Source organism: Rhipicephalus sanguineus, chromosome 3, assembly GCF_013339695.2.
Source record: "Rhipicephalus sanguineus isolate Rsan-2018 chromosome 3, BIME_Rsan_1.4, whole genome shotgun sequence".
NCBI lineage: Eukaryota > Metazoa > Arthropoda > Arachnida > Ixodida > Ixodidae > Rhipicephalus > Rhipicephalus sanguineus.
The window spans coordinates 205,474,306-205,539,273 of NC_051178.1; the positions used below are offsets into that span (position 1 = coordinate 205,474,306).

Consider the following 64,968-nt stretch of genomic DNA (forward strand, 5'->3'; position numbering starts at 1 on the left):
TCTTTAACGCTATCGCGTTAATATTTGGTGTTTTACGTGCCAAAACCCCGATATGATTATGAGGCACGCCGTATAGTGGAGGACACCGGAGATTTCGACCATCTGGTGTTCTTTAACGTGCGCTGACATCGCAAGCTTCCATCGAAATGCGACCGCCGCGGCCGGGATCGAACCCGCGACCTTCGGGTCAGCAGCCGAGCACCGTAACCGCTACATGCGGCGGACTCTCCGCGTTGTGACGACATATGAGAATCGGTCAGGTTCGGCGAACCGCTGTGCCTGGGCCCTGAAGAGTTAGGGCTGCGCCCGCGGTAATCCACCTACTGTTTTGTGACGATCAACTGTGCAAAAAACACCAGGGACAAGGAAGGACGCGGGCTAGTCTGCGCCCGGCTCGTGTTGCTTTCTGGTCCCTGGTGTTTTTGCGCAGTCGATCGTCACAAAGGATTACCAACTCGTCCAGCGCTCTGTTCTTCTACTGTTATGGTTCATTAAAGGGGTCATGAAGCACCCCTTGGGCTTGTTGAACAAACACATCCTGCCGAAAGCTGACACGGCTATGAACTACTTAGCGAAATATTGCAGTCGTGCGCGCCGCGTAAAGGCTGCAAGCGGAGCGCGAAGTTGCTGTTTTCTCAGGCGCCCTCTTTTCAAACAGAGACCGGTTCTCACTCTCGTCGGTGGGCGGTGCGCCTGCCGGTTGACGTCGCGTATCTGCTTCTCCGCGTCGCAAAAGACATAGCATCCTCATTGGCTGATAGCCGACATAAATCGAGAGCGGCGTTCAGATCAGATGCGCTTCTTGCCACGGGGTGCCGCCACTTGTCGGCGCCGCATTCCTCAGTCTGCTAACTTTACACGGTAGCCAACTATCTAGTAAAGTTGACGGTAGCCACACTCGCGCACGCGAATCACAGCGGGAGAGCGACCGCGTTTCGCGACGCGCGCTGACGTAACTTCTTTCCCCCTGCCATCCCTCCCTGTGTAGCGTCCAGTGCGCTCGTTGGGACGAGAAGAGAGAGAGCGCTGAGATCGTGCGCCAAACCCACGTAAGTCGGCTCGTTCTTGACGGATTCGAGAAATTTTTGCGGCAATCGATTCGGGAGGCAGTAAGTACACTCCGATACTGAGGTCATTATATCATTACTTGGAAAAGTGGTTCATGACCCCTTTAAAGGTTGTTCTTTCTCTCAGCATTAGAAACTAGTGCGCGGGGTCAGCGTAGATGGCGGATGGCGTCTGCAGTGTGCAGGAAGTTTACATGCGACCCGCTTTCACGTTACGTAGGCTTTCTAGCAGTGTACCAGCCGCGTGTTCAATTACGTGCGCGCAGCTTCGTCACTCCGTCTTTCCAGGCCATTGGCATGTGCGCGCATCGGCCAACACGACAGAAAACATTGGAAATAATGGCTATATCTTCAGTATTGCTTGCTATTTTATCTGCAAATAATAAGACAAATTGCTAGTAAACGCACCAAAATACCAGTTCAAAGTGGCCGCGAAGTCAACCTGCAATTTTCATCGCCAGACGGGGTCATAATGTAGCTAATTTGGCGCAAAGTGGCCAGCAACGGAAACCCATGGAGCAGAGGCACTGCATGCCGTCATAGGCACTATTAGGGGCGAAGCACCTTAGGGTCTAGGCTTGTCCGTTGTGTGGTGTCCGTGCTCACGGCACAGCAGCGTGTAAAATCCCCTAAGAAAGGTTTAATAGACTAATATCAATCATAACTGTGACAGAACAATATAAAACACCTAGAAGCACAAACCCTTTATACTAGTCGGCGATTTTAACGTAAAAATTATGGACCTTAGGACCTAGCTTTGTCGTCGACGCTCACTGTCCGCTGTCATGATGGTTAGAAAACCGTTGCTATAGTCGAAAAATATGTGTGTATGTGGATAAAAAAAGGTTTATAATAGACGAACAACAATCATAACTGTGACAAAACAATATAAAACACCTACAAGCACAAACCATTTTATACTTTATAGTCAGCGACTTCAACATACACATTATGGACCTTACGACCGAGCTTTGTCGTCGACTCTTTATGTCACTTTATGGCGCTCAATTTACATTATATGGAGCAACGCTCGGGTAACACACGTGATACACAAAAAAAGGCTTAACAGTACACTAATATAAATCATAATTGTGACGGAAGAATATAAAACTCCTACAAGCACAAACCCTTTATACTAGTCGGCGACTACAACGTAGATATTATGGACCTTGGCACCTAGCTTCGCCCACTCGTCATCATTCACTTCGTGGAGATGCGTTCCATTTTGTTTCCCCATCCATTTTAAGTTGATATACCCGGTGAAATAACGGGCTGTGACTACAATCGACCTATTACTTAGAAAGCAAGCTGTCAATGTTTGTCCATTTTTTTTTTCAGTTACGCATCTTGCTTCACTGTGCAACTGACGACCACCCCTTCCAGTGGCGCAGCCAGAATTTTTTTTTTTTTTTTGGGGGGGGGGGGGGGGGGGAGGGCTAGGTGGGAGGTTCAACCACCTTTTATTCATGTTCGTGCGTGCGTTTGTATCTGTGCGTATACACATGCAAAATTTAAAAAATGTGGGGGGCTTGAACACCTCCCCCCCACCCACCCCGCTCTTGCTGCGCCTGTGGCCTCTTAGAATATAATCAGGCCCAAGAAGTAAAGCAGTGTGCCACAGGGGATTTCTCAAAACTGTATGATCAGACTGAAAGACGTACAATGATAAAAAGAATGCAGGCCTGGTATAGCGCAGTCAGAACATGACACGCTTATGGGGAATTTAGAACGCGGTCAGATGCTTGGCCGGCCTGCAAAGAAAAGGTGGACTTAATAAACGTAGTCAAAACTTAATAAAGAAGGCAAAGGTTTATAAAAACAAGAACATTTGAAACTAAAGAAAGGTTATTCTGCCGCTCCAAAGCAGCAGAGAATTAACCACACAAGTATCGCTGTAAACACGTGACAGCGACAAAAAAGGCGATCGAAACAGGAACGTGAAAGTTTTGGCCGCTGGTGTTTACGAACACTTTAATTATCAGCTGGCAGGCGTAGTAAGTGGCTTAGCGCTGCGCTTGTATAAAATGAAGCTTTCTAGATCGCTGTGAAAGGGCAGGACTGCGCAAAACAATGGACTGTATAGATTGTGTGCCATGAGAAATTAAAAAAAAAAGGAATAACTTTACTTCCGTGGCAGTGGTTTGTTCGTACAATGTATAGAGGCAGAGAAGAAGACTACGAAATGAAGCACTGCGTTCCGTCTCGCATCTTGACCGGTTTCTCCCACGATTAATTCTACTCCCACGATTAATCCTCGTTCTAGCCACGTGCCCATGCGTGAACGATTTCGGCAGGCCTTCCTATGCTTCCTTAATTAAAAGCTCTGGAGTAGTGAAAAACATGTTTTCTGAGAAATCCTGCTATTTAAAAGCTAGTATTTATTTATTTATTTGACACACTCGCAAACACTGAAACAATGTAGCCGATAGTTGATTACGTAATAAATTAAAACAAAAAGAATGAAACTGCAATACGGCAGACAGATTATAAATTAAGAAGGAAATATAAACAGAATGAAACGAAGCAGGACAAATACAAACAGAACAAAACATGGTATATGGTACCATGTTGATACCATGTTGATACCAGGCAAAAGGAACATTGAAAAAGAGAAAAAGAACACCGCATATTTCAGCAATCGATTTTTAGAGCTCTCAATGTATTCTAGAACATTTGAAGTGAATTGGAAAGTTTTTACTTTTCTTTATTAATATTAACATCATTATACTTAATCAACCGTTTTGACTGAACACTTCTGAACAAATAAGGAAATGAACTGTTAGAGAAGGCAATGGGCTAAAGGTTATAATGGATGGGCGAAACAATTAAAGTGATTTTATTCAGCACAGGAGCCCCAAAAGATAGCAGTGTACATGGTAAAGTGAAGCGCGATATAAATAAAAGCGAGACAGACGGGACAATAACAACTGTGTTGTTGTAGCAACTCTCGATCGACTTGCACCTCGGTAACTTCAAGGAGCGGAAGCAACTGACCTTTGAAAAACGTTTAAATATTTGTGCAGATACTGCCTCGACTACTTCGTACCAAATAAAGAGAAGAAAACGTGCTGTAAAAGCCCTCACCGAGTGACAAACCGAATTGCCGCATTGTAATTTGCAGGAGTTCTTTTGGTAAGTCAAGTCGGACTAAATGTGCAAACTTTGCATTGAATTGGGTACATAAAATAAATCTGTCTTTGTTGTGATCAAAATTCGGAAGTTCGTTTACACAAGCGACGTTCCAACCATGAACCACATGTCCAGAGCAAAATAAAGCCACTAAAGGCTACTACCGAGGAGATTACATACTTAACCGGCAAAATTCCGAGCAAACGAACACACCTGAGCCCTCGTCCCCCACTTTCACATCTTGCTGTGAATTTTCGCGCCGCTTGAAATTTCCGTACATAAGACGCGACCAAATACATGCGAACAAAAAACAGACGCGCTGGACGCGACGGACAAACTTCAGCCACGCGATTCCATCTAGCGCTAGCGGCCGTACCTCCTACTGCCTCCTACCTCAGCCGCCTCAGCTGCCTCAGCTGCTCAGGTAGCATGACAGGCCATGATGACAGGTTTTTCTAGTTAATTGTAGATCAGGCACATCGTTGCCGACGCCAGCGACTCCTTTACTAACTGAAGGGAAGTGTGCACATAGGTAGGAGGCTACAATACATAGCCTCCAAAACTTGGTACGGTGTAAGTCTCGAAGGCCATAATATGCACATACAGCGACACAGTAATTAAGACGTGGCATTGAACACTACCTTTTTGGATGCTGGAACAACTGGAATATATTATAGAGTTATAAATTCATTCTGCGGTGCACATCTACAACAATAATCCTTGTTGTAGATGTTCAAACATCAGTCGGCGCATTTTATTTAGAAAGGTTAATTTGAGCTACTCGAGCGCTACATGGTCTTTCTCTGTTAAAAAAAATACGTGGCATTTAGATAATTTAAAGGCTACGTTTTTTCAGGATGCATGCGCCAAGAGTGATTCCGACCATAGATGGATTCCGACCTTCCAAGAAGTGCAAATCTCGAAGGCTTTGCTTTTGATAATGGCCTTCTTAGATTCTTGCAGTGCAAAGACGAGCCAAGACGAGCCAAAGTTAAGTGGAAACGCATGGTGGTTGTGCAGTGCATGGTCCTGACCAGAAGAAGGTCCTTGAGGAATTTACGCTGCTATGATGGAGTGCCTGGCACGCTTCATGTTCAGGACTGCGCCCAGCGCTCTGCCACTTCTGCGATCGCAAGCTGCACCTAGATTTATTCAAGCGTGTGGCTACAAACGGTCAGTCCCACCTATGCGAATGGAGATGAAAGCTCGTCGGAAGCGAGCAGGCCCCGAACCCCTGCGGCATCGCTCCGTTCGTCTGGAATGGAACTACGACGCGGAAATTTATGCCTTCGCCAGGCGCTTGGGCGAAAGCTGGTCCGATAGCACGCTTAGAGTTGCTTTTGTGCAAGCATCTTACCTGGAACGGGAAAAGCAACAGCGGGAAGAACTAGGCATGCAGTCGGAGAACGCGGACATTGGCCTAACGCCGAACACCGATCTATCTGCGGCTGGTTACGACCTTTGTAAGAGTTACGTGCAAAAGTGCATTGTAGAAACGTTTCCCAAACTTCCCGAGGACGGCGTCAAGGTGTTACAAGACTATTTGTTATCGAACTCCGTCCTGTCGAATGTTTCAAGCAGCATCGGCACCGCAGACTTAATCATGTGTGCCGATTTTCCGCCAGAAGAAAGCACGCTTGCAAATGTACTGATGGCTTTGATTGGTGGCTTGATGAAGGACTGTGGAATAGAACGAGCTCAGCTGTTTGTGCGAGACTTTATTCTGACACAGCTGATAGGCAAGGATGTGTGCGAGTTGTGGGAAATTTCCGACCCCCACGAGAGACTCGCCGCCGTTCTGCAGAATTCCGGTAGGGCTCCCGCGGAACCGAGGTTACTGTGGGAGACTGGAAGGAACACTCTTGAAGCCAGTTTCTGTGTTGGGCTTTACTCAGACAAGCAGTTTCTAGGCTGTAGCGCTGGCGAAACATTGACCATAGCGAAAGAAATGGCAGCTAGAGACGCACTCCGCCGTTTCTTTGGTTTGTCGCTCGATAGAAATGCTTTGCCCCTGGCATTGAGACATCGCCAGGCGACGCACACGAGCTCAGCGGCAGCGCTGTGACGTATCGATGTGTAAATTCGATTATTTTTTTGACACATTTGCGTGACATTGTGTATCATAGATATGAATATCACTCTTCAATAAAAACACTTGAAGCATGCGATGTAGACTACTTGTCTTGCTTTGGCCACCTTGGCCTTTCGACAGATTAGCTTGCAGTGGTATTAATGTCAAACCTCAATGAGCAGGCACCGACATGTCTCTTTACTATGAAATATTGTTGCTAACTCTGAAACCACGGTGTATCTGGTGGCAGAAACACGAATGGTCCTCATTTACCCATCCTTCACAATATGTGACGCCTCTCTCGCCAAATGAAACATATTCTTTAGCTTACTGAGAGCTCTAATACTAGTGTGGTGCGCTAGTGTAGCACATTGCTAGTGATTGCACTAGATTGAGAAGATGGTGAAACGGGATGTCCTAGATAGAGGCCAGTGTTGTATAAACCAAGTTATGCTGAATTGTGATAGATTCCAGTTTGTGATTGTACTTAGCTACCTTGCAAATATGGGATCTGGAAACTTGTGCCATGTCAACCACAGTTGCAGTGAACAGCAGTTACATTTCTTAAAGAGGAGGACTGGCATTTCTAGGTCGAGATCAGCCATATGTCACTTGGTAAGCGCTTTCGTACTGATTTCACAAGGCGTCTTCGCAGTCAAGGCTACAGCTCAATCTTATGTGGCATCAGTTTTGTGCATGCTTAGCAGACAGCAGGGACTCGTGATCTACAAACTTCACAGAAGTATGTAACTTTGTGAATGGCTTTTGCGCAAAGAAACAGGGACATGAAGGAAAGAACCACGAACAAGTGCAGGCACCCAATGCTCTGTTCCTCTAAGTATGGAACCAGTCTATATAACTATAGTTTAATACAACTTCAGAAGTCCACGGCATTTTCTCCTCAGAAGTGCACGCACACAAGCCTTCGCCAATGGGCGTGCACTATAGACTGACGTCATGAGCCAGACGGCCGGTGACCCCGCCTTCGGGGAGCACGAGTAGGACTATTTCTTTAGTCGCAGAGGCGATCGACTGCCGCGCTTTGGCCATCTGGGCGGGGCCTCTTCGGACTTCTAAAGCTGTATGCAGTTATAGAGAAGAGTTGTTCGAACCGTCTTGCACCTTTCTTCTCATCACCTCCTATTTACTGAATGGAATAAAATTAGATGGGCTTACCAGAGGAGCCCAAATACTGACCCTCTACTGAGCTTGGAGGTAAAAAGTGTGGGAAATGAAACGATAGAATCAAGAAACTGAAGCTCAACACCTTTCTACAGTTTGTTCAATGTACACACGTGGCACATACCCTGGAGTAGGATAGTCTACCAGCTTGCCTGAAACATGTAGTGCCAACATTTATGCTGCTTCAACATATGCACGGCAGTTGCGTCTTGCAACTTTGCAAGCTTCCAGTGCTTTTTCCAGCAGCATTGAGCATGCCTTTTATTCACTTGCAGGTAAGGAGCCGAGAAGAATGTTTCATGCACCCTGGTAACCTTCCCCAATGTTGGTGTGGTTTTAATGGCGAGCAAGCTCCGTTAGTTTTGATGTGCAAATATTCTTTTGTTGCCATATCTGTATGCTAGCTTACATATTTAGTGTGAACGAACATGCAGTGGAGGAAGGAGACAGGACATTACAAACGCAAGAAGAGGGGATCCATGAACAGTGGAAGAGAGCACTGTAGGGTGCAGTGCATCACCGCATGGGCATGTTGGCACTCCTGTTTAATCTGCCTCCATGCGCACTTAACAACATGTGCAGGCCAATCACAAGAGAGTAAAACTATGCCTTATTCTTCCCAACATGTTGCATTTACATTTAAAATGCCAAGGTTTGTAAACAAAGAAAAAAAGAGGTGTTTAGTTCTTCTACAGACCCTTCATTCTTGTCCACTTTTTTTTTTTCTAGCCTTGCGACATGTTCGTCTAACTCTTCAGATATATTCCAAGTGCGTTTCAGGTAACGCATAAACAGAGATGCAAAGTTAAGCCTTCCGTGAAAGTGGAAGTAACTGCATTGCAAGGAACATTCTGAACTCTGATAGAGCTTCCAGTAACTTGTATTCTAAGGTAATCCTTAAATACCTTATAATTATTTAACTTTACGGTAGAGCTGTGCGAATAGCAAAATTTTGGGTGCGAAGCGAATTCGAATAATAAAGATTGAGTGCGAATCGAATCGAATAATTTCGAATAATTTTCGAATATTTATCAAACATTTTTCGAATAATTCTAAGTGAAATTACAGAAAAAGTTGCAGAGAATCCCTAAGTATGTTCTTGTGAGATCGCAACATGAAAGTGTTTCTTTTCGCTAGGTTGATGAAGCGCTGGTGGGGTCATATTTCATAGTTGCCTTTCTTATCAAGAATGAGGCAATGTAGAGGCCGAATTGTATTTATGTACATGATTTGGTGCAACCAAAGTGTTGCCGACAACACTTTACACGTGATAGGCAGAGATGCTATTTCCTCAGCCTCTCCTTTTCTTTCAACATCTGTGGAAGGCCAACTGATGTGGCAGATAAGGGTGTGCTCTCTTCAAGTCCGGAGTTCCAAATCTGCCTCGTAGACGTCGATATATAAGAACATCTGAAATTTTGGATGCTAAATAGCTTCGGCGTCCAATTTTTCGGACTTCCTGCCCAAATTTCAGGTCCAAATCAGCATTAATTGAGCCCCCAACACTGCCACATCTTTCATCTCCATATTGGAACCAGCGTTTTCTTGAGTTAATACATTTGCGACCGTAGCGGAGCTTGAAAGGCAGCTTTGCCGCAATATGGGGGTGTGATGAGGTCAAGCATATTGAAAATATAGGGACCACCAATACCTTGGTTTGGGCGAGTTGGTCCATCATTAGTGAAAACTTGAAAGCGCGAACGACGAAGACGAAACACAAACAACAGGACTTGCGCTTCCAATCGGACGTTGACTGTCTCTTGCCCAAGTTCGACCGTAACGGAGCTTGAAAGGCAGCTTTGCCGCAATACGAGAGTGTTATGAGGTGAAGCATATTGAAAATCTGAAGGGGTCACTTTCAACCAGACGTTGACTGCATTTGTCTTTGGGAAGTTCGAATGGTTCGAATAGTAAAATTTCAGTGCGAATCGAATTGAATAGCAAACACTATTCAAAAAATATTCGAAATTTCGAATATTCGCACACCCCTACTTTACGGGAATGCCATCAGTACCAAGCATATATCGGGACGTCAGTTGCGGTTGTTTGAGACCCATTTTCTACACAGATCTCCCATAGAATTTTGAATAAGTCATTAAAACTACTGCAGTGCTGACCTCCAACCCTCTGGGAATGAGCTTAGCACACTCCATACCGGACCCATTGGTTTCACCAATTGGTAAGCCTTCATATTGGTCAAGACGCTAAAAGATTCACTGAGCAACTATATGTACAAGTTTGTGGCATAACATACTCCAATAGTCTAGCAATCAGGAGCCAGCACACATATTATCATCACTTTGCTGCATTATTATAAACACAGTTACGTCTGCATAGACAAAAACATCTTCCAGCAGTCTCCAATTACCAATCTTGCATTGGCAGCTCAATGCCACACCTGCAAAATACTCAATTTCATCATCCTAGTCTGCATTTTCCCTCCATTTGCAACCATTCTGTTACTTTTTGGATGCGCTCAATGCATTGCATGGCCTGTGCAACTACTATTCTCCCTCTCTCGGCTGCTACAAAGTACCAAGTACCCACGCTTACCCTCTAATTTATACTGCTGCCTTACCATCTCAGATCTATTGCAGATGAAAATATATTGGGCAGAACAGCCGATGCCTGAACATTAGACTTGGAATTCAGAAGGGTTGCTGATCGGGCGAGTTGGTCATCCATGAACGTAGCGTGTATTAGTGCGGTACATAAAAGGAAGGAACATGATAGAGACGTAGAGATAGGTAGGCGCTAAACTTCCAACTGTGTTGGAACTCAGTTGGAAGTTTAGCACCTACCTTTCTCTACGTCTGTCGTTTTCCTATATTTTATGTACCGCGCTAATACACACTACGTTCAGACTTGGAGAGCATCTCGGCTTTTTTGAAAGGACCACTGTATTCACGTCGTGCCTTGCATTGTCGACAATGTGGTTATGAATCCCTTTTGCAAAGAACCAAAATAAGGTGACTTCAGAAGTCGTATAGGGTTTCTATATTAAAAAGAACTGTCCCATGTGTGTCAGCCAGCCTTCCTTGAATCTTCACTCCCGTGAAGTAGCTTTTCTAATAGATAATCTAACACCTTCTGTGTCCTCTTCACTAAGGCATGACTCTGAGCAAGCTTCTTCTAATCTCAAGCTTTTAGCGTTGCGAGATTAGGTATTCTAGCGTGACGACGATTCTAGCATGATGATATACTTTTATGCGTTCTAGGTCGATTAATAAATAGGTATGGATTTGTGAGAATAAGGTTTAGTTTGAAGTAGCACTCGTCTGTTCTCTTGCGCTTCTAGTTCAAGTATGAACTCTTGCAGACTTGCCCGAATTTCAGTTGGATGCCAATTTTAATTTGTGCAAATTTACATCCATCATTCCATTACTATTTCAAGTTTCTTCACTTATTCTTGTTATCTCCCAAGTTTCGTAATACATAGATTCTGTACATTTCCTTTTGAAGATCACTAGCAACCTCACATTCACATTCATTTGAGTGTGCTGGCCATGTGCAATAAAACCTGTTATTTGGTTTGAAATTCATCATGATCCTGGGCCTTTTTGGGTACATAACCTAGACAAAGATACAACATACAGCTTCAATAGGCTTACTACCAATCACAAACTCTTTTCACTGCAGGGCTTTTACACCCAAGACATATCGGAGTGCAGTCCATACTTGGACACCTCATTGGCACTCTAGAAGGAAATTGCAGAAAACCTGCTTCAATATAGCGACATGATGCGCTGGACAGATTTGTAGCCTCAGAAAGCAGGTTTACGATTCCTTCATTTAAGGTGTATGTGCAAGGCTGCTACACTAAAATTATTGCTAATCTCAAAACACCACTTTTTAAAATCTTTCAAAAATCATTTTGCTACTTTGAGATAATGAAGATAATACGGTATAAAACAATTCATGACACTGGCTACTTAAAGTAAAATCTCAACGTTTCGTAAGAAGCCCTGTTTTGATGCATCTAGAAATCACTTTATAAAAGCAACGTGATGTGTTGTCCCTTGCAGGGTTATTTGAGGAAGCTCACGTATCCGAGCATTTGAAGGCAGTAACAAAATGTGCGATCCGTGGCAGGCATGTCAGCAGGAAATGGTCGGCAAGAGACGTTTAGGCAGCCAAACGAATTGCTGACTTTTATTGGTGCACCATTCGTAAAAAGCTTTCGGTTAGCTCAATTTCAGTGTCTCAAGAACGATCAATATAGCCAAAAACTACCCCCCCATAAAAGGCCATCACAAACTTCAGTATTCATAGCATGCCAATATTTTGGTATTCCAGCCATCTTGCATCTTTGTAGGTGCCAACACAAGTAGCCAAGACTTGGTTCAGTTTTATACCCTAGGTATGTGTACTTTGATATTTTCTTCTTTTCCACAGTACCTGGCGGTGTCCAATTGGTCACTGTGGTATGTTGCTATCTGAAGGTACATATTTATACAAGAATTCATAATTCTGTTTTGCATCACATTTTATTAAACTTCAGACTATTCAAACAAGCACTTCTGATTCCTAGGTGTGTGAACTGCACAAGTCATCTTCATTTATTAAATAATTAACACATATGAACTTGAATATACGTATAACAGAAAGTGTGTGTTTGCACCCATCATACAGAAATAACATTTTTTCATGCGTACGTAGCTATTTTGGTTGATTGGTTTTGGAGACTGCATGAAGAGAACTGGCTCAAATGTGCAGATACAGTAAACCCTTGTTTCAGCAGAATTGTCACACTTGAAATCTCTTTTTTTTTTCACTGCAGTGCATGCTTTTTACGGTTGTTACACAATGTTGTGCTGGACTTAGCATGCCGTTTTAAGAGAAACTCACCACTCTTCATATCAAGCTGACCTACTGCACTGCCTCGGTTACTACAGTATTCAACTGCCAAGCACAAGGTTGTAGGTTTGATTACAAGCTGCAGTGGCCACATTTCCATAAGGGTGAAATGAAAGAACGGAAAAAATTTTGCATAGCATACATAAACTTAGATGTACGTTGAACAACCAGTTGGTTGGCATTAACAAAGAGCTCTCCACTACAACCACTATCATAACCCTCGTGTTGCTTTGAGCCATTAAATTCCAGAATTTGATTTGATTTCATATAAACCTAGAGCGGCAAAGGGTGCTGTGAAGGCAACACTAATGTGTCATGGCAGTTCCTTAGGACTGAATCATGGGAAGTGAAGCCCAGAAGTACAAGCAAAATCCTGCCAGTTACGTTGCCATGATTTTAACACTCCTTTATAATGAGCTTCACTGCATGCTTTAGAAAAAGTGTGCTCGGTTTGAGGCTTGTATTGCAACCAAATAATAGTCATTGTCCACCTTGTGTGCATTTGCTTCCAACACTCACAGGTCACAAAAGGTCACGTGCATTTATCAGTGAGCCACAGCAGGCCTTACAGAAAAGTAGCAAGTGCCAAGTTTTTAAAAAGGAAATGCAAGCAAGACAGCCAATGACCATTGTTTGAGAAAGTGTATATAGGTACAAGGGTGTCCAAAGAACTTTTTGCAGGGAGGGTGCATCCGCAGGCCAGAGAAGGAGGGGGGGGTCATCCAGCACTTTGCTGTGACATGATCGGCAAGATTCGTCAATAGTGCATAATGCACAAATTTGGCTAAGCAATCCTGAAGGCTGTTTCAAGCAGATGTGCGAGACCTGAGTATGCTAATCGAGCTGTGTAGCCTATTGCTACTGTATACAAAAATGCCATCACAAATTCCGGGGGGGAGGGGGGCAACTGCCCCCTTGCACCCCACTCTGAACGCCCATGTATAGGTATCGGGTTTCAAAAGTGAACCGTGCGTGTTCTACTGTTTCGTGAGCAATGGAAGTGCATAGGCTACCTCCAAGAAAGACCATCAACAGAAACGGGAAAGAAAACTGTATTTTCTTCCGGGCACGAAGTGCATGCCTCGGTTGCCTTCAAGAACTTCAAATTGTACTCTTTATGCAACTGCATTGCACAAGTATGACATGACAGTGGTGATGAATGCGGCGGCAGCAGATGGTGAGCCAAAAGCTACATCTCGTCTCAACAATGCCTTGCTGAAAATGAATGCATCCTTTGTAACCCACACATCATGCTGTGAAATAAGCATAGATGTGCTGATGAAAAAAAAAGGACATCCCGACGTCTTACACATCAGCCCGTGACAATTCTCACTCACATGCTGCAAACGTCGATGTGGGCATGGGCACCTTGAGTGTCAAACTCCCACCAATGTTTCTTGCATTTTCTCTACGAAACAGTTGCGTGCTGAACATGTTCCTTGCAGCTTGCTCCAAACGCGTCCCTCTGTGAAAAATCGAGGTACTAGACAGTCATGCCACAGGCTCGACGACTGCAGGATTGACCTGCTCACTTTCTATGTGCTATGTACACCATGCCAAAGAAACACGACGACCGCGTTCACGGCGTTACACGCCTTGTCCCGCTCAGTATCTTGGCTGGAAATAGGGTGCACCGCGTGCTTGACCACCGTAGTGCCGATATCGTGGGCTAGGGGGCCTGCCTCCATGCCATTCTGACTCGTAGGCACCATAGCCCTCGTGATAACGGTCCACCGGTCTGCCACGCATTTCATAGCCATAGTAACCACTGCTTCTGCCACGCATGCGGTTGCCGCCGTTGCTCATAGCTTGCTGCTGCTGTGGCTGATGATGCGCTGCCCGGGGAGAATAGTAATCGCCGCGCTCCCACGTGCCTCGATCTTCCATGGGCCCCAGAGGTGGTGACCGGTCTAGTGAGGAGCGCATTTGGACAGTCTCAATCTTGGCAGGTGTTGCATGAAAGTCTGAGGAAAAGGAGTCATGCACTTGAAATTCTGATGAAGATGGAGAATCCCGAATTTGAAACTCTGAAGATGAGTCCCGGATGCGAAATTCCGACGATGGTGGTTCACTCATCCTGTACTCCGATGACGGTGACTCTCGCATATGAAATTCCGACGACGACGAAGACTCACGCACTCGAAATTCAGAGCGTTCTCTTGTCGTGTAATCGGAGGATTCAAGAAGGCGAAACTCGGTAGATTTTCGAGCATCAAAGTCGACCGAGTCCCGAAGATTAAACTTGGATGACTCCTTTACAGCAAAGTCGGTGGATTCGCAACGGCGAGGCTCCGATGGCGTCTTTTGTGCAGGAAAATCCACGTCTTCCTTTTCGAGATCAGGGGAAGGGTTACGCATGTGCCTTGTATCATCCTGACTAGCCAATGAGGGCGTAAGTTTTAATGCTGATGTCACAACTGCAGGCTGGGTAGGCGTATCCAGCTGCGGCCTAGCGTCCTCATTCCTTTCGCTGCACGTGGAGTCAGGTGAAGAAGTTTCAGCAACAGGGCTCACCTGCGGTTGGACTAGTGTGATGAGATTGCTTGTTTTCTTGCGGTGCAGGCCTTCTGAATGCTCATCATCACCAGAGCCATCCTCATCAAGCTCCATGTCGGTCACGTCAAAGTTCTCTGCAACTGGGATCAGGTAGTCTGCCGATGGTGATGGTGGCGTCTCTGACCTTCCCTTTGGAGCGGCAGCAACGCTTCTGTTAGCTGCCCCAGTCACAGTTTTGATCGGCTCCAGGTAGGCCTGAAGGGCAGGCGGGATCGGTGGTGGAGCTAGGGCAGGAGCACCCTGTGATGCTGCCGCGTTGCTGCTGCCTGCTTTCGGTGACATTGGCATCCATGCCTTTGGGCTTGCGAGACTTGGTATTCTGGATCCAAAGGGAGTGCTTAGTCTTGCATCCGGAGAGTCTTGTGGCGTAACGGGTTTTACTGCGTGAACCCGCATGTCTGAGTCCATGAGCGACGCGACTTTTCTCGCAGTATTCTCATCAAGCACGGGCGTCCCCTGTCCACTGTTCTCGTCCTTGAGGGGCGTGTTGCCACTATGGACCTCAGACACCGCAGCACTTGGCCGAAAGACTGCTGCAGAGTAAGGAGGAGAGTCGGCCCGTTTGGGAGTGTTGCTGGCAGAACTCGTGGACGAGAACAGCCCGCCAGGTATGTGGCCCATGCTTTGCATCAGGTTTGAGAGCCTGCTCTCGAGCGTGCTTTGTGCTGGAATAGCAGCAGTAAGAGTTGATGTATTCACTGCTGTGGGAGCAGCCCTGTTCTCCTGGAATTCTTGGTTGAAAGCATCCAGCCACGACGAGAGCACTGTTGGGCCTGAAAAAAATATAAAATACAAATTTACTACAATTGAAAAATAGAAAGAAGTTGTTACACAGTTATGACCCGAAAAGGAAGGTGCCAGCTGTTTCCAAGTGCATCCATCCTGGATGCCTATAATAGTCATTAACAGCAGATGGTCACAATCATTGCTCAGCTATCTACAATGTATGTCAAATCAGATTGTATGAAGTTTGGTTTAAGTGTTGTAATCTCAGGTTACTGAGGACAATGGAAGCTTGCGGCATGTGGCCTGTGAGGGTTGCAGCAATACTTATCACCATTACAATGAAAGCTTAGATAGGACTGGCACATGAATACAGTTCATCATGCTTGTGCAAGTATTTAGTTGATTACTATGCTATTTAGCGTTGAGAAGTGGAGGGTTGTGCAAGTTGGTTAGCACTTGTGGTCGGGGAGGTGCTAAGCACTATGTGGAAGAGAGCGAGATGACAAGAGGCAACAGGCAACTGAAAGAGAAGCACTGAGACAGCAACTGAAAGCTTCTTGTGAAAAAAAAAGATCTATAGATATCCACTGAGCACATCATGTGATACACAATAAAAAAATGTTGGTGGCTTAGCTCGGCTATGCCAGTATAACATAGCGTTAGCAAAGGTTCAGCTAATTATTCTTAGCTTTTCTGATTGTCTAGGATTAGCTTGATTATCATGCTTACTGCTGCTCCAATGATACACACACAGTATACGTATTATGCGGCACATGTATATTTATTTTGCCAAACAACTACTTCAGGATCCAATGAGTTAAGCTTTTCCGCTCTTCTGCGCCGCTGAGCAGCATGTGCGCTCTCCTTCCCCATGGCTATACCACACTGGCAAACGCCAGTCAGAGGCGCTATCAAGCAGCTCCAGCGCATTGTCAGACGGCGACTGCACAGCAAAGGCGAATAGCTGCGCGCGCGTCGGCGCCAATAGACCTTATGCAAAATCTGCTGCCATCTAGCGGCCGCCGTGCGCGTTTCCGCCATGTTGAAGGCTAAGCGCACTCCGCATGTGCACACACGGAGCATATGTATCGACGTGTGGCGGCTGATAGGAACGGCAATGGCAACATATTTTCGTGTGCCATGTTGCTCAGATTGAGGAAATTGGGGTACTGAAAAAAGGTTTACAGGAAACTAACCTCCATGCTACTAGATTTCCTCGCCGCCATCGAGAAGCGGCAAATCGTTCCGTTGCTCCGGCTACTGCTCACGGCTAACGCCGTGTTTACGTTCGGTATTCTTAACAGATGAGGTATGTGCCAGCATCGGCACTCATCAGAGAACACTCTTTCGTGTCAACCAGACAGTTTTCGAGCCATGTGCTGGCAGGCACAGACAAACCAGCTTTGAAGCTCGTAGCCACGAGTTTCAAAGCTGCATCGTGACCACTCGCGCATATTTGCACTGCTGTTGACACCATTACTTTGTTTATTACATTGCAATAACAATTGCATGCTAGACAGGTAGCTCGCGCGTGTCATCAATCCTCAGCAAACGGACCGAATGTGGAGCGTGTTGTTTGTAGTTCGTTTTCGATTGTGGAGTTTAACAAGGAGCATTTGGTGGGATGCGTTGCGCACATATTCCTTCACTACGCGTATTTTACAAACATTTCATGTGCTATCACTGCCAAATTCAGACGGGCGGCCCGGATGGCCTAACCACCCTCCTTACTTCATTTTTAATTTATCTCCCAAGAAGAGCACATATCAGGCTCTCCCAGAAGCTGATCCCCTTTTGGAAAAATCTTGTATCCACCCCTGTGTGCTATGAAATATTAAGAGATCGATGCTTGTGTGTGGCACTTTTCATATGAAATTGAAAAAAATGCTGTTGCGGCAAATGTGTTGTGTTGTTACTAGAGCTGTGCGAATAGCAAAATGTTGGGTGCGAAGTGAATTCGAATATTGAAATCTGAGTGCGAATCGAATCGAATATTTTTCGTATATTTCTCGAATATTTTTCGAATACTTCGAAGCAAAATTGAAGAAAAAGAAAGTTAAGAGAGGATTCCTAAGCATATTCTTATGAGATAGCAACATGAAAGTGTTTCTTTTCACTAGGTTGATGAAGCACTGGTGGGGTGGTGTTTCATAGTCGTCTTATCAAGAATGAGGCAATGTAGAGGCTGAATTCTATTTATGTACATGAGTTGGTGCAACCAAAGTGTTGCTGACAACACTTTACACGTGGTAGGCAAAGATGCCATTTCCTCAGCCTTTCCTCCTCTTTCAACTTCTGTGGAAGCCCAACTGATGTGTGGCGGACAAGGGTGTGCTCGCTTCAAGTCCGGAGTTCCAAATCTGCCTCGTAGATGTCGATATATAAGAACATCTGAAATTTTGAATGCTAAAAAGCTTTGGCTTCCGATTTTTCAGACTTCCTGCCCAAATTTCAGGTCCAGAACAGCTTAAATTGACCCCCACCTCTGCCACATCTTTCATCTCCATGTTGGAACCAGCGTTTTTTTTTAGTTAATACATTTGCGACCGTAGCAGAGCTTGAAAGGCAGCTTTGCCGCAAAACCGGGGTGCGATGAGGTGAAGCATATTGAAAAATCTAGGAACCACTTCCAATTGGACGTTGACTGTGTCTTGGCAAAGTTTAACCGTAACGGAGCTTGAAAGGCAGCTTTGCCGCAATACCTGGGCGTGATGAGGTGAAGCATATTGAAAATCTAGGGGCTACTTTCAATCGGACGTCTCTTGGCAAAGTTCGACCGTAACGGAGCTTGAAAGGCAGCTCTGCCGCAATACGAGAGTGTAATGAGGTGGAGCATATTGAAAATCTGAAGGGGTCACTTTCAATTGGACATGACTGTATTTGTTTTTGGGAAGTTCGAATAGTAAAATTCCAGTGCGAATCGAATCGAATAGCAAACATTATTCGAAACATATCCGAAATTTCGAATATTCGCACACTTCTAGTTGTTACACTTGACCATAGGTGTGCTACCATTGGTTACGCACTGAGGTGGTTTCGCAAGCGTTCAGTCGGCGACGCAAAACTGCCTTGCGAAAATGGGTTGAAATGGTAAGGCACCATGTAGGCTCCGAGAGCAACGATGTGAACGCGAATATTCTTGGCGTATCGTGTTATTTACTGGCACATGGCAGGAGGATATTCAATAAAATTCCAGCTAACCGGCACCTATTTTATGGAGCAACTAACACTTTTCATGTTCACTTTTCACGTGCATGAGAAGTTGAAATTTTTTACATTTTAATCGCGTAGTAATTCTATACATAATATACCTCGGTGACTACAGCAGCGACATATTTTTTTTGCTTCAAAAATAAAAAGGAGGACAACGTTTTATTTAAAATTAAATGCACAATATATCTGGCCGACATAGGCTGTCCGTTATGAAATACGCTTTGAAATGGGTCAACAGCAATTTCCTACCGTCATCGCCCTGCTGTGACGCGCACTAAAGCTGAGTGTGTCCAGATAAGATGGAACACGATGTCCCGGTGACCATTCCCGATTTTGATGAAACAGGCTGTAGGTCTAGGCATTACACCCAGAACAACGGTTTTGAAGTTAGTTTCGCAAAAAAAAAAATTTTGTTCGCCTGAAAAAAAATATATACAAATTTTTGCCGCAAAAAACATTTTTCCGCCAATTTCGCGATTTCTGAATTTTGAGCGCGCCTAGCGAAAAAATGGTGCACTCCTTGGTCACAATATTTATTCGCCTCAAAGAATAAGTTAGATACAATCTTATGAATCTATTATTTTCATTGCTTGTCGAAGCAATTTCTGAGAAAAAAATCGAAAACTTGGCGAATCGCACAAAATACCTGTATTTGAGGAATTTATTGCTGCAAACAAGTTAAAGTAAGGATAATAAAAATCAGTACATGTTAACTTTGATACTTTTGCTCTCTTTTAAAATAATTTTCGTGGTTTTGTCACGCTCCATTTTACTCGATAATTGGGCTGAAACATAAGTGATTTACCAAAAACGCCGAACTTTGAAAACAGTTTTCTCAAAAAGGCCATTTTTAATTTTGTTTAAATCCCTCTGATTGAAGTCAAGGACGTCATCTATCATTGTGCATAAAAAAATGTTGCATTATTTTGGTTGCTAACAAGTTATCATGCGTCAAATGTGACCAAGTCAGCTTAGCGGCCGCATCGTTCGTTGTGTGCTGAAACTCGGATATAAGTTGTTGAAAATACTTTTACGTGACATAATCACAAATAAGTAGCTCCACACCAACAAATGCGCAGGCAGGTGTCATGGCTCAGCAAGATTTGTGTTGCGATCAGCCGCTTGACAAACCCGCAGTAGCGGCCGCTCGATGCTGCGGGCGCTCACATTACATCAGTTCTGCTTCGACTGCGAATGAGCTCCGCTTGCGCGCCAAACTACGCTGAGAGGACGAAAGAGAGAAGGAATGCATCACTGTGAAAGTTAAAGGCTGTTAAGTGCCAACAGATGTCATAATATGCAACGGAAACTCTGCCAGCAATTTTGTAGGCGGTGGGCGGAGCAACCCAAGAAAAATGAACACGCTCTGGCTGGCTCTGCCAGCCTGCGGGTAGCCAGAAGTGGAAAATCGAAGAGCCCCAACGATAATGACACCTCGCTGACACAAGTGAAACTCTTCTTTCTTTTGTAACGGGCCTTCATGACTTATCTCAACACCTTATCCTGATGTCCAAATGGCACACCAGTACTTGCATGTGCATAGCAGACCAACGTCAGCTAATGCCACTAAGCTCAATGTGAACTGGGCATGGAGTACCCCATGGGTGAAAGTGACATACTGTGTTATGCACAGCTGTTAGCATGAACAGATGCAAAGCGATCAGCCTCATCCAAGATGAGTGAATCTGCTCACTTTGGGACATGAAGCTGCTGAGTGCCGTAGCATTGCCAGTAGCATTGCTGGTTGTGCCCGAGTCCCCAGTTCCTGGGACCACAGGGCTCAGACCCACAGGGGAACCCTCAGGTGATGGTGCCGAGCCGGGCGATGGAGCCGAGCAGGGTGAATCAATCACAGCACCATTGTCCGTCATAAGCGGAGCCTCTACATCAGGTGCTGAATATTCAGCTAGAAAAAAGACAATGCAATTACAATGTAAAAAAACAAAACTGCCTGTGGATACATGTTGGCATTTTCACAGTCTCCGAAATTTACATGCTCCTCTTAACTATGTCTAAGTTATCATTTATTAAGTACCAGAACACTGCTCAGTAATGCAATTCTACCTAGTAAGGTGTAAAAGCACATTGTAGAAGGCTGGAGTAAATGACTGATCTCTGAAATCCTAAACTATTGCATGAGACTCAGGATCATGAGACCAGCATCGCTGAATTCAGTGACAGATATTGCTGTCCAATGAGCAGCTTTGCCCCCCCCCCCCCTTTTTTTTTGCACCACAGTGCCTTCACCGAGAAAATCGGAAACAGGTGGGATCCAAAGGGCAACCTTTGCATGTGCATGTGAGGGTGCATACAAACCAATGCAGGTGGAATACAAGCAATGTCATGGCTACATATTCTGGTTTAGTATGCTCACAGTCAAAGATGTCAAAATTACTCCCATGAAGTAATTAAATTGCTGATTAATGCTGCGGAGTGCCTTTAACGGCAACGGAGGACAAAATTAATGTGCCAAGCCTACTAGTTGTATTTACTAAATTTGTGCAAGGTTAAATATTAAGGTTGGAAGGATAGTAACGTAAGAGTAACTGTTTACACTTAAGTTACTAGCAAAATCTATACGGCAGTGATTAGTCACTGCAATCAATTACACTTTCAAATGAAGGATAGTTGTAGTCGGTCACTTTTCTTCTGTAGCATGTACAAGTCTGGTCCACAGTGGCATAGTCAGTAAGTCGAACCCGACTAAGCCGAACTCGAGCAAATCGAATTATCCTTATATCGAACTATTTTTAACACGACAATGCTTTAGCAACAATGCATAGAAGAATGTACGGCTACATCGAAAGAAATAGTCAGAACACTTGATATAACGAACATCGGGCAACTCAAAACGTCCCAAGAAGTTGGCTTTCCCTCACAAATGCCTCCACGTGCTTTCCCCATAATTACTCATTGCTGTGCCGCCGGTCCATCGTGCAGGGTTGCTGTTCACTTCTCTGTTCGTTTTGTTAACGTGATGTATGCCGCAAAACTCAAGAACCTGCTGTTCTCCACAAAGCTGGCGATGATCAGCACGGTCTAATGTGGCGAACAGAAGTCTGACGTCGCCGCTGCGTTCAGCATCCGAAGAAGCACACCAAGTATGATATTGAAAAACAAGGCCGACATTAGGGCCAATGCAGAGTACACGTTTCCGGCGCCCGATGAGTACGCACAGCTCCATATAAAGATTTTAAAGCGCTATTCCCATCTATATCATATTTTCTCCCATATAACCCGCCCCTGAATATTACCCCGCATTCCCTACTACAAGCTGGGGGAAAATACAAAATTTAAAAAAAAGAAACTAAATCCCGTGTATTGACATGGTGTGTTTCTGACATTATCAGGAAGCAGTGGCATGAAACTAACTTGCGCATCGAAATTTGTCCGAAAATGCAATAATTTTACTAAAAGCTGTATATCAAAATATCCGATATATTGAACTAATCTCCATCTTTTTACGAGTTCAAAATATGCAGGTTCGACTGCACATTGATGAACTGCATCTGTACAAATGTGGTAAGCGCACCTGTCTCCTGTATTGCAGGTAACTGCAAGCCATCATCCGAGTTCGTTGGAGAAGGTGCATCTGGTGTAGGTGATGGCACCGGGCTTGGCAGCGTCTTTGTTTTTGCCTCCAGCTTCTTCTTCAGTCCTTTCACTCGATTGCCAAAGTTCTTGTATGCCTGCATACATACCGTACATGTAGGCCCCCCATACACACCCTGTATGCTCCAATAAGACATGCTCTGTTGGAATACTCTGTTGCTGTTTACCAAGCAAGGCCCGCAGAAACAGTGTATCTCAGACAACAATAATGTCTGTATGGAAACTACACACTCATGCTGGATGCCAGCTAATTCTGGGCCTTATGCAGTTTTTCAATGTATTAAAGTGTATTGTAGAACATCCTGTGTGTAACTATTTAGAGGGACACTAAAAAGGAAAAAAATTCTGCTCATATTATTAAATGACTTTTTCACAATACCAAAAACGTCACTCTTGCAGCAAGGGGATGCTTGTTCAGTGAGAAAACACAAAAATAAAAAAACAAGTGGCAACACCACCCTAAAGTTCTTGTACCAACTTGCTATGACATACATTTCGACGGCATCTATCGGGGCCTACATAGTTTTTAAATTGTAAAAATGAAGTACATAGTCGAATGAGGAGGCAGAGACACAGTGTGCTAAGTTTCAGGAAATATTGTAAAACCAACGTGGCTAAAATGTGAAAAAGCATATTGAAATCCGTGACGTCATGTTGACTTCCATGTGCAGAACTTTCCATGCAATATTTATGTTATGTTATGAACAACTTTATTTATCCCTTTTTAAAGGGAAGGGGGCAGTGGGATAGAGGGTGGAGGTGGAGAACTACTACTTTACTGTAGACCTCCTCTACCCGCTCAGCCTGCTCCAGGTTCTGAATGTCGGGCCTCAAGCTGTGCAAGGCAGCCTCCCACTGCTCCTCACTAGAAATTAAGAGTTTCAAGAAAGGGGGAAGAGGATTAAGCATTATTTGTCCATCATTTTGCCTTGTAATAAAGAACCTATTATCGCAGCATTCATGACAACAAGATGCTCAAAGAATAATTTATCTGTCTCAACCGATTCATTGTTAAACTTTAGTGTCCCTTAAGTGTAATACGGCGCAGTAACAAAACAACAAAATAAACACAGCACCAGTTGCTTGTTAAAAACTCAAAATCAAGATACGACGATCAGGCTACAGTGGGAGGAAAAATATTGGCCAGTTGGTAAAAGCTGAGATTGCTGAATTGCCAAATAGTTCGCACGGAGTGCAGTAACAGCAGAAAGTGGTAAAGGAAACGAAAGACATAAGCACTATGGAACCTTGGACTTGGGCACAATCCTGAATATATTCAATGCAAGAGCCAAAGCTGGGGTTGAAAAACAGCAAAGGGGAAAAAAGCATTTTATCCCTATTCATTATGGCTAAGAACACTAACTCCTAAAAAGATGAGCTTGAGCATAATTTTAAAAGGAAACTTCATAGGTATTATACACAGCTTTCTAAGCACTGTTTAAGAATTAAAAGTTTTCATTCTTACCCTGCATAAGCAGCCATGACTTATATGTACAGTCGAACCTCGTTAATACGTACCCGCTTTAAGCGTACTAACGGTTAAAACGTAGTTGCGACGAATCCCCGACCGAGTCTCATAGAGCCTAATGCATTCGCTGACCGCTTAAGCCGTAGTGCTTCACCCTACGCCTACCGGTTAGTGCGTACCCTGCGTACCGCGATAACGTTTTGTGCCATGAAATTTTACTGCGCCGCTGAACTTCCCAACACCACAATGTGCCTCCGGAGGTTTTCAGTCTTTTCGAGAAGTGCGTAGATCGGTCGATCACCGATTCCGACTTCCGCGCGATTGCGGTGATGCCTTTGCGGGTAAGCATCGGGAAAGAACGAAGGTGAGGCGGCGGCCACCGACGAACACGCCAGCATGACTTATCGCCGACAACCTCATCACAATAAGTATCTTCAGATATCTGCTCGGGCACGCGTGCGTCGCAGCACTACTTTAAGCCTACTGCACGCTTTTAATAGGCGACAACCTGAACGCGCTGGGCCGCCGATAGCTGCCGCCTCGTTGTGCGGGGCCGTGTTCAAGCGCGCGCCGCTTTGAAGAAACGAAAGCAGCTCGCTGTTGCGGAGTTGAGCGTTGCTAGTTGTGGGCGACGAGAAACCTCTTTGCATAGATGCTATCACGCTAAACGCACGCGTACGGTACAGCAAGCGTAGCGCTGTTGTAACCATACTGCACGCTTTTATTGGGCGACCACCCAAACGCGCTTCCGTCCGCTGCCAGGACCACTAGAGCGTCGCGGAGTGCGCATCGCTTGCAGGAAGTTCGTCATCGCCGCGTTAACCGAACAAGCTCATCTGTGCTCATCGCCGCATCTGTGCACGGTCTGGAGCGAAGTGGGTACGAAGAACACTCCCACGACAAATGCGCGCGTGCGGTACAGCAAGCGGCCCTGCGGCCCGGCAGTGACGGCGTGAGCCGAGAAGGCGATGCGCTGCACGCAACTAGCCAGGAGACGATCGGCTCCACGCAGCCGTACCGCGTTTCACTGGAACTGTGTCAGATTTCATTTAGTAGCAGAGTGCGGTACACACACACACACATATCGCGGAAAGCCAACATTGTCCGTTCTGTCGCTACGTTGGTCACTGCGTATACCGGACCCTGTAATAGTTCCGAAATGCTCCTTGGCGTCGCCACCGCGCGCTATCGGCACTATCGGACGGTCGTGCGAGAGTACCAGAATCTTTTCTCCAGTTTGGCAAAAAGAAAGAATAGGCTTTGCAGTGGGTACTTTAGGCAATATTTGCTGTGGCACTGTATTTATTTATTTGCTGGCAGCGATGGCGTATGCAAGGAGATGCAAATTTTTACTTGGTGGTTAATGCGTACTACCGTTTAATGCGTAGTTATGCGGCCTTCCCTGCAGGTACACATTAACGAGGTTCCACTGTATAAACTAAATGTATTGAACACCTACAAGGACTGTCATGCTTTCATGTCACACTGTCCCATCTAACTGCAGTACACTGTTTGCCACAAGAGCATCATCGAAGCTAAACCCAAGCGTCTCCATGCTAAGTGGCCCAAAAAGAAGATGAATAACTCATTAATTTGACTTTCAGGGAAGTTCAAGCAGTGTCCACAGAATAATGAACTATGGAAATCAAGCCAAGTGGCCTGAGCACTCACTGAGGCCACGATCCGAGCCTCTCCATTCTGGCTGTCATAGTAGACCTTAGCATCTTCCAGCATGCTGATCAGCTCGGTACGCTCCGACACCTCCTTCTCCAAAGCTTTGATGTACTCCTCTAGGCACCGGGTCGCTTCATCAAAGTCCTTCTGGAACTGCTGTCCGTGACTGCGATCTGTTCGCAGCAATGACAAAATGTGTGCTTAGATTCATGCTCCTGGCAACATACAAGTGCCATTGTAAGAAGCCACACTATGACACACATATACGCACTCTTTCTTGACCACTGAAAAAAAAAAAGGGGGGCCCTGACAAATGATAAGACATACCTGCCAACCTGCAAACTTCAAGGCAGAGGAAATTAGAACATCTTTAGGGGCTAGTTGGTGAATTCTAGTAAACAATTGTGAACTGCACATAACTTGGAAATAGACAACACGAAAGAGAAAACATATAGAGCGTTGATGAATCAGGCTGGAGTTCGTGCTCGGTCTGCTTATGTCTCTTCTTTTGTGTTATCCTTTCCCTAATTGTGTGCAGTTCACAATAGTTTACTAGGTAGGGGAAGGGGTGCAACCGCAAGCAATTTTTTAAAGCTTGGCCCGGGGACATGTCCCTTCATTGCCACACATGATTAGAGTTCATTTACTTTTATATCCAGTATGCATGGAGCAAAAAACACAGCACTGCGAGTACTAATAATGACAAGTAAAACATTATTGTATTGGAATGATTTTTTCAGTGGCTTTGGTGTTGCCAATTCTGCCTACTTCGTGGGATGAACTAACACGATGCAAGTAACCCTCTTGCATCTTATTGCCATCAAAAGCCTTTGAAACGGAAACAGTTTTCAGTGGAACTTTTTCACAAACAGTGCTTTACTAAAACTTTAAGTAATATTAATAAAATCGTAAAACGAGCCCAATTTCACAAACTTTATAAAGAACACAAGAAAAGCGGTCACTACGGATGGAAAAAAAGGGTGGTAACATAAGCAGTGGCTGTAAACAGAAGTGCTAAATGTTCTGTGGAATGAAGCACGCTGCTTCTGACATAGGATTGCACCACTGTAGGTTCAGATGTATGATGATGATATGTTCATTGATGCAACAGCTAGGTATGACTACGAAAGAGTGCTGCACATACGATGATGATAATTACATGAAACCAAAAAATGATTAGCACATGGTAAATGCAGCATGGCTGTAAAAAAGCCGAAAACTAATTGCCATGAGGGGCATAAGAAATATAAGTAGTAAAATAATGGCCACATGCGACATCGAATATAGCAATGTACAATTTTATATAAAAAGCAAAACAAAAAAACAAGAAGGCTGTTCTTGAATACCACCAGCACTTTTAGCGTCCATAAATACAAATACAACTTACACTAAAGAACTATATAGCACGCAGAAAAAAATTGTTACAGGATGGGAACATTTTTTTAGTAATTACCTTTAAACTTCCTCAAAACTTCTGAGCTTGACACATCCATGTTGCGACTGGTCAGGTTTGACAACTTAGTGGACGTCTCAATCTCAATCTTTTTTATTTTCTTGATCTTCTCAATGGCTTTTTCCGGCTGAAAACAGAAATGCAAGAGTAAATGCCAGACTTACGTACAAAGCTCTCAGGATGCACAGCGAGGGGCAGCTCCTGTCAGAATAATGCCGGATCCATAATATGTCACACAATTGGCACAATCAATACTGGTCAAACAAGGGATGTAACTACAGCCAATGATCCAACAAGCGGATTTGTCCTTGTTTGGCAATGACAGTTTTCCTTGGAAGCCCTCACATAGCTCATTCTCTCTCACATACAACTGGAAAAAAATAACTGGACCCGTGCAGCAGAATGAGTGAAGTAAGAACTTTCAGATCAGTTACTTCAGATAACAAAAAACAGAGAAACAGGTGAGGGAGTCCTTTTTTCAAGTTTTCATTTTTGTCGTCCCTGCTTCTTGGACAAACAAACAATGCCCTGGATTCAAACAAACAAGCTGTGCCCAAAATTTAAACTGAGAGTGCAGATTACGCTGGACCAATCTTAGGACATCAACTGTCTTCATTAGAGCATTAAAATCCTTACTCACTGTGAGCTTTGACTGACATATAACATGTTAAAAGTGCATGCCCTATCATGCAAAATATGTATATATAACTGTGATGTTCTAAATGTGACACTTCATTCACCACACATGCTTTTATCAATAAAGTGACATACTCAACCAAAGTGGGTTACTAAATGGCCCCTCAGAGAATCAGACGGATTATTTTACTTAAATACTTGAAAAGTACAGTGCACTAGAAGTCATACAGGCAAAATATAGCTGTGGAGACATGCTAACAAACAGCATACATACCTTGAACTCCAGAATAATCCTTTCCACCTCTGGATTTTTGGGCTTGCCACTTTCTGCACACAAAAATTGAAAGCATGCTTTTGTTTACTGCAACATACTTCCTATTCTGTAAAATCGGCATATGTGCAACAACAGCAGTGTGCCATATTTACTCAAATCTCACTGACCAATAGTACCAAAGATAATAAATTCTAGAATGTAATCCAACAGATCAGCAAAAGCAGGTATGAATATGGAAAGCATTTATCATTCCCTGTGTTAGGCTAGTAGCTAATGTTTTAGGTGATCACACACAGCCCGTCAATAGTTTACTCTCTTGACGTAAACGCATTTGCCAGATGTACTGGTGCCAAGTGACCACTTGTTGCTTTGTTCTTAACACAGCATACTGTCCTTAGTTCTGTCTATTGCAAGTGAAATGCACCACTAGTGTGAAGGACATGCTTGCAGAGATGTATCCCTATGTACTGTACAGTTTTCCCCTAAAGTATAGGGATGTGCGATTCGTGTACTAGTATATCGGTGAGGTCATAGCCTCCTGCATTCTTTCATGCACATCAGCACCTATAACACAAGGTGTGGGCTGTCTTGCCTAGTTCTGCTGATTCTAGAGCTTGCCAGCACTCAGCAGTGCCAGCACAGAATGCAAAAGACAACACTATAATGCACTGCATGCTGTGGCTGACTATTCAAGTCATATTTCTTCACTTTATGAACTTAAGCAGCTGTGCATTAACAAACACTCTGCTGCAAAAATTATGTATACAACAAATGAACGAGCATAAGAGATTGTTATCATATACTCTAAGACAATTCTCTGTTCAGTATTTAAGATGATGTGCATGCTAGCTTTGCATAAAAGCAATATAGAGTTTGAAAAGTGCAACACAAATGCATATTGCCATCATTTGCAGCTAATGCTTATGGGCTAACCGTAAACCGAGGCTTCTCTGCTAAAAGTTTAGCGATGTTATTCTGGCCAGTTAACTCCAGGGTAAGGTCTGCAGATAAGGGGCAAAGAAAGCTTGGCATCTCGTGATTATCAGGCTACCCCAGAACCTCAAGACAATGTTGTCACAGCTATTGAGCACCATTTCTTCAGATTACATTTATAATAAAAACAATACTGTTGAAACACTAAAAGTCATTTGTGGCCCCGAAATTTCAAAATGCAGTAAACCGGCAAAGATGCTTTCACTACGCAGCAGTTGAAATGCTATCAAATTAACCTTGTGATTGCTGGTGATGGTGAGGCAAACAAAAAAACTGCAGTTAACTGTTCCAAAGTGTAGAACAAAGTACAAGTTCTGGGCAGCATAAACAAAATCACAGAAAAATGCGTCCTTTTGCGTTACATACATCATTCACTGCCTTATCCTCATTTTACCCTTTGTCCCGAGTCACTCCTCTATCCAGGCAAACCCATTTTGTGACATTTCATCTTGATTTAGTAGACTTGCAGGTGTGTACACTAGCTTCGCACATCTTTCGCATCCTGGCCATGACTCGCAGAGGGGGGCTCAGTATTCTGGGTGCATATGGCTCCTAGTGGCAGCCATGGATGAAATACAGAGGCCAGGTGAGGAGGTTTGAACAGCGCCACCAGAGGGATTACAAAGGCACAGAAAGTCCTTCACAATCAAGGCTAAATTCTCAGTGCAGCGATGTAGCCAAGGTCCACAAACAAATCATTGAAAATAATGTCAATGCTTGCAACTCACCTGTGACATCCATGTACCACGTCCTAGATTATAAGCCAACCCCTGAGTCTTGTCTCTGACACTTTGCAAAAAGGTAGTGGCTTAAATTCGAATAAACACGAGCAAATTCCGTATCGTACCATACGTGGTAGTGTTAGCCATCCCATTCAGTTTTAACAATGTCAGGTCATCTCTCAAATAGGTATGCATGCGTTCACGTATGTACACATGTAAACAGCGCGATCTGACCTAGGTTGCATTAAAACTGCATCCGTACCAACTCACCTAACCGTCAGCCCAACATGATGCTAAAGTAGTCCTTGATTGTATCATGGATGACTCTAGTGGCTTTTTATTACCATCCAGGCTACAACTGCTTGAAAATAAATGCGAAACAGCAGAAAATGTAGGTGCCGCACTTTTCGCATTTCTTTCCATCGCCCCTGTACAATGCCTGTCAAGAGTTTTCAAACCACTGCACAAGACTGTGCTGGCCACCAAACCACATGCTGGGCTTCTGTGGAACTCAAATTCCTCTAAAGGTCAAGGGGTCTGTGGCAACACTGCTCATTACTCTCCAGAGTTTCAGAACATCAAGTGCAGACAAGAGTGCCCATTGTGCTTGCATCAAGAATGCTACAGCTAACATTCACAAGGCCTGACAGCAGATTTTGCTTATCACAAAGCAGCTCCAATACGCTTTTAAAAAATCTGTGTCGTCGCACATATATGCTTGAATATCAGTGTGTTATTCGTAGCCAATTACGTCGACAGTCTCAAGAAGGATCTACCACTAACTTTTCTTGCAGGCATGCATGAAACATTTACATTAGCATGAGAGCACTGTGACAACTGACCTCAGCTTAGGGAAAGCATATCTCATACTTTATTGCAGTGATAGGCTGCTCACACTACTAATGCAATATCAACCTGGAGTTCAGTTTGCCCTCAAATTCACATTATTTAATGCAAGTCACCCTACGAGGCAGGTCTCAAGCTATCTCGTACTATAAAAAATTACACCATCTCCCGCTAAAGGGGACCATGAGGCGATGCGAAGCCGGAGCACTTGCACGATCGCATTCCGTTGGCGTTCGTTGGGCACGCTACCGACCTCGCGTCGTGGAACGCGAAGAGGGATGCTACGCGCGTCGTATCTTCCATCTAGCCTGGCCGTTAATTCTCACAGGGCGAGCGGGGAACGCGGCCTACAGGCGGGCGAGAGGGGGGCAGCGTAGGAGAGGAGAGAGAAGGGGAGGGGACGCGCATGCGCTCGAGCTCATCGCGGCGTTGAGCAGGGGAGAATTTCGGCATGTCTAGCCCGCGTTTCAGAGGAAGAGTGGAAAGGGGGAGGGGAGAAGGGGAGAGGGAAAGTGGAGAGGGGGAGGGGGAGAGGGAAAGTGGAGAGGAGGTGTGGAGAGGGGAGAGGAGGTGTGTGGAGAGGGTATGCGCATGCGCAGTAAGGGTGGTCAGAACGCACACCACCACCACCACCACCACCACCACCACCACCGGATTGAGCTCCGCCTTAAGATACTTCGCATCTAAAATTTGGACTCTTACTACACTGTGTCTGCGAAGTGCTTGAATTTGCCATAGCTTGCCCATCCCAACATGTGACTTGTCACGTTAGCAAAGGCTTATAATGGAATGCCTGTTCTACTGAATTCATTCACTCATCATTCTGTCAATGTCTGCTATAATTATGCTGTGCTGTCTGACCATGCGCAAATATGCTTCTTGGCTAAAAAGGCTTGTTCTGAACAAAGATGCCTGTAATTTCTATTCCCTTGATTACCAAGGTGAAAATAAGTAAACGAATAAGGAATTGAAGGGCCTCACCTTTCTTCTCCGGCTCTTTAGACAATTTGGTACCATCTGCAAAATCCATCATGTAAATTTATCAGTTTCACAGAGCTGCTTATAGATCATTATACACAATGAGGTACAATGAACATGGATCACATACAACATACAGAATAAATGTGTTATGCAAATATAATTTTGGTGCCACAGAAAGTGGGATAAAATGATGAGGCTCTGTTTCTTAGGTCGAACACAGAGCATTCTGTCTAAAAAGCAATAAATAAACTAATTAATTAATTAAAAATTGACAGAACTCGCAGCAAAAGCTTTTAATAAACAGCATGTCTACTATGTTGCCACTTACAAATTACCCAATATTTCAAGGTTCTTCACGACTGTCTTTGGAAAATTCCCTTGCAGTCTTTGACACAGGAGGTTCAGGCATAAGAAAAATAAGGTGCCTTATAGCTTGTGAAGTTACTATGCTCACCCATAACACTGAACAACTACTAAGCACTCTGTAAATTAGGGTGTATGCACTATCACATTTGACTGAATTATATGTTTCATCATATTCCATTCAACCATCCCATTGGGTTCACCCACAAAAGTATCAAAAGGCCAAATTATTTGTAGAGTGCATATGTTCATTTGAAAATGTTGCTTTGTTAGCTTTGCCATAGCCAGTGCACATACAAATTTCCTCTATTTAAACCAACTAGAGCAAAGATTCCTTTTCTTTCCAAGAATCTACTGGGTTTTCCAAGCTTTATTTTGTAATGATTAACAAGTTTGGTTAACCTCTTGTCAAAGACCTCTACCATGAAACTAACTGAAAGATCTTAAAAATTCAGAAACGTGTTTACTAGGAAGGTTGCTATTAACTAACGAAAGCTTTAAAAAAAAAAAGATCTGCTTTTTACAGCCCTATCTCCATATAACTTTCCATGCACCTGGCTGTCACATATGAGCACCCTCCAAGTTGTGCAAGTAGGAATGTCGGGTCTATGATGTAACATTTCAGTTAGAGGCTGTCATGATAGTAAGAGGAATGATCAATTATAGCAATGAAGTGAGAAACAGTTACACTCAATAGTTCAGCAGTGTACAGACCTTGTGGCAGTGCTACTGAGGTTGTAGAAAAGATTTAAAAAATAACAATGGCAACACCCATAACATTCATGCTATGACTCCCTTTACCAGGTTTCAAATTCAACTTCAAATTCACATGAAATCTTTATTTTGCATAGTATGCTTACATCATGAAGCATATACAGACCATACTGGGACCCTCTGTACATGATAACATATTAAGTTTATTATGTTATTAGCTTTGTTAGAGCTTTTGTTAATACTCACAGCTACAGCAGTCTCATGACTTGTGAAATGCCAAAGTGTGACCTTCACAATCCTTAAAAAGCTCTTGCATTAGCTCAGGCAAAATTATTGGAAAAGAAACCTTCAAGCCTCTGTACTGTGCACACAAGATGTTATGCTATCAAAATTTGCATTTCACAAATGCACATATGTAATTGAGACCATGATATAAATTTATTTTGCTGACATGCTGAAAGCCATGCTCACCATCACTAGATAACTCTCGTTTTGAGCCTGAGCGGTGGTGGGAGCTTGAGTGCTTTGATTCATCTGTAAAGAAGCAAAAAATGCTCAAGACTGCATAATGAACGACTCGGCCACACCAACTACAACAGAAATTTCCTGAAAATATTCCCTACATGCATATACAATGTTAGGCTATTAACTACCGACTTGAGGCCAAAAGTTCTTGGGAATAGAGATATTCTTATACGAAGCTTTTGAGAAGCAAAGTTTCTGGGACACAAGATTTGCAAAAAAAAACCTAATTCCTGCTTAGCCTTGGAACAAAGCCTATAAGTAGACGTTTCCGTCTGTAGCAGTTTTTGCAACCTACAGAGTTATTCATTAAACTAGAAGCAAGATCTATTAATAACACTGAAATTCACATTTGACGAGCTGATGTCCCTGAAACTTTTGTAGCCAAGAGTACAGTAAGTAGACACAATGAAATTATTTTTCTTGCTGTGCTTATGCTTTCCCAAGTTCCATACTAAAACGATAACTGCAGTATTACCTGACATAGTTGACACACTGGCCTCAAATACTGACCAGATATAAACATTCTGTAATACTTAAACAGCCTTCCAGGCCTCACGGAAACTACCTACCACTAGTTAGATAGTTTACTTCCACGCCTGTCGACAGCTGAGTGGCCTGCACAACAGTATGCATGCATTGCCATAATACAACAAATAATTTGGTGCACTCATACTAAACAGTCTCTAAACATTAAATATAAACTAAATAAAAGCAAAAGTTCATAATAATGTCAACTGAAAGAATCATGGATAATAAGCATTCTGCAATTGTGTCATAGGAAAAACTTCTTTTTTTTAATGAGAAAAATCTAGGAAGAATATGCTTATACATTTGCAAGTTTTGCCATGTAAAACATGAAGACACAGCAATGACAAAAGCCCATCACAGTTCAAACAACTTGGTACAAAACCATTCATGTCATAAAGCCTTCTATCTCAAGTTTTTCAGCTGCGAACATCAGTAAAAATAGTTCTGCAGCTGTAAACCGTTGGCACTTAATATGTCATTCAAGTTTTATACATACAAATGCTTGCGCTTCTTTAATTAGGTTGTTAAATTTAAAAGACAGCAGAGTACCATATCGCAAGCCCCAGCCAATATGCAATATTATGATAGCTCAAAGAAAAGACCATAAAGTGGTGCATACTGAAAATAAGGCCTCTCTTCAGTCCTTCTCTAACACATTCCTGATATTTTTTTAAAATGTTACCCTTGTTTGCACTTGCAGCTGTCACAAGCAAAGATCTGTACAACTTACGTAAGATTTCCTTGAGGCTCTTTGTGAAGTCTGAAGAAAAAACAGAGCGCTCAGCCCAAATGCTGAACACCCTCTCCACCTGCTTAGCAATGCGCTCATCTCGAAACAGGGGCGTCTGCTCGGGAAGGACGTCACGGAAAGAGTCGATAAACTGCTGGACACCTTTCCGCTTGCCATTTTGAAGCACATCGTTGGCCAAGTACAGCATGGTTAGCCGGTGAACAGGTTTAGCTGCACACAAATACAACAGGGAATGTTGAGTGACAGCAATACTTCTTTGAGCTATAAGTACCCATAATAACATTTAAATTGCTTTTCTTTGACATTGACACTGTGAGCTCCTTCTGTATTATATTTACTTTGTATTTGTATAGTATTATTGTACTGTATAAACAAATCTTATACTTATACTGTACTTATTTAAACAGTGTCTCTGTGATTGTACAAAAGTGGCCCCTACTTTTTATTCTGCAGTGACATTATATCTTCACAGCGCCAAACTAAAAATGAAAACACAGATGTTGTCCAGTGAACGACATCAAGCCAACAAAGCAACAGAATCGGTAAGCTAGCAGGACAAAAATATGCGTACACTTATGCACAGTGCTTCCAAATGCCCTACAATTCCTGCATCCATGTCAGAACTAGTAAATAAAGGCTGTGCAGCAAATTTGCACCACAAAATTGATGATCATTTCTGAACAAGCAAAGTAAGCTTTTAAGACGGTAAGCATGTGAGCATCTGTACTACAAATGTGCCTACAATTCACTAACTCTAGGCACCATGTAGGAAGTTGAGGATGCATACAAAAGCATCGAAACCACTATAGTAGGAGGTTCATGAACAAAGCAAAAGTGATACACAATGTTTATGATGTGAAAAAATCATTTAAGAGGAAATGCTGATGGAGCCAATGTTTCGAAAAGAGGACTTCTCTTTGTCAAGGTAGCAAGCGCCTTCTTTGGACGTGTTCTTGTGCATGCCTTGCTTGCCCTCCTTCAAGGGACACTAAAGGCAAATATTAAGTCGACGTTGATTGTTGGAATAGCGTTCCAGAAACATTGTAGTGCATGTTTCGTGCCAAGGAAATGCTTATTTTGAAAGAAAATCACATTTTAGTGGTCCGCAAGGCGTTAGTGCACTTCAAATCCCCACGGAGCCTTCTCACATAGCAGTTGCCATGCCCAACATTGCCCGCCTTTACTGCCCGGCCGCGACGCTACGGTTTCTTGCTCAACAGCGGTTATCAACCTTGCCAAGACGCAGCCACGGGCCACTCCGAAACTGTATAGTTCACTGTAACGGAGCTTAGCTTGGCCAGCAGCAGAAGTAGAGTATCAACAGTGCGAAAATAGCGAGAGCCAAGAACACGCAGCAGTACGCGATACTGAAACTACCACTGAGATGCCACTGTGTGAGCGAAATGCAGCTCGGCGAAAATGGAACTATTGAACCACTTGCGCCGTTCCCCATGGTGACGCCAAGAGGTTCTTTTTTTCCAAACAGAAACAAACAAGCAGCATTTTATTACGTCTTGTGATGCATGGAAGGTTCTTTTTTTATCGCAACTAGTTTGATTACTAGTGGTTAATTGTACTTGGGACTCTTGACGTCATCGAGATCATTTCGAAAATGACCCAAATGTCAGTGTTTTACTCTCGATGAGTAAAGCACTGACAATACTGACGTCTTAGACGTTCTCATACATGGCACTTTCACTCTGACATAAATTGTTATTTGCCTTTAGTGTCCCTTTAAACTTCGAAAATGGAGGACAAGAGCAAGTTTGCATGCAAAGGAAGACTCTTGTCACCCTGACGAAGACAAGCCTTCTCCTTGAAACATTTGCTCCAGCGAAAATCCCTGTTCAACAAGTTCACATCGCTTCAAGCCTCCGTCCAGCCCTGAACTTCTGTCTTGTTTGGATTTAGACCATAGTTATCATGCGTCAGTCCCACCTCCACAACTAGCCCACGTTTTAGTACTCCATGATCTCTCTCACATATACACACATGCATAGAGACGTATGCAAAGGGGGGGGGGGGGGGGGTTCAGGAGGACTATCTTATGTTGTGGAAATGCTGCAATGAGAGGGAAAATTCACATGACTATAGTAAATTCCTTAGAAGAATTGACTTACTGGCAACAAAACTTGTATTTATTTAAAATGCAACATTCAGCTGCAGACGCAGGACTCGAAAAAGAAACATGAGCCAAGGCCATATCCATGAATTTGTACCTGAATGCCGCACTGTCAATGTTGATTTCTATATGGACATTCTGTAATGCCTCATAGACTGTGTGTGTGCAGACCAGAGCTGTCAACACTAAAGTCAGTGGATCCTGCACAACAAAGCCCCTATGCCCTCTGCATTATTTGCATGCGAGTTTCTGATATGCAGTTCCATCACAGTGCTGATCAATTTTCCCACTTGTTAGACTTAGCCCCCATAAGAAAAAAAAGGACAAACGTACACTTCAGGAAATACAGTGGCAAAGCATCACAGCATTCTAAATAATTTATTGCGGTGTCGTGTACTCTCATGGTGCATACAGCTATTAGTATGGCCTTCCGCACCCCCCCCCCCCCCAAAAAAAAAGCAAAAGTTGAACCAGAAATGCAACAGCATCCCAAGATTGGGACATCATATAGATGCAGAATTTTTTGCTGCTTACCATTAGGACCACTATAATAGAAAAACACCACTTGCCATGTTACTCTATGCCAATGCTCTGGAGCACTATTAAGTCAGTTTTGCGAATCAGCAAAACAAGTGCAGCACTATGTATTACTGAATGTTTGAAACTACCAAACACGAGCAAGGGTGGACTATAATGACTACCCGCATTGTCGTTAAAGGTAATGTGAATGAATTTTATTATAAGAAGTAGACAGGGTTTGGCAAGTAGCCCTTTCTTTAGTTTTATAGTCCAATGCAGTGATCTTTTTATTATAAGTGGTTCAGTAAGGGCAAAACAATTTTAATTAAATGTTATGATGTCAAGTGCTGTAGTACTACAATGTCCTGGTAATCTGTCAAATCGCGGCCTACATGCATGAAGGAAGAAATAAACTAGGAGAGAGCATTACGTAACCCAGCCAGCCCTGGTAAGCTAACCCTCTGTGGAACCATTTCCTTCACTTTTTCCCTTGAAAGAACAGCCAACACGTTACCCCTGGGACACTGGGTAACACTGCGGTGCTGCTGCTTTGCCTGCGTAGGGAAGCACTAAACATACTGTACACTCCGACATGGTAATCACGCGTTGTGTATTACAAACAAGTGGGGCATCAAGATTGTTCGGCTTTCATAGAGAACAGTGCTGCTCTAACAGGGACACAAGAAGACCCCAAAACACAAGTTCTTGTATCCCTGTTAACCCAGCACTATTACCTAAGAAGATTACGTACCAACAGTCCCCAATTTCACTAGTGTTGATCGTTTGGTACTGGCTCTCCTCTTCTCGGACATGATAACAAGGCAACTCAATTCTTTCCAATAATAAACTGATATAGTGTCTGCTTAAAAGAGTCCTGAACCACTTTTCCAAGTAATCATCGAATGACCCCAGTATTGATGTTTATTGCCTCACGAATCGATTGCCACAAAAATGTCTTGAATCGATCAAGAATGAACAGAGTTACAAGAATTTGTCACATGCTTTAAGCACTTTCTCTCATACTGAGGAGCGTGCTGGAAGCTACACAAGGAGGGTTGACATGGGGGAAGGAAGCCATGTCAGCACACATCATGACTTTAAGTGTGCACCATGAAATGCGATCACTCTCGCTCCCACTGTGATTCCTAACCACACTAGTGTTGCTATACTACATAATTTTAGCACACGATAGGGTGTGGTGCCAGCACATGGCAACACACTGTGCCAAGAAGCGCATCTGATCGAAACACCACACCTAATTTATGCCGGCTATCAGCAAATAGCAGCAATCTGCTATTTGACGACGCCACTGAAGTGAATGAGGACGGGGGGGCTCTGTATCAAAAGAGGGCACTTCAGAAAGTGGCAACTTTGCGTTCTTGTAAACTCTATGTGCAGCCCACGACTACAAAATTTGGATGAACTTAGCAGGTTTTATACACAAAGCAAAGGTGCTAGTGTTATTACTATGTAAAAGAGTGTGCTGCCTGCGCATCTGATTCAAACGCCACCCTTGATTTATGCCAGGTATCAGCAAAGTAGCAGTAATCTGCAATTTGATGACATACGTATGGTGCCCTGCCCACTGAACTGAGTAAGGACGGGCCTTCGTGAAGAGGGGGCACTTGAGAAAGTGGCAACTTTGCATTCTGCTTGTAAGCTCCATGTGCAGCGCAAGAATACAAAATTTGGCTGAATTTTCACAGCAGTGTTTGCTGTTCTGAGAATGTGTTTCTTAACCAAGCCCAAGGGGTGGTTCAGAAACCCTTTAAAGGGACAGATAACTGCTCAGAACATGAATTAAGATAACCGTACTAATGGAAAGATTGTATATTGTATTGGTTAGAATGAACCCCGTTTTTCTCATTACACGTGGATTTATATTTTGATTTCTTCACTTAACCCACAAAAAATGACTTTTGGCACACCACGCGGCAAAAACACACACAAAAAAAAACAAATATGAACACAATCCACATCACGTGACCTTTTATATATTAGTGTTGAAGTGCAGTACATTATTTTTAATATAATCTTTTCTAACTTAAAATGTGCAAATACGCCTTCGTTTGTACTCAGAAGAACAGTGGTGCCACCTTTGCTTGACGTATGATCTGATGCTCGTGAGCAGCAGCATGAAAGTTGTTAGCTGAGGGCTTGGTGGCACTTGCCAACAAATTGGAGAAGTACGAGGAGCAGCTGCCCTCGAGGCGGTAAAGGGACTCCACGTGACGACGAGCGTTCAGAAAACTTATTGTACCTGCTTATTCAAAAACGGTTGAAAATGTCGAAATGAAGGTGGTTAACAGCCACACTCACTCCTGAGAACGTTGAGCCTAATGAACAGTTTGCGAGGAGGACTAACGGCACCGCTATTGCTTCTCAGCGTTGCTACAGTTACATTGAACTAGACTGTAGATTCTAGTTCGCCGTAACATGACCGGAGATGTGCACGGGCCGCATTTCCGAGCATGAACCCGGCCCAGGCCCTCCGACTGCATCGAAAGCCCGCCCAAGCCTGACGTACAAAAACAAAAGCCCGGGCCTGGCCCGACATTATGTAGGTTTGCTGCGGAGTCAAGGTATCGTTTTCCGGAAATGTGGCATTTCATTCAACATTTAAAAGTGAAACATAAGCAAATGACATGTGACAGTCACTATATACACAGATTACAAGATGTGTCAATATAACAAGCTGTCCAATGATTCGGGCTTCAGTGAAGTGTGGCGTTCCTGCATCACATATTCCGCCGCTCTGAAGTTCCGTTCGCTGCTCGCAGCTGGTAGCCAGAATTGCCAACATCTTTTTCTCAGGCATCGCAAGCTTGGGATATTTAGACTGCTTGTTCTTCCAGAGGTTTAGTACCTCAGATGCAGGACAGGGGGATCATTCCATTGATAGATAATCACAAAGCTCATCTTGCGTGCTCATCGCTACGTGCTGGAAAAGAAGTCCGGCACAGCACCTATATTTTGGGATTGATACGGGCTCTGCACCTAGCCTAGCGTGATAAAAAAACGAAGCAGCGCTGGGTAGCCCGAGCCCGCGGGCCGGGCTACCCGGCGCCCGTGCGCACCTCTAAACCTGACTGTGCATGTTTTGGAAAACAACTTCAAAACTGGTGCTTTTGTTCCCTAAACAGCCTTAAATCCCTTTTATTTTGTCAGCAACTGCACAGCAGTCTGACGCAAGGGGGCGTGACAGATGTTAACTGATTTCACGAACGACGCACCAGCGGACGATCGCGGAGGCCACGTGCCACTACTGTGCCACGTCGTGTGGTTACCGCGGCTGCCCACGCGGTGCCGCCACGTGGCGCCGCCGCGCACGTCTGAATCAGAAAGCGTGGCGTCAAAGAACAAAGAGTAAATGCTCGAAGTCATGAAGCGCCGCGACGTAACATTTGAAGCAACGCATCGCCCCATGCCCCTCCCCCTTTTTCCCTTCCCGTGTCGCTGCCAGCGCGCTCGTGTCGACGAATGGAGATGGAGAAGAAAGCGTTCGCTTTGAGCGATATTATACATGAAGGATACGAAAAATGTTTGCAGGCGGAGATTCGCGAGTGAACGCAGTTCAATAATGAGGTCATTCTATGATAACTTCGAAAGGCGCTACAGGGCGCCTTCACCTACAAGCCAGTATGGCGGAACGAAGTAGTAAGGCAAGTATGGTCACTTCCAGAAGAATCCAATCACGCGTCACGAATTCATTCGTCCATTTAGTTTCATGTTATTAATACCATCAGCCCGATCTGTGCTATCACGGGCGTGGAATACAATTTCAGCGTTCCCGAGAATTAAATCAACAAAGTGCGACGTTAAGGGAATTTCATCTTGCCACAACGGTAATTCGAAACCGCAATGCTCCTGAAGGGGCTTTCGAGAGAAAGGACGGCAAGTTTCATTACACCGGCACGTGGTTTTCTGGCTAATTATGCCAGAATAGAATAAAATGAAGCACCACGAGAACCGCGATAAATGAAAGGTATTAAACGCGCAGCCGGCAGCGCATGTGGTCGCCCAATGTGAAGGACGAGCATGAAAGCACCTGAGCAGGTGTCGGCGTCGACGTCACAGCTGGACGTGCGGCACGTCGGACGCCAATTATTCTGACTTCACTATCGCGAGCGTCTGCTATCTGCTCGCATCAGTTTCAAAGCGCGCTAAAGTGGGAGGGAATCATCTAAAGCCACGTACAAAAGGTCTTTGCGTGATGTACACACATCTAAAGCTAATTGAGGACAAAAACAAACGGGGCGAAAGGCCACAGCTGGCTCTACACAAAACGTTTTTCTAACACAATGTACTTTCAAGGAGCATAATGCGGGCTTTTCAACGCACAGACCTTCGCAAACGAAGCCTGTTAAAGCTGGCGGACTAGATGTTCTACAGCCTCATAATATTATGCCCTTTTCAAAAACACCCGGGACGTAACGACGGCGCTGCTCGATTTCTCCATCAACTAGCTGCTTGCTTCGTCCTGAGCACAGCGTGGCCTACGCACGTGCGGAGGCTTGTGCGTGTTAGTCGTCCATATAGCAAACAAATAGGCACTGCACAACTGCAACTGTTCGCTTTATTTCTTTCGAGTTTGTCCAGCAGGCGTCGGGTTCCTTTGTTGTGCACGGCTGTGATCCGCGCTGGGCCGTTAGACGAGATCTTTAAAATCGAAACAATACGCGTTTTCCGTCGTGTATAAAACCAGTCACAGAATGTTTACCGAACCGCTTCACTAAAGTTTCGCTTCAAAACATATTCTGACGGGGAGGGAGGAAAAATTAGGAAAGATCAACACGCGATCGCCACCAGAGAACATCTTGTCGCGACGACAGATCACATGATAGGTTTTAGGGTTTTAGTGCTCCCCATGGAGGGTGCTCCCGCTATGACTCCCGCTCTGCAGGCAATCCTACGTTAGGGTGGCTAAAATTCTAGTCACCCTACATGCGTCATAAAAAGTTACCGCGAAGCAAGCAAATGCCGGGAAACAGCGAAGGAAATGGCTTCACGGTGAGGTCGCTTGCGCAGGCAGGATATGTGACGTAATACTCTCTTCTATAGTTTATTTATTCTCCCATAAAATAAAACATGTCCGTTACACCTGAAGACGCACGCACACACACACACACATATACCTCCGCACCACCCTTTTATTCTCAAGTGCAAAGTTCACAAAGTGCGTCAACTTGTGTAAATTGCTAACGCTTCATATGCACTGCAGTGGAAATGGTCACGTGTTCCTGTAATAATAATGTCCGAGTTATACGTGCCAAAACCACGACGTGATTATGAGGCATGCCGCAGTGGAGGGTTCCGGAAATTTAATCCAACTGGTGTTATTTCACGTGCACTGACATGGCACAGTACGCGGGCCCGTAGCATTTCGCGTACATCGAAATGCGACCGCCGCTGCAGGGATCGAACCCGCGACGTTCGTGTCAGCGGCCGAGTACCACCGCGGCGGCGGCGGCGGCGGCGGCGGCTACGCACCGTGGGAGCAAAATGAAACGACACAGGTGCATGCGACACTACAGCAATAGTCATGATTGGGTGCTTCGTCAACAACGATGTGTATTGATCGCGTTGCATTCCACACAAACGTTACGGAAGGGTAATCGACTGAACTAAAAAAAAAAGAGCACCTACTCTGAAAGACTCTGCCAGACGAAGAGAAGTTAGCTTTTCACAACACACGGGTATGAACTTAATATGTACTGAAGGGCTAGTTGGTGAGCCATTATCTTTGATTAGGCAGAGCACAAAAGGAAACAATCAGTTACATTATAGGGCGCCTGTGTTTGCATCATTTTATATGTATACGTGATTGTGTCCTTTTGTGCGCTGCTTAATCAAATAACATGGGTATGAGCGGGCCTATATAAGGTCAGCTGCACTTTTTACGGGGCTCAGCCGCAAGGAACCCAAAGACAAAAAATGGAACGCACATACACAGACCCTTATGACATACCAACAAGCCCAGACATTGCTACCCTAGTCAGTTCAGCGGCAATGGCGAGAGTGACACTGAGGAACAATTTCTAACGACATAGCCAGCTGCTCAGCAGCTTCCAAGGCGACTGTGTATCTATATAATTGAATTCGCCTTGTAAGCAGCAGTTCAAAAAAGGCGGAAGGAGAGTACGTCACCAGCTGCGAGCACGTATCGACGACGGCTGTTTTCCATATTTTTGCTTAATTACTTTTGCGGACAAGACAGCCTAAGATGGGCAGCCAATTGAAATTTTTCAAGAATCTGTAAGGTGGATTTCCTGCAAGGACATTTTCCACCCAAAAATTCGTTCCCAGACCACTTTTCTCGCTCCACCTCTCAGCGAAGCTCCTAGAGCGCCACAAATGATTTTCAGAACGTTCTACAAGAATGTCGCACCTCGTAAGTAAGTTCTGTGATGTACACAGAGAAAGTGAGACAGCGATACAGAAAAGGCCGGGTAGTGCTGAATGGGGGAAAGAAAATTGTCCTGCTAGCCTGTGGTCGAGGCTACTTGTTTGGGAAATATATTTGCGCACACGCAGCAAAATTTTTGCACAGTGTAAATTCACGTGAGCTTCCTGTGCTAGCCAAAGTGTGAGTGGACTGACTTTGTTTAGGCGGCAGCTGCGACGAACCATGTCAACGGCCAACCCATACACGTCCAGCGTTTCCATTCATGCCTGGCATCATCGGGAGATGTCCGTGCAGAGCGCTATAGGCACGGGAAATCGACGACGTTCGCAGGACGATGTGGAAGCACATAGTGTCCACCAAATTATGATAAACGTTTACTGTGTGCTGTACGACTAGAATTTATGGTAGGGACGACGGTGCTTCCATCCCTGCTGAACTCGCTGGTGTGTTCAGTTTTCGGTTTCTCCCTGCTGTTTCGATCCTCACAAAGGCAGTCCAACATAACTTGTTCTTCGAGTAATAATCTTTCGAGGCAGCCGTTGTAGCACAAATAAAAAAAAAAAAGCTGGTACAACGGGTGCTACCTTATATTGCACTTATTTTTTCAGACTTTTGGAGGACTGTAATAAATCACTTGCGTATGTAGCGCTCGTCTTTGTTTCACTTGCGACTTGCCATGGTTGTCTAGAGGTTACGGTGCTCGACTACTGATCCAGAAGTCGCGGGATCGAATCCCGGCTGCAAGATGCTAGAGGCCCATGTGCTTATATTTAGGCGCACGTTAAACACCAGATTGTCGAAATTTCCAGAGCCCTCCACTACAGCATCCCTCATAATCATATCGTGGTTTCGGGGTGTAAAACCCCAACAATCATAATGACATTTGTTTCACTTGCGTTACAACGGGAGCGTGGCTTCGCTTGAGCCAATGGCGAAAGACTGAAAAGGATGACTGAATAAACCGAACCGCCACAAAACACACTTCCTTTTGTGAACAGTTCACTGCACGACAACTCAGCCGGACGTTTAACGCTAGTCTTGGGCATGAGTCATTAAATACTAAGGTTTAGCTGCGCTGCTTTTGGTCCTCGCAGGGCCGCGTCGGAATCATACTTTTCGGCTGCTGCATCGCACCGTTTGGTGCCACCAGAAAAGATCCTCGTCCAGTTTGACCCGAGCAAAAGTTTCGCCAGTGGGGAGGGTTGTATACAGAGACGCTGCTACCCCAAGAGGTGAAAGCCAAAAGAATCACGATTCACGCTCACGCAGCTGGGGCTACGATATCGGGCAAGGAAGAAAAAGACAAAGCGAAGGTCAAGTTAAGAAGAAAAAAAAAAGGTGGGAGGAGAAAGGGGGGAGAGAGAAAAGAAAAGAAAAAGGTTGGTAACATCCAATGCGCCCTCGGCGCATCATAGCCGCCGCTACCGCCGCGGCGCGCGCGTTTGCTCGACCTGTTTTCTCCACCAGCATTCGAGCCGCCGCTTCGTAGCCTCCACCGCTTCCCAGCTTGGCGGCTCGCCGGACCCGCGAAAACCGAGAGCCCTTGCCAAAGCGCTGCTGTCGTTTGTTGCGCCCGTCGCGCCTTGTGCCGAGGTGCCAGAGTCCTGAGCATCATGTATCGCAGGGCGCAGGCCAGTACACTCTAGCACAATGTGCCGGATTGTCTCTTCTGCGCCCTGGCACAAGGGGCACATCGTGTCAAGCTCGGCAGTGTACCTGGCGCGCAGCGAGCGTGTCCTAAGTACACCACTTCGCGCCTCGCACAGTAGCCCGCTGCCCCTGGAGTTGTCATACAACGCCTCCTTGGCAATATCCGTCTTTGCTTCCCAATACAAGGCCAGGGCCCTCTTCGCTCGTCCCGACTCCCTCCATCTCTCAGTCTCGACCGCGCTAACTGATTCCCGCACCTTTTTCCTTGTGTCGCGCTGGAGGGGGGCCGTCAGCCGGATAGCCTCCACCCTGTATCGCTCCGATAGCGAGCGGGTTCGGGCGACCCATTTCGTCCGCACCGACCGGAGGTGTACGTACTTGTACACCTCCCGGGCCCAACGGCCATCTGGCAGGCCGCTGAGGCGCCTCTCGTAAGAGAGTTTGGCGACTGCCTCCCTCGCCTCGAAAGACGACCACCCAAGGTCGCCCTGCACTGCCTCATTAGGAGTGAAAGCGTGCACCCCCAAGGCTGTGCGACCCGCTTCCCTTTGGCGAACCTCGAGCGCCTGCCTAGTCGCGGATGAGAGGCACACCACAGCGTTACCGAAAGTCAGAGCAGGGACCGCAACACCTTTCCACAGTTCCCTGGTGACCTCGTACCTGCTGAAGGCCCACAGAGCTCGTGAGCCCAGGAAGGCCCGGCGCTTTAAAGCCTTGGCACGCAACTCCTTCTCATACCCGCATATATAGTTCATCGTTGCCGTCACCGTTACCCCAAGGTACTTGTATCTGTCCGCCCACTCAATTTCCTTGCCCTGCAGCAGGAGGGTCGGGTCCCGCACTGCCTCCCATGGTGTGAACCGCATGGCCGCAGACTTTCTTGCACTGAAGTTCAGCCCAAGATCCGTACCCTCCCTCGCACAGATGTCAAGCAGAGCCTGCATCTCGGCCGCATTGTCCGCCAGCAGGACTATGTCATCTGCGTAGAAGAGGGCAGGCAGCCTTCGTACTCTCTGAAAACCCTCCTCTAGGTAGTTCAAATTGAACCCCAGTCCAGACTCTGAAAGCTTCCTCTCCATTCCGGCCACGTACAGCATAAAGAGCAGTGGTGACATCGGACAGCCCTGCCTGAGTCCCCTAGACACCTGAATCCGGGGAGTGATCAAGTTGCCCCACTGAACCACTGCCTCGGCGTCTGCATAAAGGCGCTGCAGTAGGTTGCGCCACTCCTCTGGCATATCAAGCGCCTGCAAGATTTGCCATAGCCTGTCCTGCTCAATGCTGTCGTAAGCCTGAGATATGTCGAGGAAAGCAAACAGGAGGGGGCGCTCTTCCTTTACTGCAATTTCCATCACCTGGGTGACAACAAATAGGTTGTCTTCCAGGCAACGGCCAGGCCTGAACCCGTTTTGCAGCTCTCCTAGGACATTTTCCTCCGCCCATCGCTGTAGTCTCGCCTTGATAACGTGGCAAAACAGCCTATACATAGCTGATGTCACGGTGATGGGCCTGTAGTTGTCCAGCAGCTCCCTATCCGTTCCCCGCTTCCATATCAGGCGCACCCGCATACATCTCCAGGCCTGCGGTATTTTCCCCGATGTTAGCACTCCATTCAGTGCCTCCAAAAGGATTTCCCGAGTCTGCCTTTTTGTGCGCTTTAGCAGCCCAGGAGGAATCCCGTCTGGGCCAGCCGCCGAACTGCCCGCCAGGCGACCTATCGCTCTGTCCAGCTCCCGCTGGGTGATGCTGTCACATCGTGGCGGTGCGGATGCCAGCTCGTCCTCCTCCCGGCGGCACACCGTAGATTGAAGCTTGGAGGCCATGCCCCTTCGTATCAGGTGCAGGCACTCCTCGCCCTCCATTACCCTCCCTGATTCCGGATCCCTCAGCTGATGGCTAGGGAGATCGGAGTTCGTCTGCTGGGCCTTTATGTGCTGCCAGAACTTTCTGCTCGAGTCACGCCCCGCTTCCTTTATGGCACGCAGCAGCTTCCTGTTTACCGTGCTCATTTTACGTTGCACCATCGAAGCCATTTCCTTTTTTGCCTCTAGGTACAACGACCACAGTGCAGAAAGTTCGGCTTCATCTGCTCCGCGCCCCAAAGCATGCCGGTGACGTCTGCAGCATTGTTTGCGTTGAGCCAGGGCCTCGGCAACCTCTCCATCCCACCAGGCCTTCCGTCGGTGCCGCCCCCTCGTCACTCGTCCGGCCCCTGCTTCATCCTGTATTGTCCGCCTGATCCACTGTTGCAGCTCCTCGTATCCCTGCCCTTCCATACGAGGTGCATCTTCCTCGAGCTGATCCACCACCCTTTCCAAGGCCTCATCAGACAGAGGCCTCAGGTTACCTGCATGGGCATCGCGCTTCGTTTCTGGGGGGTTAGTCCCAAAAGACAGAAAGATGCTGTGGTGGTCACTCCCCAGGCTTCGCTCACCAGTGCTATCGATGCTCATATACGACAGCTTTGGGAGAAGGACAGGGGACAGGAAGCAGTAGTCAATGCAGGAGGACATACCGCGTACCGCCCATGTTATCCTTCCCATACACTTTTCAGTTGCATTGAGCAAAGTTAGGCCCAGCCGCTCAGTCCATTCAAGCAGCAACCTGCCCGCCCTGTCGGTGGTACCATCCAATGCCTCTATGTGGGCATTGAAATCCCCCACTACTACCACTGGCCTGTTCATCTGTGTAATGTCTTTTTCCAGACAGGCCAGGGTCTCTGTGTTCCTTTGGTGCACCTCCCTACCCGTCCAGAGGTACACCAGCCCCAGGGCAATCTCAATTCCCCCAATCTCTCCTGTGAGCCACATGTGCTCCTTACAGTCTCTTTGGACTCTGTCCCATTGTGTGTCTACCTTGGTGAGAAAACCAAGGCCCCCGCCTTTTCTTTCTCCCTTAGTGCGGTTTAGGCCTGACCAGACAAACTGCCTGTTTGGAGGAGGTGTCTCCTCGTCACGTAGGTGAGTTTCAGTCAGGCAGGCCACCGTTACATTCTCTTTCTGTAGTAGGAGAAATAATTCCTCCCACTTCGCCTCCTTTCGTCCCCCTTGCAGGTTAAGGTAGAAAACCATATCTTGTTTTCCCTTACGCCTGCAGCGCCTCCTCTTGCGGGTATGCCTCTCGTGAGAGGCCCGCCCAGAGGGGGTCCTTATATCTACCACCTGTGGGGGCCCCCCTGGGAGCGCCTCCTCCCATTCTCGTGGGGGTGCTGTCCCTCCGCCATCTGTATGATGGCCTGTCCCAGAGCTGTCATCAACGTTCCCGCTGCTGGGTGCGATTGGCTTGGCGGCCCCCAGTGTCTGGTGGGCATTCTTAGGCCTAAAAAAGCACACAGCCTCCTCCCCAGGCGCTGTCCCAGCTGATCTGCTGTGTCATCCCGGTAGGACGGGCCCTGTTGCCCATGCCCTAGTCGCCAACTAGCGCCCACGAATTCTACCCGCGGCCCCAGCTCCTCGCACATTTTCCGCACAGCCACATTCCACTCCCTACATGGATTGATATGGGTTTCGCTGCCAGATCCTCTCTCCGTTAGGGCATACACCACGAACCGATGCCCCTGGGCCTTCTGCAGCCACTTGGTCAATAGTGCTCGGAGCTGAGATGCTGAGCTCTCTGGGGCTGAACTGCCATCCGACATCTCCAGAGAGCCAGCGTGGAGCACTACTATGGCTGCTGGGGTTTGCCAAATGTCCTCTGCCAGGTCCACCGATGAGCATAGCTCTTGTAGAGAGGCACCTTCCTTCACACGGAACATCACCCTTTTGTTCCAGCCAACAGCTTTAAGCGCTGCCCGTTTTAACCTGGCGGCGTTCCCGTCTCCATATACGAAGGCACGTCTATCCTGCTGTGCCGACGCGCCCAGCTTCTCCAGGTGCCGCTTGAGAGCAGCCCCGGGCGTTACCTGATCCTTAGGCCCTGCCAGGTCTTGCTCTTCCCGGCCCTGAAGAGAGGTTTCCTCATGTCCCCCACGAACTACGTCGGACTTCGCAGTCTGAGCCTGCGCGCAATTTGTTCCTGGGCGGCGTTTCGCTCTCGTCTTTGGTTTCGTCCGCACATTGCCCGTCCCACTCCGGTGCGTGGGTGGGGTTTTTTCAGGTTCCCCTGCCGCCTTTACAGTCCCGCCCGAACTCGACGCATTCGCCGCTCCATCCTCGTGGGAGGCCGTGCCGTCTCCCCGAGGCGCCTCCGCTGTACCGGAGGGGGCCGCCGCCGGTCGGCACGCAGTCATCTCTTCAAAGGCCAGTCTTAATGCGGCGATCTCAGTCGCACACTGTTCGCCGCTGAGTGGGTGCCAGAAACTTATCACCCGGCGCGTTCGTGTTGCCCGGCGTTGCGGCTGATAAGAATCCACGACAAGGAGGCACAAGAGACAATTTACAACGCAGGCCCAAATCTACCCGCGAAGCCGTTTATGGCAGGAATGCATGCGAGATGACGCTACGTTTGCTGCACGGTACTACTACCGCTACGCATTAACTGGCTGGGCAACAGTGAGCGCGAGCCGCAAACGACGGCGTGGCCAAGCATGGCGTCGAAACCTCGAGTGGCGAGTCTTCATGGAAGGTAATCCGCGGCCCATCGACAAAGACACGTGGCTCATTGTTTGCCGCTGCGCTTAACTCCAAGGAAGCAGCCGGGCAGCGGTTGACAACGGCCGCTAATCGACAACCCCTAATCACAGAGGAGACCTAGATTACATTTGCACAATTTCAATGCAGCAGTTAGCGCTCTGCTAGCAGGCTAAAATTGGACATCAGAAATAAGCAGGTCTGTCCGAAATCTCCCCTAATCCTGCGCTACATTAAAGTTATGCTCTAACTGGACAATTTCATTATGGCGCGATGTGCAATTACGGGAAGCGTGGCGTTGGCCCTCGCAGCGTCATCAGCTCGTTGAAGTCCGATGCTGCAGAATACCAGACCGAGCTTGTACCTTTACCGCAGGTGGCTACATGGGCAAGTGACATCATGTTTCAATAACGCTGCTCATTATGCGAAACGAAACAACAAAAATAGCTGACTATCGTGTGTTTACACAGATGCGAACGCAAAGTTAATGTGCTTCCCGGCGGTGGCAATGCGTTGTTGGAAACTACGCTTGTATTCACAATGCTTGAGCCGATGGAGGCGACCGCTCAATCTCTGCGCTTCTCCTTCGCTGCAGACATCCAGCTGTTCGTGTAATCCAATCCCGTTTCTCCGAAGATGCAGCGCAGATCTGTGAACCACCGACGCTTAGGTGCCGGTTTACAAACGCTTTGCGTCGCTTCCAACCCCAAGCCCACATTATATATAAAACTACTTCTTATTCCAGAGTATCGTAATTATCCACGCTTTCGTTCAATTCGACTTATCACTGCAATGCACATCTATGACAAGAAACACCGGTCAGAGAGAATTTTTCCGATTGCCGAACCAGGAGAAATAGTTAACAAGTGCTCTTTCTAAACACTGAAAGTACATGCAAAGATCTGAAAACTTACATTTCTTCAGTACTTTCGTCCAGATGTCCACAATCTTTCTGTGATGCGCTCGATGGTGGATGATCCATAGCGAAAGCGTCTGCACGCTGTCTTGCGTGTTGGTGACAGAGGTCAACTTCTTCACAAGGTTCGACTCATTTATCGACATGATGCTCGCTGTACCCTACTGATCTTCAGTTCACGTAGCCGCGGGAGAGGAACGGTATCAAGGCATCACGACACTGTAGATTCACGATGCGACCCAACGTTCTGAGCAAAAGACGCACCTCGGAAGCGGGAAGCGAGCCACCGTTGCAAGCACGGCCGCCTCAACGAAGGCGCAACGGTCCGTGGTCGACACTTCGTACCAGAAACTTTTCGCTTCTTCGTTGACGTCTCGTACGCGGGATGCTACGACGATGTTTTCGGGACTGCCGTGCACGGACCACTTAGCGCCCCTGCTAAGCCTAAGTGCAATCGCGGCGGGGCTGCGAGGCCCCCAGCGCTAGTCGAACATCGTACGCTCGGAGCCCGCTGGCTCGGTCTACAGCGTCAGTAACACCCGCAGATGCTCCGCGCTGATTGAAGCAGAGCTGCTCGGCGAAATTTCGCTTCACTGTGCGCACAAAGCGTACGTAAAGAAAATAATAAATCTTGTTGTCGTGCTTCCAAATCCCGACGAAAACATTGCCACCATTTTGAAACTGGTAACCGAGTTCGAACGTACCCGCACGGTGGCGCGTTAATTTGTGGCAAAATTGTAAATAGGGACATAAAACTTGTAACCTAGCCAACAAATCAATAATTTGTTAGCAGTTAATATTTATTTATTAGCGCAAAGTAGGTGTTGAAAAAAATGTTTTTATAGTCAGACGGCTTGCTGGCATAGAGTTGGTTGGCCTCGGTCGTTACAGCGGAAGGAGTTAAAGAAGCAAGCAACTCTGCAACTCTGCGCCTTTCCTCTCTCGGAGTTCGTCAAAATGGTGTGTATTCTTCGATGAGTTTGTAGTAATCGTGTTTAATCTAAATGTGCAAATTGCGGAAATAGCGCTAACACGTTCAAAGAGCTTCCAGGCACACATCTTTAGTCATCAGAGTTGTTTGTTTTGACTTGCGTGTAGTATTACTTGCTTATTTTTCAAAGCATGGTGAGCACTTTGGCAGGCGCTCCGGCAGTTCGTTTATTGCCTGCAACGTTGTTTTACAAGCCGGTGTTGACTCGCGTGTAACTTTCTTTACAGGGTCGCGTTAGGACGAAGACCGTCAAGAAGGCGTCGCGCCTGATCATTGAGAAATATTACACGAAGCTCACCCTCGACTTCCACACAAACAAGCGAATCTGCGAGGAGATCGCCCAGATTCCCAGCAAGAAGTTAAAAAACAAGATTGCTGGGTAAGTGTTTTCTTAGAAATCTCGTACATCATGATCTGTTGAAACTGCCCTGCTAAATGACGTGTACTTCTGTTGGGCAGCGTTTGTACCGGTAACAATGCAACAGGTACCGCTGTTCAGTATCGGCAGTACACATGCTCTGTAGTATTTGCGAAGAATCGTTTCACACGTAAACACTAACGCCCAGATAATAGTCTACGCTTTCTTTGCTGCGTGTTTTCAGAGCTACTATTGGTTGGTTAGTTGTAGATTTACTTCAAGGATGTTGGTCAGGTCTGGTCTATTTCAATGAAAGCTTCGAAGTTGTCGAGAGAAAGACTGGATTGAACACGTGTAAATGTTCTCTCAACACTGGTACCGATCGCGCCGCAGGTTTGTGACACATCTTATGAAGCGCATCCAGCGTGGACCAGTGCGCGGCATCTCCATCAAGCTGCAGGAAGAAGAGAGGGAACGGAGGGACAACTATGTGCCCGAGGTATGTCGTTTGCTCTGTCATGTAGTCGCAATCCAGACATTGTGAACCATATTTGGTTAAGAGGCTGCTGACAAAGTTACTTCGTAGGGAGGCATGGTGTGAATGCTTTGCTTGTAAACGACTGTAAGTGAACTGCCTGTGTGGCTTCACTGAGATCTCAATTGCCTACCTTAAGTTGTGTTCAAGCCAATGTTCTGTTGCGTTTGGTCGTAGGAACATTTGACACATCTTTCTAAACTGCTCAGAGTAGCTCTTGGCAATTTCGGCAGAGTCGCTGTGGTTTGGCATCAGTAGCGCAGCTGAAAGTGTGACACCTTATGCTTATTAATTTCCAGTTTGCTTCGGCCTACATTTTGCAAACTATGGCTTGTTCTATACTATGGGGCATTTGTGAAAATCCATGCCAGCTGCCTCCACCATCTTGCATCAAAGTTGACACATTTAAGCTCATAGGGACTGAACATAACAGCTAGAGGATTAATACATGCATCGATTTATTTGCACACCACACTAAGGCATGTTATTGTTTACCACAGGGCTCATACCATTTGCATGTCGCGTGCAACCTGCTTTTGTGAGCTGACACATGGCAACTCTCTATCAACGCTGAAGATTTCTTACACGAGGTTACTTGTGGCTAGAATATGTTGTTTCTGATAATTGTATGCAGTGTTCTTTGTGTGCAGAAAGTCCACTTGCAAGTCTAATCTCTTACATTGTTAATACTCCCAAGGCTGCAGACAGCACTCCCTATGCCATACTGCAAAAGCAGAAAAATAGTTATCTACACTCACTATGTGGAATAGACCTTTTCCTTGCTGCTGCTTTTGTGGTGTGTTTTTTTTTTTCTAGCTCTAGTAAACTATCTTATTCGCAGTAGTGCAAGGCCTCTCTAGCACCAGGATGCATCTTTGTAGCACAAAAACAAAGAACGACACCAGGGAAACAGAAACAAGTGCTGTAAACCAAGGACGTGTAGCACTCGCCTTTATCATTTGCTTGTCGCCTTCTTTCTCTTCGTGCTACCAAGATGCATCATGCAACGCCAAGTAGCACAATCTTTTATATTGTTAATACCAGGGGCGTAGCCAGAAATATTTTTCGGGAGGGGGGGGTTCAACTATACTTCATGCATGTTCGTGCGTGCGTTTGAATGTGTGTATGCATATATACACAAGCAAATCTGAAAATTTTCAGGGGGGGGGGGAGTTGTACCCCCCCCCCCTCACCGGCTATGCCCCTGGTTAACACTGCCATCACCGGCTATGCCCCTGGTTAACACTGCCATGGCTGCAGGCAGCAGTGCTTTTTCATTTGTGATAGGCAGTCGCTGACTCCAGTGGCATTTTTTCTCTAGTTAAGCTTCTACTAATAATCCACTAAAGATTTTAGCCAGAGCATTTAGAGGGCAGAAGTCAAAATGCACCATCACTGCTCTTTTTATAGTTACACTAAACACACGCAAGCGGTGCTCCCACAGCAGCCACTACCGATCGCTGTTGTGCCTGGAGCATGGTGCTCTGAAAGTAGTAGGCAAGTGCATTCCAAGCACTTAGGCAGCCATTCTGCTGCGGTTAATAAACAGCCTTGGACTACAGTGTCTCGTAGACCTGTCTTGTTCCGAGACTGCTAATCTCAATAATTGGTGGACAGGCAACTCCATTACACTGAAACCCTTGTACAAGCACTGCCGTTTTTCTCATTGCACACAGGTTTCTGCCCTGGAGCAGGACGTCATTGAGGTGGACGGTGACACCATGGAGATGATGAAAGCACTGGTGAGTGTGTGGGTTTTATTTGAAAGCTTGCGTCAAGTCTGGCGGGCAGTCGCTGCAGATGTAAGGCAGGAGTGCTGTCACCACCATTTAGAAATAGCAAGTCCTCCAAGGTACAGTGTAGATCCCTTATAACTAGGGCTCCATGTTTTCAGGTAAATAAAAAAAAAATCTGATCAACTCCTGCCGGTAAAATTTTCAACAATTTGGATTTATCTAAGCTGCAATTTAAAAAAGGCATTTTGAAAGCTGGCAATCGTCATTCGAAAGGAGCGCACCTCCATCAGCGGCAGCAACCTCGTAAACTATGCTTGCGTCTATTACAACAAGCTTTAAGGTTGTAATACGAACAAATGTAGGTGTTTTGTATTCAAATATATGTGCTTGTGTGTATATGTTATGTGTTTGCACGTTCAAACCTTCCAGACATCTAAAACACACTTAGTGTGTTCACATGTTTTTGTGTTCAGATATCATTTCTTCTAAGATTTCGGAGTATTGAGAATAATAATATTAATAGGTCCTTTATTTTTCATCAAGAAGATGAGAGAGGCTGAGAGAAAAGGCGGAGAGGCAGCTTGACTAGTTCCTGCTCCCCCGAAAAGTACACCTTTACGAGCTTACAGCAGTGCACATCAACAGCCTTATTAACAGGGTAAATGAACAGGAAGTGAGAAAAAAAAATGAAAGTATGGAAAAACAGGATTATAAGCAACAATGTAATGCATTTTCATTGGAAACAAGATTAATAAGAAGACGTTGTAACAACTTATAATGCAAAATTAAACACCGAATTTTGGAGAACTGGAGATTTATGAGAAATAAACTCCGAAAACACGGAGCCCTAGTTATCACATAAGTCGCCGGAGTCTAGAATTTCCTTACTATAAGTGGTACCGTGCTATACCAAAAAAACCTCAGATAAAGGATGCATGAGTGCAAAAGATGTTGAGCCAGCAGCTTCACGTGTCTGATAATCGATAAGTGCAACCAGGGTGTTTGCCTCCTTTTAAAGGAGTACTGACACGATTTTGAGGTGCCCCAAAAGGGACAGTTTTCGTTTCCATGGTGTGCACTATCAACGCTCTCCAAACACCGGAGCCAGACAACATGTATAAAATATTTTACTTTGATTTTAATGTTTTCGTCACCCAGCATCTGCAAGCCCCACTGCAATGGACATTATCACAAGTCAACACAGTTCACTGGGTTTGCGAAATCTGCGTCCTGCATGCAGCCTAAATCACTGTCAGTCTCTCTGGACAACTATTCACACATTGATGTGAACCACATGTAATTGACAGAAAACTGACAGCTGTTGCTAGTATGTCTAGAGTTGCTGTCTTCCCGTGACGTCAGACTTTTGTGTTGACATGTCACTGCGAAGCCACCCCCTCGGTACTGAAACTGAAATTACTGTTTTAAAGCAGTGGTATTAAATATATATTGAACACATTCCCAAGCACTACGACACTCTTTTTAAGTTTCTCGACACCCGTGCTTTTATTTAGAGTAACAACCCAAAAATATTTAAAATCCGTGTCAGTGCTCGTTTAAGTTTTCAAATGATCAAAGGTTAATTAAAGTCCAAGGACTTGTGCTGCTGACTAAATGAACGCAAGAAAAGCAAAACCTAACAAAAGAAATCGGTATCGCTAAGCAGTAAGCAGTATCTACTAACTTTTCAGGCATCCTTGATTATGCATACTTTGTGAAACTGAACTATACGAAAACAATGTCGAACAGTAACCAGAATTCCAGGCGAAGTGCGGTAAATTCAAGTTCTAGGGTGAGCACGTGCAATGTTGACATCATGGCAACCGTGAAAGGCCATTAGAGTGCTGCACCTGCCATCCACACCTTCACTTTCATTGTCGAAATACAGCCACCACGAAGAGTTTTGTTGAATAGGTAACAAACCGCAACTATGATCGCCTACAGCCGCTACTGGCGAAGCAGCTGGAGCTCATTAGTTAGGTCTGTGTGTTCGCATGCTGTTGCGAGAAGCTTGCCTAAACATAGAGATAGGGCATCGGAAGAGATCTCACTCTCACAATGAAGTACCATATAATTTCGAGCAAACGCCCCCATCCGAGCAAGCACCCCCTCAGATTTCACTGCTAATTTCAAATTCCCACACCCTTCCGGGAAAGTGCCTCTCCCCCCGCTTCGCACCCTGGTCATGCACTACACCTATGCAACACTGGCCTGCATGAATCCCATCTAGTCCTGCTTAGCAGCCCGATCTCAAAGCGGTGCCTGCACCTGAAATTTGTCGTCTAAATTTGGTCTTTTTTCCAACATAATGATCATGCTGTAAACTTGGCGCAAGAAGACATCCATGACGATTTTCAGGGTCCCGCGAGCAATAGCATGGCCTTCGAGATCAGTATTCCAAGATGGTCCCCAGGATGCCTTATTTAGTAGAAGTAGAGCCTCCGATATCGGTGTTTGTTGCCTTGAGCTGTTGCGTTGGCTCATCATCGGATACTTTCATGCCACGTTTCTAGCGGTCGGATCGCGATGGGATTGCATTTCTTGTATTTGTGAGCTGTCGTAGTGCATCGTGTTTGAATGAGAGTGAGAAGTCTTCTGAGGATGTCCACATGCACTTCATTTTTTCGGGTGTGAATACTTTGCTGATGCCATCATGAATTTTGGTGCCGTTTCGGGAAAGTGCCCCCCTCCACTTTGCCGGTAATTTCGACTTGTTGGGGGAGAGCGCTTGTTTAGGATTTTACGGTAGGGGCAGCGTGCAGTGGAAAGGAGATCAGCCATGGAAACTATCTTGCAAAAGCCTGCATACTGGCAGCGAAGGCGAAAGCTCAAGCAACAAAGCCATAATTGTCAAAACAGCACATAAACGGACGAACACAGTGTGACATGTGAGCGCGGCTTTGTGTTATTCCATTGATGCGTTTTGACTATCACGAGCAACCAACTAGACTGCATTACCACCCTTGTGCAGCAAAGCCATACAGCCTTAAAATTTGCAGAACACCACCTAGACTGTGGAATCAAAGTTGTACACGTGTTGTCTGCACTTTACGACAAAGCAAATATTTATTTTCCTTACAGCAGACTGGGTAGGCTAACAACGGTAACATGCACTCAATGCGAAAGTGGGTCACAGTCGACAAGCGGTTGGAGCCACGCTGGTGTGAACGCTTGCAGCACACTGCTGGCATGAACTTTTCTTTTTTCTCCCTCAGCTACTCATTCATTATCCCCTCATCAGAGCTCCTCTATTGTCAAGCGCGCTCACTACCTCGCTTGACGGCAGAATTTTCCAGCAACCGAGTCTTTCATCTCTGAGTACTGCGGTGTGCATATACGTGTTGGTGGAAGTGTAAACAGGAGTCAGAAAAGACCACGTCACCGGTCCTGTATTATAAGTGGTTACGTCATGAGTGGTCTCTACTGTAATATTTGCCAGAGTTGGCTTGGCTCTTGGCACAAACCTTTGAACAGAGTAGAAAGCCCTGCAGCTTTCTACAAAAAAAAAATGGCTCAGGGATTATACTTTGTTTCGAAGTGAGTTAACTCTTTCGTTACGGCATAAAATTGACCAATTTACAGTGCTTCCAGAAAAAAAATTTTTTCTCTTGAACAACTAAACGCATTTAACATTACAATACATGAAATTGTAGCTTATTGATGAGGCTTTTTATATAAAAAATAGAAATGCTGTCAGGTTTACAATTATTGAGATTTTATTTGTAAAATAAACAAAATAAACGCAATGAAAGGTATAAACAGACAGAAATAAGCGAATGTACTCGGCTACAAAATTATTTTCGTCATTCTGAAATATAGAAAATGTTGCTGGTCCCCTTAGCTGTGCTTTCCATAGATACCAATTCTGTACACCACGTTGTGCATTTTTCGGGACCCGCCAATCTAGGAGCGGTGACGGCTGTGCCATTCGGCAAAGCAGTCGCGTGAGGGCAGGAAGCAAAGCGATACGTTGCAAGTGGAGCAGAAGACGTTTGTTCTATTCTGCGCCTTTGTTTTCTCATAGCAAATCTTGCAATTTCTCCTCTTCTTCATTCTTTTCGGTTGGTGCCGAACGGGGTCCAAGGGTGAGAAGGGGGGGGAGAAGGGAGCACGAGCATGTGCGACTTCGTCGTATTCGAAAATCTGTTGAATTAATTCCTCCCTAAAGGCAAGCTGATCGAAGTAAGTGCTTCGAGAAAGTTCGGGCACTGCCGAGTTCTCTTTTCGGTGCTCCTGGAACAGTATAAAACTGTTGACGCATGCAATGTCCACACAGTGAAAGAACAGCGTCTTCCACCAGCGCACGCATTTTCTAAGCACGTTGTATGTGGCAATTATTTGGTCGGATTTGTCCACGCCCAACATTCCACTATTGTACTCATGGACAAGGAGTGGTTTTTTTATGACTCTCAGTGCCCACTGGTCCCCCCTTTTTTCTCTTCGTTTGGCAGGAACATGCTGATTTGCAGTGTGCATGGTGCTCATCAGGTTTACAGCACGCCGGTCTTTCCACTGCATGTATAGGATGTTGCCATCGCGGATCCATCGGACATCTCCACGCTGTGCCTTCTTTTCCCATGAAGAGTCTTTCAACTCAACTGGGAAACATCGGCGGTCTTTGCGAGTTGTCCCGCATGCAAGAGTCTTGCGTTCGAGGAGGTGTTCGAAAAGTCTTTTTGAGGTATAAAAATTGTCCATGAAAATTTTGTATCCTTGGTCCAGGTACACTGTGCAAAGCTTGTTCACCACGTCAAAGGCTAGACCATGTGGTCCGGTGCCTCACGCTTTCCAGTATATACATAAAATTGCAGGGTGTATCCCGTTCTTGAGTCCGCCAGCACCCAGAGTTTATACCCAAATTTTGTCACCTTGTCTCGAATGTATTGCCTAATTCCTGATCGTGCTTTAGATTTAACCATGCGCTCATCAACGGAGAGGTCACGCTGTGGTTGGAACAAGTTTACAGATTCCTGATTGATGTGGCGCAGTAGCCAGGACACCCTCCAAGTCTTGCCATCCGATGCTGCAGCTGCCATGTCTTCTGGATCCCCTACACTCAGGAAAGACAGCAGCGCGAAGAAACGGTCCCTCGGCATTATATTTCGTGGGAGAAGGCCACTGAATATTCCTGATGCTCTCCAGTACAAGTGCAGTCGTGGCACTTCGACAACGCCCATGTAGATAATGATGCCAATCAATCTCAGCATCTCCAGTGGGGTTACTTCTTCCCAGGAGCCGTCACGTCGAGAGTACGTCTGTCGTTCCAGAATATGCATCCACGCATATTTATTTGTGTTGTCACGCAAAGTCTTTACTACTTCTGTAGTGAAGAACAAGAGAAAAAAATCCAGCGCTCTCGAGAATCGACGCGCGTCGCTCCGCAGCGCTGCTCCGACATAGGCACCGGGTTGTCTCGTGGGTGCAAACTTGATCCGGCGCGGTGTATTCGGCAAAATATCCTGGCCGTAGGTTGTTGAGACCCTAAACACAAAAATAAAACCGCAGTCAAATGTGAAGCGGGTTTTTGCATCAATACAGCGCGAAGTCGGAAACGAAACTTACCTGCGAGCACCTGTTGACATCCGAGGCACTTGAGCGGGAACATCTTCATCAGAGCTGAAATCTGACGATCCCACATCGTTACTGGATCCATCACTACTGCTTGGATCATCAAAATCAGCAGTGGAAGCGGCCGAAGTGCTTGCAACAGGAGTCGGCTGCCGCGGCGCGCGACGCGGACGGGACGCCATTCTCGCCAAGCACGCGCGACCTTCGGTTTAAAGTTCCACTTTCAGCGGCGCGCCCGCAGGCAAGAAAAAAAAACAAAAACACGGAACTGAAAGAGTAGTTCTCACTAAGCATGCCAGATGGCGTTAGTTGTCTGTAGCGCGCCGGTTTTAAATTTTGCGGGAGATTCAAAGTCATCGGAACTCCGTGTCCGATGGCCTATGCGCCGTACTGAAAGAGTTAAACTGAAATAATTTTTTTTTAATTTTCATTGCAGCTAACTAACAGTACCTTTTACATTTACATGTTCCCTCAATTGTCATAGGCTAAAAGTGCATTTGATGTGCTGGAATTATTCTCTTTGGACAACTGCGTTGCTTAATCACTGATGATGTGCATACCATAGCACATCATCGCTGATTAAGCAACGAGTTGTGTACACAGGCGACCGGTAACAGTGCAGTGCCGAAGTGGCTAGCAAAGCCAGCCAACATCGAAAAATAGTTAAAAATTAAAATTTGGTATATTTCAAGCACTTACTGATCATGAGTCTTGTACATTTTCATACTGGCATAATGTCAAAGCAATTTGATACCCTCGCATTACCCCGCATCACCCCAAGGAATGTAGGCCATTTATGCATTGCTGCTTTGTCTTTCTATGCAGGACATGGCTGGCATCTCTGGCCTTCAGACGACACCTCTGGGACCTTTCCGTGGTGGACAGCGCAACTGAGCTCTTTCCGAGAATAAATATGTAAAAACTAGCGGAGTTGTCTTGCAGTTAAAAATGTGGAGATATTTCAACATGAATCCTGCTTCACTTTTTGTTGTAAAAAGGCCAATTGCAAGAAAACATAAGACCACACAAAAGGTGTAGTTTCAGATAGTGCTGTATAGAGCAGTCTCCGTGCGAAGCTTTACGTTATAGGTAAAGCTTCGTACCACTTCGCAGAGAGTGGATGCATCACAATACATTTGAAAAAGTACATTTTTGTGCTAAAACTGGAAAAATGCCACCGCTCGGAGAAATGACATGGAACACAGTACTTTAAAGGGCCCCTAACCAGGCTTGGGTATTGCAAATGAAAAAGTGCAACGTGCAGATCGGTCAGCGGCAATCGCACCTGTATGGCACGAAAACTGTTGCAATATAAAACAGCAGGCCATGCACTTTCCCTTCTGATGAAGACTTGCTTTGAGAGAGTGTCTACATAGCAGATGCTTCTCTGAATGCGATCACGGCCCATAAATTCTGTTCCTCATTCAACGCAGTGTCTGTACCACGAAGCAAATTGGAAGGAGGAGAAGAAAAGGCAGCGGGGTTCATCATCTGAACATTAAGCACTCCCTCGCATCCAATAGTTGCTAGTGGTCTGTACTTTGGGAGCATATACTTGTACTACAATGCGGTTAAAGAAGCAAAAAACTCCCGCAGAACCTCCTCTGGGAGTTTTCTGAGTAATGCGTAAATAGATGCTATTGTAATCACTTGATGTTTTGTCATATGATGCTGTGTCAAGTAATTAGTGTGCTTGTTCCTTATGACATCCGGTATCACGTGCTTATATTTCGTGCACTTGCTGTGCATTGCAGCCTTCCCTGGAACATTGTTGCCAGGCAGTGTTGGCACTCGATCTCATTTTTTTCTAGCATTTGTCGATTTCTGGAATAAACCGACACAAGGCATACCCTTCAAACAATGGAACGCATTGCGTATACGTGGCATGTTTGGCATTGATTGTGCAATATTCTTGATGGGTACAGTGTTGACTTTACACACCGTCCTACAGACTGTTTTCATTCTAGTCTCGGAAGTACTATTTCAATGTCCTCTTGGAAAGTGCTCTTCGTTGGCTTTTCTGAGCTGAGGACAGAACACCCCTGAAAGACACTCGGCTACCATCCACTTGTCCACATGGTCCGCAACCGTAATTTGTAATCCACGTGGATTATGGAAAAACCGGGATCAATGCTTCCAATAAACCTACAGAGAGAATCGGGCTTCTCATCATTACCAATGACTTCAACATTGATTTATCAAGACCCAGCAACGCCTGGTCCTTATAATGTGTGAAAGATGTCTTGGATGTGGACAGGGCATCAAAAGACATCGCTGCCACATCCAGGGCAGGAGGCATCATAGATCATCTCATCGTAAGAGGCATCCGGGATTTCCACCAGCTCTACTATACCTCACACATCACTGCACTTAGACCCCTCGTAGCCGCAATCACGAATGGATCCAATTAAGAAGTCCGGTCCAGCTGCTGGGGCTCGCTTATCACGGTGATGATGACCTTGTTGAAGAACTGTCAAGAACTCCTTCCACACATGCATATGGATTCGTGAAACGTGCATGCGTTCGTCATAACGGACAAGTATAAGCATAAGAACTGCAACTGTGACTAACGTACGTGCAGTGCGGGTGCCACTCGGCTGTGTATATATCCAGGGAAACTTTCCTGAATGAAGCTTAGTTGCGAGTAATTTCTGTCCTGCGCATCTGTGTTCCTTCTTTGTCTTGTTAGGATTCGCGCTATCCAGTATTGAAGAATAAGCACTACATATCAGCTTACTGCGTCTGGTGTTGGTAACACCCATGTTGCTGTTGACATCGTTACGGAACTGTAAACAACTGGTTATATAATACATATGCGACTCTTCAACATACGAGTGTGCGTATACCACTTCAACATTTCACTAGCGTCATTCCGTAACGTTACACTCAATTTGAAAAATTACGCCGCAGTCACCATGCCGCGCATGCTTCGCATAACATCGATTCCCACGGTACGTGGGATCTGCCAAACTTTTTTTTTTTTAATGAAAGTCATCTTTTAGTGGTCTGCACAGTGCTAGCGCACTTCAAATTGCGCGCCTGGAAAGGCCTCTTGATGTAGCATTTGCCTTGCCCAACCTTGCCCGCCTTTGCTGCTCGGCAGCCGCCTCTGTGGTTTCTGATCTGAAGGGCGCATTACACAACATGACATGGACATTGCAATTTGTCGAACTTTGCGTTAGAGCGACTTTCATGAGTGTGCAAGGCACACCCAACAGTACACGATAACAAAAACTACCACTGATGTGCGAGCGGAGCCAGCGGAATGCAGTCTGTGAAAACAGAACTTTTGCACAACCCATGCCGTTCTCTACTGTAACGTCAAATCCTTTTTTTTTTCGTGAATCAAACAAAAACGCACTAGCAGCATTTTATTACATCTTGCAATGCTCGGAACGTTCTTTTTCATCATAAGTAGCTCGACTAATAGTGATAATTTGTACTCTGGACTCTTGACGTCATTGGGCTCGTTCCAAAATGTCCCACTGGTGGCACATATGGTGTCCTACATTTACCTTAATTTCTTGATTACTAGAGCACTGCTATTGATAATATTGACGTTTTAGACGTTCTCACACATTGGCCTTTCACTCTGACATAAATTTTTATTTTCCTTTAGTGTCCCTTTAATATGAGAGCATTAAAGAGCCAGTGTCAAAGAACTTTTAGCATCAGCGACGTTGTTCGAAAACAAAAAATCACAATGGATGCAAAGAATAAAAATCAAGAATAACAGCCTGAATGGAGCCCAGGCATTCTGCATGGTAATTGGGTGTTCTACCAGAGAGCCACGCCAGTAATTGGAACTGCGTCGGTAGAAAACCCTAGCCGGGCGTGATGTAAGTTGAGGAGTCGCGTTAACAGAATATTGCGTGGCAGTAGCGTAGAATTTCACCATGTGTTGCACCATGTGAATTCCACAAGTGGGTGGTTTGAAGGCCTACCCACTACACAGCGCTTAGCCTTAATTAACATCATCAGCGACATCATCAACAAAGCGTGCAGCTGTGTGTATTGTCTTGCAGATGAGTAGTGGGTAGTTTGCAAAATGATGAATTATGGTGTAGTGGGCACTTCACAACTATAGTTGCAGTAGGCAGCATAGGAGAGTTTACAACAGCCAATATCACGCATGCCACCCTTTTGCTCAGCACCAGTAAGCAGTGTCAGTGTAGATGCTTGGTAATGACTCCTAACAGCTGCACATAACAACATCCACCAAAAGATGCACAGTGATCAAGCAGTGATCATGCAAATGCAGTTTCAATATAAAAACGATTTAATGCCACGTCATCTGAATAAAATTCTTATGCATTTACCCATGCATAGTCCACACTGTAAAAACAAGCACAACTGGAGCCTTTTGAAATGAGCGACAATCACCAATCAACTTGAATCCTCATCTGACTGGAGGTACTCCTCAGGATCTGCAGAAATGGCTGAAAGAGAAAAATGAGATTCTTAGTCTTCATTCCAGAACACTTATACCATATGTAAGTAACCCTGCAATCGAAAAATTATGGCAGCTTTGCACTAGTGGTGCCAAGCCTGAAGGAAGAGTGCAGCTGGGCAGCCTTTCTTGTTTATCTTTATTCTTCTCTTTCTGTTTTTTGTATCTGTTTCTTCCTATTCTTTCTCACCATATTTTTGCTCTATCTCGCTCTTTCTATATCTTTTCCCCTTTATTTCTCACTATTTTTCTTTTCCTGTTTTTCTATCGCTTTCTTTCTCTCACTGTCCATGTTTTGCTGTCTTTATGCTGTTTTTATGTCCTTATTCCCTTAATTTCTCTCTATCTTTCTTTCTCTTTTTCACATGTTCATTCTCGCTTGACACTCGCACCTGCTGAACACAGTAGTGGAGCTTGCCCAATTCTGTGGTGCCTACCCACCTGAGGAGTTTCGCACGACAGAGCACAAGTTACTTACAGCTTAAACAGTTTCAGTGCAAAGAGAATGAAGAGAGTGCATGCCGGTTTAATGATGATGATATTTTTTTATGATGGAGCACAAGTTGCCAAAAGCTTAAACAGTTTCGCTGTTAAAAAGAAAACAGATTCGGCAGATCCCACGCCTTGTGAGAATCGGTTTCATGCGAAGCAGTCAGTGAGAGTATGATGTAACGTCAGCACTCGCGTTAAAGCACATCAGTATTATCGAAACGAAGTGCACTTTACGGTGCGATGATGTGAATATTGTACACAATGAGTTCACTGACATTACTGTTGAAAACAAAATTCCGAGAAGAGGCAGAAGAGG

The 64,968-nt window shown here is 45.5% G+C and overlaps 4 protein-coding genes across 5 annotated transcripts in view; 2 read left to right on the plus strand and 2 right to left on the minus strand.

Annotated features, from left to right (window-relative positions):
- Positions 1-5,171: 5,171 nt before the first annotated feature.
- Positions 5,172-6,364, plus strand: LOC119388141 (39S ribosomal protein L44, mitochondrial). Its single transcript, XM_037655790.2, has one exon. It carries the CDS (start codon positions 5,263-5,265, stop codon positions 6,259-6,261), a length of 999 nt encoding a protein of 332 aa, XP_037511718.1. The 5' UTR covers positions 5,172-5,262; the 3' UTR covers positions 6,262-6,364.
- Positions 6,365-13,341: 6,977 nt separating this feature from the next.
- On the minus strand, positions 13,342-51,217 carry LOC119388140 (regulation of nuclear pre-mRNA domain-containing protein 2). Its single transcript, XM_037655789.2, has 10 exons — positions 50,521-51,217; positions 34,321-34,551; positions 33,009-33,071; positions 31,461-31,496; positions 27,919-27,971; positions 27,009-27,135; positions 25,553-25,728; positions 22,334-22,490; positions 20,495-20,707; positions 13,342-15,635 (listed from the first exon to the last, which is right to left on the minus strand). The coding sequence occupies exons 1-10, from the start codon at positions 50,666-50,668 to the stop codon at positions 13,912-13,914; spliced, it is 2,928 nt and encodes a 975-aa protein (XP_037511717.1). The 5' UTR covers positions 50,669-51,217; the 3' UTR covers positions 13,342-13,911.
- Positions 51,218-51,356: 139 nt separating this feature from the next.
- On the plus strand, positions 51,357-60,633 carry LOC119388143 (40S ribosomal protein S17). 2 transcript variants are annotated; one of them, XM_037655791.2, is made up of 5 exons: positions 51,357-51,482; positions 51,741-51,892; positions 52,265-52,370; positions 54,083-54,148; positions 60,536-60,633. In XM_037655791.2, the coding sequence occupies exons 1-5, from the start codon at positions 51,480-51,482 to the stop codon at positions 60,602-60,604; spliced, it is 396 nt and encodes a 131-aa protein (XP_037511719.1). In that variant the 5' UTR covers positions 51,357-51,479; the 3' UTR covers positions 60,605-60,633. The 2 variants fall into 2 exon arrangements, with proteins under 2 accessions (XP_037511719.1, XP_037511720.1); XM_037655792.2 differs by having other exon boundaries at positions 51,470-51,647.
- Positions 60,634-64,044: 3,411 nt separating this feature from the next.
- Positions 64,045-64,968, minus strand: part of LOC119388145 (osteoclast-stimulating factor 1) — a 12,421-nt gene continuing 11,497 nt past the window's right edge. Inside the window, exon 8 of the mRNA XM_037655795.2 lies at positions 64,045-64,149. Coding sequence (XP_037511723.1) covers positions 64,097-64,149 — 53 coding nt within the window. The 3' untranslated portion in view covers positions 64,045-64,096. The remainder of the gene's footprint in view (positions 64,150-64,968) is intronic.

What these genes read in the sequence shown, in the direction of transcription:
- LOC119388143 (XM_037655791.2), top strand. An exon ending in TTAAAAAACAAGATTGCTGG is followed by an intron (nt 51,893 to 52,264) that starts GTAAGTGTTTTC and finishes ATCGCGCCGCAG; the next exon opens with GTTTGTGACACATCTTATGA. An exon ending in GGGACAACTATGTGCCCGAG is followed by an intron (nt 52,371 to 54,082) that starts GTATGTCGTTTG and finishes CATTGCACACAG; the next exon opens with GTTTCTGCCCTGGAGCAGGA.
- LOC119388141 (XM_037655790.2), top strand. Translation starts at nt 5,263, where the DNA reads ATGATGGAGTGCCTGGCACGCTTCATGTTCAGGACTGCGCCCAGCGCT.
- LOC119388140 (XM_037655789.2), bottom strand. Translation starts at nt 50,668, where the DNA reads ATGTCGATAAATGAGTCGAACCTTGTGAAGAAGTTGACCTCTGTCACC. An exon ending in GGATTATTCTGGAGTTCAAG is followed by an intron (nt 27,136 to 27,918) that starts GTATGTATGCTG and finishes TTCTGTTTTCAG; the next exon opens with CCGGAAAAAGCCATTGAGAA. An exon ending in ACCTGCAATACAGGAGACAG is followed by an intron (nt 20,708 to 22,333) that starts GTGCGCTTACCA and finishes TCTTTTTTCTAG; the next exon opens with CTGAATATTCAGCACCTGAT.